Source organism: Oryctolagus cuniculus, chromosome 8, assembly GCF_051225735.1.
Source record: "Oryctolagus cuniculus isolate XC-2025 breed Fujian yellow rabbit chromosome 8, ASM5122573v1, whole genome shotgun sequence".
Lineage (NCBI taxonomy): Eukaryota > Metazoa > Chordata > Mammalia > Lagomorpha > Leporidae > Oryctolagus > Oryctolagus cuniculus.
In genome coordinates this window covers 61,059,107-61,131,195 of record NC_142874.1, presented here as the reverse complement: position 1 = coordinate 61,131,195, position 72,089 = coordinate 61,059,107, and positions in this window count along the sequence as shown.

The following is a 72,089-nucleotide window of genomic DNA, read 5'->3' as shown; positions in this document are numbered from 1 at the left end:
AAAGTTATCAACACAAACACTGAAAGAGCCCCTTTCTTTCATCAAAGGCCTTGAAAAAATTCCCATAATTCTTGCCTGTCTAATTGCAATAGACTGTGTGATACTATTATATCCTCTGCATTTTGTTATTAAAATATAGGCATTCAAGTCAATCAACGTTCTTATTATCAAAACTAGAGAACTTCATTTATCTCCAGGTTATGTACACACAGACACACAAGCATATACATATATTCAATAAGAGTTCTGTTAAAACAAAAAAAATCACAGATAATGTTGGGGATAATGCAGGATTTTCATAACTGCCAACAGAGAAATTTTCAGTTCTTGCCTAAATGGAAAATGGAACCTACTTTAAAGAACTGAATGAAAATTGAAAGAACTTGTGTGTTTCATAGAATAAAGAATTTGTGGTAGGTCCCCTAGTAAAAAGGGTGAATCAGTTTGTCAGACTTCTCATTCTTCATAGCATGCTAAAATCTAGGTGCTAAAACGCTCTGTAGTAGAGCTTGGTCATGCAGTGTAGCCTGTCTATTCATTAGCCTCTTACACCATTTCTTGGCAGCTGCTCTGCGACTGTATGAGTCATTAGCAGGAATCCAAAATCGTGTGAAGAGCGATCTATGCTTTTGTCCCGCAGAAAGCCTTTTCAGTACAATCAAATTTGCTCTGTGCTCTGATTTCACAGCTTGTGAAGTAGTTACTGACAGCTCACAGCACTGTTGTTATTCAAGGCTAAGCAGATGAGAGAGACCGAAATGACTAATAATATGTGGAAGTTAGATCTTCAAAGTAGCAGTCTAATTGTACATCTTCATTTAGTGAATGATTGAAAACAAATTACAATTTCCTGATCACTGGAGACAAAAGCAATGGCAGGTAAATCAGTTGTATCAAATTCTTGTAGGAAGGAAATGTTCTTAATAAAACGTCACAGAAGGAAAGAAAGCAAAAAAAAAATAACAGAAATGGACTAGAGTATAAAAAAATCAACCTCAGTAGATACTAAACAAATACAAATTTAGATAGTAATAGAGTTTGACTTTGCTTAAATTAGGAAAAATTAAATATTAAACTTTATAGTTAATCAAATATAGGAAACAAGCAACCTTATGCATTTCAGGTTAAGTTAAATTTACCAACATATATATGTATATTTAGAAATATGTATATATATATATATATATATATGTGTGTGTGTGTGTGTACATATATATATATAAATATATATATTACAATGTCTTTTTTTTTTTGACAGGCAGAGTGGACAGTGAGAGAGAGAGAGACAGAGAGAAAGGTCTTCCTTTTTTTGCCGTTGGTTCACCCTCCAATGGCCGCCGTGGCCGGCATGCTGCAGCCGGCACACTGCACTGATCCTATGACAGGAGCCAGGTACTTATCCTGGTCTCCCATGGGGTGCAGGGCCCAAGCACTTGGGCCATCCTCCACTGTACTCCCTGGCCACAGCAGAGAGCTGGCCTGGAAGAGGGGCAACTGGGACAGAATCCGGCGCTCCAACCGGGACTAGAACCCGGTGTGCCAGCGCCGCAAGGCGGAGGATTAGCCTAGTGAGCCAGGGCGCCGGCTACAATGTCTTTTGTTCTACCTGCTACTCAATTGTGCAAAAGCACAATAATAATGAAAGAGGCATGCTCTTTTAACATGATATGATACTGGATGTTTTGTTAAGATTTTATTTTAAGGGCCACTTCATTACATCATTTTCTATATTTTAAAGAGTACATATTTTTAGAGCAGCTTTCATTTTGCAGCAAAGTTGAGAGAAAGGTGAAGAGAATTCCCACACATCCCCTGTCTCCACCCATGACTAGTGTCCATTCTGTCAAGGTCACCTACAAGGCTGGAACTCTAGTTACAATTGACAAACCTACATTAACACATTGTTACTACTCGAAGGACACAACATATTTAGTGGTTAGCTTTTGTTAGTACACATTCTAGGGGTCTGGAGCAGTGTGCAATGACATATATCTACCATATAGTATCCATATATAGGATTTTCACTGCCCTAAAATTTCTCTGTGATCTGTTGATTCAATCACCCCACTGCCTCGCAACCACTAGCTACCACTGATTTTTTTACCGTCTCGATATGATTGCTTTCTCCAGAGTGTCAGATTGAATGTTTTCATTTTATAATGTACATATAATTTTCCTCCATCTATTTTCATGGATGTTCCTTTCTTTTATAGTGTTAAATAATATTCCACTGTCTGGATGTGTCATGATTTATGTATCTATTCCCATGTTGAAGGACATAATGCAATAGGATCCAGCAACAAACTACCTTGGTATTCATCATGAGGAGTTGAAAATTTATGTTCATACAAAACCTGCACACAGAGGTTCATGTTAGTTTTATCCATAATTGTCAATGCTTAGGAATGATGCTCCATTAAAGCAGTAATGAATATGGTTCATTTTGTAACGATCAAAGAACCGAATCTGTAAGTTCTATCAAATAAGTAGATCCAAATAACAACTACCATAATCAGGATGTGAACTAGCTCCATCACTCAAAATCTCCCATGCTATCCCTTAATACTTACTTCCTGTTCTACATGTAATTGCTGGCAACCATTGAAGTGTTCTCCATCAGCATAGCTTTGTCTTTTTGGCAATGTCACATAACTGAAGCACGGATAAATAGCATTTTGCAAATGATTTCTTTCACTCAACATAATACTTTTGGAATTTATTCGTTGTTTTCTATATCCAAAGTTTCTCTTTTTACTGCTTAGTAGTTATCAGTTATTTAGATGTACTATGGTCTGTAAATCTAGTCACCAACTGAAGAATACTTGAGCAATTCCCAATTTTTGGTAATTGTGAAAAGAGCTGCAATAACATTTTTGAGCAGAATTTTGTGTGAATATGTTTTCATATCTATAGAGACGATACCCTGTACTGCAATTGCTATGTCATAAATTAATTTATAAGAAACTGCCGGCCGGCGCCGCGGCTCACTAGGCTAATCCTCCGCCTTGCAGCGCCGGCACACCGGGTTCTAGTCCCGGTCGGGGCGCTGGATTCTGTCCCAGTTGCCCCTCTTCCAGGCCAGCTCTCTGCTGTGGCCAGGGAGTGCATTGGAGGATGGCCCAGGTGCTTGGGCCCTGCACCCCATGGGAGACCAGGAAAAGCACCTGGCTCCTGGCTCCTGCCATCGGATCAGCGCGGTGCGCCGGCCGCGGCGGCCATTGGAGGGTGAACCAACAGCAAAGGAAGACCTTTCTCTCTGTCTCTCTCTCTCACTGTCCACTCTGCCTGTGAAAAAAAAAAAAAAAAAAAAAAAAAAAAAAAGAAAAGAAACTGCCAAACTCTTTACCAAAATGACTACACTATTTTATGTTCCCATTAGCGATGTACAAAGCATTTTAAGAAATTTCATGGAAAATACATATTTTTTAAGTTTTATTTATGTATTTGAAAGTCAGAGTTACACAGAGAGAGAAGGACAGGCAGAGAGAGGGAGAGAGAGGTCTTCAATTCGCTGGTTCAGTCCCCAATTGGCTGCAATGGCCAGAGCTGCACCTATCCAAAGCCAGGAGCTAAAAGCTACTTCTGAGTCTCCCATGTGGGTGCGTGGGCCCAGCACTTGGGCCATCTTCTACTGCCTTACAAGGCCATAGCAGAGAGCTGGATCAGAAGTGGAGCAGCTAGGTCTCAAACCAGCACCCATATGGGATGATGGCACTGCAGGTGGCAGCTTTACCTGCTACACCACAGTGCCAGCCCTGGAAAATATGTATTATTCAAAAATTACTCATGGATTTCAAATTTATTGCACCAAAATAAGCTTATTTTTTAATTTCTTTTTCTCTTGAACTATTTGAAGTCCCTTTTAAAAAGGTAGCTAATGCCTCAAATTCTTATTGTAATCTCATCAGAATGTTTCTTGTTTTTAGCCATTGAAATAGAAGTATAGTGGTAATTCACCATGGTTTTAATTTTCATTTGCCTCATCAGTATTGAATTTTGGTATATTTAATGATCTTATTTGACATTCTTATCTCCTTTTGGTAATATATTTCTTCTTGCCTTTTATTCATTATTTTGCAGTGTTATTTGGTTATTATTTTTTAAAAATTTTATTAATATAAAGAAAACAGATTATATGAATTCTATATATACAGTTCCAAAAAGACAACCACACTTCCCTCACAGCCCTGCTCCCCACTCTTATCTCTCCATCCCTCCCTCCCTCCCTTGTCTTCATCAGTTCTTGCAGACATAATTTTAATTCACTCTGTATTCACAGGCTTAATTCTCCAATGATCGTGATACTCAACAAGTAACAGGGAGGAAGACCAAAGTTCCACAGAAGTATAGACAAAGGCTAAAAATACAATCATATCCCAAAGTGACTATTTCATTGCAGTACATTTTTATTCTAAAGTAACTGCCACATATCAGAAATTATTTTAGATATTCAGACATATGATTTGCAAATATATTCTCTCAGTCTTTAACTTGTCATTTTTAATCTATTAATGTCTTGTCCCAAAGCAAAAATTTTGATTTTTATAGACCTCAGTTTATCATTTAAAACATTTTTACTCATTTATTTCTGAGTTGAAGAGAGGATAGAGACAGAGAGACAGAAAGAGAGTCTACTGTTTTACCCCTCAGATGCCTGCAACAGCTAAGACTTGGCTGGAGCTAGAGTCAGCAGTTGGGAACCTAATCCATATCTCCAACAAGAAAGGCAGAATCCAATTACTTGAACAATCACCATGCCTGGCAAGGGTATGTTTCTCTGGGAAGCTAGAGGCAGAAGATGGGGCCTGGAATCAACCCAGGTATTTTGATATGGGAAGCAGATATCTTAACCAATAGGCAAATGCCTGCTTCCAATTTATCATTTTTAATGGACTTTTTTTTGTTCCATTTAAAGATGTTTGATAGGCCAGTGCTGCAGCTCAATAGGCTAATCTTCTGCCTGCGGCGCTGGCATCCCAGGTTCTAGTCCCGGTTGGGGCGCCTGTTCTGTCCCGGTTGCCCCTCTTCCAGTCCAGCTCTTTGCTGTGGCCCGGGAGTGCAGTGGAGGATGGCCCAAGTGCTTGGGCCCTGCACCCACATGGGAGACCAGGAGAAGCACCTGGCTCCTGCCTTCGATCAGCACGGTGCAACGGCTGCAGCACGCTGGCTGCAGCAGCCATTGGGGGGGTGAACCAAAGGAAAAGGAAGACATTTCTCTCTGTCTCTCTCACTGTCCACTCTGCCTGTCAAAAAAAAAGATTTTTGATAGTAAATTTCAGGTTTTTTTTTTATAAAGGATTAGAACAAACCCAAATATCCAACAGAAAGATATTGGTGAATATGTAATATACACATAAAATCATTCATATTCAGCTATATAGACCACCATTTCAAATAATATTTAAAAACAAAAAATAATTATTGCATGTTAGGTGAAACATGGCTATATATCATCTTTTACAAAGCAAAATATACTCTTATATACAAGTATCTGAGGGTATATGCATACACCTTACATTTGTAGAAAGTACATACTTACATATTAATAATTTCAAAAGTATTGAGATAATAACTACCTTAATATTTTTCTGAATTTTATTTCTTCTACAAAGAATGTATATTTGAATACAGAATTATTCCATTAATTATAATTAGTTTAGACTTCCTGATTTATTTGATGCCCCTAAAAGTATTGCTGATAGGTTAAAATTATGCTAGAATCACTGAAATATAGAACAGACATGATTTTCCATTTTAGCAGACAATTGTATCCAGTGCCCTTAGGCTTGAAACAGTGTATGATTTTAAAACATTTTATAATAAAAAATTTTCTGATATTTTATATATCCATTATACTTTAAATTTGTTTTCCCTGTACTGGAAACTACATAGTTGATGAAGACAAAACAATTGGTAAGTTTAAAACTAGAATTTCTAATAAGTAGTCAAAGGATCTTGTTACACTCTGATCTGACATGTATTTTAGCCTTATTACCTTTTTGCTAGGCTCAAATGATTTTAGACAATTTAAAAATTAAATAGACAAAATTATGAGAACTTGGGCGATGTAATTATGTGTTAAAACATTCTCATTCTTAAACCTCTTGTTGGATTTGTGCAATGAATATCACATTTACTTAGTTATTATTTTTTCCTCCTAATGTTCTACAATTATTTTTAGCAATTTTTTTAGTCCAAATGCATTAATCTTTCTATTCTAATACAGTATTTGCTCAGATCATGGAATCAATCCCAGCAAACTAATGGGGAACTGTACCTTCTAATATAAATTGTTGTTCTAGCCACATCAATCATGTAATTGTCACTGAAGCCACTAGAGGGAAGAGCAAGGAAGTGCTGCTGCTGAGATACCCAGCGATGCTTTATCCAAGGTGAAGCCCTGGCAGGGAATGATTTCTATCTCTGGGTCCTATTGCCTTCCAAATATAAATCGTCAAAATCCTTAGAATGAACATCACCTACCGAATTAAGTAGCCTTATACTCTTAATCTGTTCCACTCAATCCAAACCTGTCAGGCATTCTCTACTGAAGGTGGAAGCTTTATATATGAAAAATATCTCTTATACATGTTCCTTAATTTTAGTGTTCTGAAAATTGTTCTCTATTCCTAAGTTTCAGACTTTCTCTTCTATCTGTAAGTCTATAGATATGTTTTTAAATACCGGGAATGATTGTGAAAAAGACAAGGCCAGAGTAAGAGGCTGAAATTAATTGAGAAATACAGAGAAATAGAATCAAACAATTAGCAAAAGCATGCATTGAGTACTAGTTCCAGGCATGATGACTTACATTCAAAATTTCTTTTAAAATTGTGCAAAGTGGGTATTATTTCCTTATTTAGATGAGAACACTATAATGTAAAATTTCCCCCAGAATGTAAATGTCAAATAACAATGCCTCCTGTTTAAGATGTGCCAGGTGAACTGAAATAAGGATTGACAAGATTATATGGATATGTAATTCTCATGAAACTCTGCTATATCTATGTGGTTAGTCAAGTTGTCAAAGAACATAAATTACTTGTTAGGTTAGAACATTTAATATGTTCAGGATCCTTCTAGGCTGATTGATAGAAGCTCTTTGTTATTGATAATATTTAGTAATTTTAATACTAATCATCAATTTGACATAAAAACACAGAACTTTTTTTTTTTTTTTTTTTAAAAAAGGACATTTATTTAATTGAAAGAGTTACAGAGAAAGAGAATGAGAAAGAGAGAGAGAGATCTTGAATCTGTGGGTTCATTTAAATGGCTACAATGGCCAGGGGTTGGGCCAAGATGAACCCAGAAGACAGGAGCATCATCTGAGTCTCCCACATGGGTGGCAGGTGGTAACACTTACGTCATCTTCCACTGCTCTTCCCGGGCCATTAGCAAGGATCTGGACTGGAAGTGAAGCAGTTAGCACATGCCAACAGCAGGTAGCTGCCAACAGTAGGTGGCTGTTTTGAACCTCTAAGTGCCACAATGCCTGCCTCTGTAAAAATTTTTAATAGGGGCTGGCGCTGTGGTGCAGCAGGTTAACGCTCTGGCCTGAAGCGCTGGCATCACATAGGGGCACCAGTTCTAGTCCCGGCTGCTCCTATTCCGATTCAGCTCTCTGTTATGGCCTGGGAAGCAGTAGAAGATGGCCCATGCCCTTGGGTCCCTGCACCTATGTGGGAGACCCGGAGGAAGTTCTTGGCTCCTGGCTTCAGATCATCTCAGCTCTAGTCATTGCGGCCATCTGGAGAGTAAACCAGTGGATGCAAGACCTCTCTCTGTCTCTACCGCTCTGTGTAACTCTGTCTTTCAAATAAATAAAATAAATCTTTAAAAAAAAATCTTAAGATATTTAGATGCTGACTTTTAGAAATCTTTATATCAAGAAGATTTTTAAAAACTTATTTACTTTTATTTGAAAGGCAGAGTCACAGAAGCAGACAATTGTGTGTTATCAGGAAGCTGGAACTTTTAGCAGAGCTGAGCCTTAAACCCTGGCACTCTGAGGATTCCAGAATCCCACACAGTGGCTTAACCACCGCACCGTGTCCACCTTTTCCAAGGTATTTTTCATGTGGAGACAAAGCAGTGATATGACTGAAAAGATTAACCAAATTCATAAACATTTTTTTTTATTTATTGAACTCCTGCTTGTGATGCAAGCATGTTCTCAGGGAAAGCAGGACAAAATATTAGTGCATTAAGAATTAAAATGCTATGAATGGGGTTTCATAAATTCTGATCTTTTAATTTGGAAAAGTAGTAAGTTGCTTTTTTTTTCTAATCCCACATTTCTTTATGTCTGAAAATGCTATTATTCCCTATATGCTAAATAAAGTGTCATGCTTTACTAGTTTTAATAAAGTTTTCACTTTGATAGATACACTTAATATTTGGTATGTTTACCATTCCTTAGAGTTCAGTGTAGTAATGTTAAATATGTTCATATTGTCAACCATCAGATCTCCAGAACTTACCTTGCAAAACTGAACTATACAACTCCTCATTTACTCTTCATTCAGCTCTTGGCAACCACTTTTATTTTCTGTTTCAACAAATTTGACAAAAATTATCTCATACAAATGGAATCATACAGTAGTTTTGTGTTTGATGATTGGATTATTTCACATATTCTAATCTTCTCAATGCTATCAATGTTATAGAATGTATCCAGATTTCCTCCACTTTAAAGGCTGAATGATCTTCCATTTTATATAAATTTTATGTAAATACCTTATTTGTTTGTTCATTTGTCCATTCATAGATGTATGAATTGCTTCCACCTTTTGGCTATAATAATGATGCTGCTATGAACATGTATGTTCCTATCTCCAATACTTGGGATGTACACTCAGAAGTGAAATATTGGAATCAGACAATAATTTCATTTTTACATTTTTGAGGAAACACCATATTCTTTTCCATAGTAGTAGCACCATTTTATATTTCCCCCATCAGGGCCCAAGATTTCAATTTTTCCACATCACTGCCAGCATATTATCATATACTTGCATAATGACTGGCTTTCTATGCTCATATTAGCTTAAATATCAAAAATTTAAACACAAAGTTTTCATTATATATGGATTTTCCACTCTGCCTAATTGCTGTCCATCAGAGTGCCTTTGCTTGTAATATTCATAACACTTGCAATTTGCTCTAAGTATATAATTATTGGTTCTTTTACATTTTATTGTATATTTTCCTTACTAATGGTTAGTTTTATGAAAAAAGGTGGGAACTGCATTTCTTTATACTTTTGAAATTCTGACACATGATAACTGTTAAATTATCAATTAATGATACTTATATAGTATTCTTTTCATACATTTTAATAAATCTTCAACAACTAAGCATCAGTTACAATATTTGATAAGTACCTTGTTGTTAGCTAAGTATTTTTGTTAAAATCCAATGGTTTCTCAGATACTGAAATTACTACTGCGGCCTTGATATAGTGGGGTTTTCAAAGATTAGTGTACTAGAAGGTTGTTTCCTAATGGGGTGATTTTGAGAGGTGGTGAAATCATTAATACATGGGATCTAGTGAGATATGATTAGGTTATTCAGTGCACAACATTTGCATGAAATGCCAATTTCATTGAAATGTTAGTTCGTTTTCATTTTGATTTTCATTTTAATTGATTTTTAACAGATTCAATATGATTTATAGATGCAAATCTAACAGCATAATGATATTCCCTGCCTCTTTGCCTCCCTCATGACCTCCTTCCTTCTACCTTTCTGTCTTTCTTTTAGTTTTTGAGATAACACATTTTAAATTTACATTGTAGTAGAAAAGGCTTAGTACTTCACTGAATAAGACATTAACAAGTAAAAAGCAAAAGACCCCAGTTTAGCGGGAATATAAACAACAGTTATGAACAATAATTCAGTGTATAAATAACCATTTCACACATATTTGGTTTTTTTCCATTAGTTATTCATAAATTCTTTCAATGCAATACAACCAATGACAATGTAACATCTAAATATTTCCTGTTTGGTCATAAGGTAACAATTAAGTTCAGTTATACTTTAAGCCATTTCTTCTCAACAGTTTATGCACATGAATAATTACATGCAGATTGCAATGCAAATAACTACAATTACATGTTTTTTGTACTTTACTTGTTACCGTACATCATGGAAAACATCTGTCTTTGGGTACTGGCTTATTTCACTAAGTATAATGCTTTCCAGTTGCACCAATTTTGTTGTGAAAAACAGTATTTCATTCTTTTTACAGCTGAGTAATACTCTGTAGTGTATGTCTACCACATTTTATTAATCCAGTCATCAGTTGATGGGCATATAGATTGATTCCATAACTTAGCTATTGTGAACTGGGATGCAATAAACATGGGGGTATAGAAAACTCTTTCATATGGTGATTTCATTTGCTTTGGATAAATTCAAGGAGTGAGATGGCTTGGTCACATGGTAGATATATTTTCAGATTTCTGAAGAATCTCCATTCTGTTTTCCACAATGGCTATGTAGTTTGTACTACTACCAATGGTGGAATATGGTAACTTTTTTCCCCACATCATTGCCATCATTTATTGTTTGTTGATTTATTTATGAGAACCATTATTACTGGGATGAGATGAAATCTCATTGTGGTTTTGATTTTCATTTCCCTGATGGCTGGTTATCCTTAGCATTTTTTTCATATGCCTGTTGGCCATTTGAATTTCTTCTCTTGAAAAATGTCTGTTCAAGTTCTTTGACCATTTCTTAACTGGGTTGTTTGTTTTCTTATTGTTGAGTTTCTTGAGCTCTTTATATATTCGGCTTATTAATCTTTTTATCAATTTCATATTTGGCAAATATTTTCTCCCACTCTGTCGGTTTCCTCTTCATTTTATATAACGTTACCTTTGCAAGGCAGAAGCTTCTTAGTTTGATGTAAAACTGTTTGTCAATTTTGTATTTGGTTGCTTGTGCTTCTGGGGTCTTTTCCAAGATGTCTTTTCCTATGACAATGTCTTTCAGAGTTTCCTCAATGTTATCCCCAGTAGTTTGATGATATTAGGTTGCAGATTTAGGTCCTTGATTCATTTTGAATTGATTTTTTTGTATACAATATAAAGTAGGGGTCTTGTTTCATATTTGTGGATGTGGAGATCCTGTTTCCCAGCATGGTTTGTTGAAGTTTGTATTTTCTCCAGATTTATTTTTAGATTTTTTGTCAATGACAAGTTGGTTGTAGATGTCTGGATTGATTTCTGGATATTCTATTTTGTTCCAGTGGTCGATGTGTCTATTTCTGTTCTAGAACCAGGCTGTTTTCATAACTGCCCTGTAGTATGGATTTAAACCAGGAATTCTGATGCTTCTAGTTTTGCTTTTTTTTTTTTTTTTTTGAAAAATTTTTTTTTTTTTTATTTTTTTTGACAGGCAGAGTGGACAGTGAGAGAGAGAGAGAGAGACAGAGAGAAAGGTCTTCCTTTGCCATTGGTTCACCCTCCAATGGCCGCCGCGGCCGGCGCGCTGCGGCCGGCACACCGCGCCGATCCGATGGCAGGAGCCAGGAGCCAGGTGCTTTTCCTGGTCTCCCATGGGGTGCAGGGCCCAAGCACCTGGGCCATCCTCCACTGCACTCCCTGGCCACAGCAGAGGGCTGGCCTGGAAGAGGGGCAACCGGGACAGAATCCGGCTCCCCGACCGGGACTAGAACCCGGTGTGCCGGCGCCGCTAGGCGGAGGATTAGCCTAGTGAGCCGCGGCGCCGGCCTAGTTTTGCTTTTGTTTGTATCAGTTGCGTTAGCTGTTTGGTGTCTTTTGTTTCCGTAGGCATTTTAACATGATTTTGCTCTATTTTGGACAAGAATGTCACTAATATTTTGATTAGGATCACAATGAATATGTAAATTGCTTTCGGTAGTATGGAAATTTTGATAAAATTAGTTCTTCCAGTCCACAAAACTGAAGTTTTTTTAAATTTTTTGTGTCTTCTTATATTTCTCACTTTAATGTCTTGCAATTTTCATTCTAGAAATCTTTGATTTCCTGGCTGGGGGTTTGTCATAAACTGCCTTGATTGTGTTGAGGAGTGTTCTTTCTATACCTAATTTTTGTAAGGTTTTCACCATGAAATAAAGTTATATTTTATTCAATGCTTTATCTGCATCTATTGAAATAATCACACAGTTTTTATTCTTTAATTTGCTAATGTAAAGTATCACATTTATTGATTTGCATATGTTGAACCATCCTGCATATCAGAGATAAATCCATCCCTGTATGTTTGCATATATTGTATTGTCATCTGCATTTGTTTCCAGGAATTCTTTTATTTCCTTTTTGATTTCTTCTATGACCCACTGTTCATTCAGGAGCATGCTGTTCAGTCTCACATTTTGTGTATTTTCTAGAGACACTTTAGTTGTTGATTGCCAGCTTCATTTTTTTGTGGTCAGAGAAGATACATGATATGATTTCATTTTTGTTTTAATTTTCTGAGGCTAGCTTTATGTCATAGTAGACAGTCTATCCTAGAGAATTTTGCATGTGCTGATGAAAGGGATGTATAACCTTAAACTGTGAGATGAAATGTTCTATAGACTTCAGTTAGATTCATGTGGTTCATAGTTCAGATTAGCTCTGTTGTTTCTTTGTTGACTTTCTGTCTAGTTGATCTGCCCATTGATGGAAATGGGCTATTGAAATCCCCCATTACTTTTTTATTGGAGTCTGTGCTTCCCTTTAGACTCATTAACATTTGTTTTATATAGCTAGGTTCCCTGGCATTGGTTGCATATACATTTATTATATTCACATATTCCTGTTGAATTGATCCTTTAATCATTGCACAATGCTATTGTTTGTCTCTTTTATCTGTTTTTGTGTTGAAGTCTATTTTGCCAGGTAGGATGGCTAATCCTGCTCATTTCTGCTTTTCCTTAGCGTTGAATAACTTTTTCCATCCTTTCACTTTCAGTCTGTTGTTAGCTAATCCTGCTTATTTCTGCTTTTCTTTAGCATTTTCCATCATTTCATTTTCAGTCAATTATATATTTTTGATTAGGTGTGGTTATTGTTGGCAGCAAATAGATGTGTTTTGCTTTTTAATCCCTTCAGCTAGTCTGTATCTTTTATTTGGAGAATTTATGCCATTTACATTCAAAGTTAGTATTGATAGGTAACCACTTAGTCTTGCCATTTTTCTGAAAATATTGCTATTCTTTGCTTTGGATTTCCTTTGCACTATACCTAGGAAATTTTCTGCTTTCACACTCATAATGATGGGTATCATTTTGTGTTACTATGTGTAGCATATCCTTAAAGTTGGGCAAGTGGTGACAAATTCTTTCAATTTCTGTTTGTTATGGAGGGACTTCATTTCACCTTCATTCATAAAACAGAGCTTAGCAGGGTACAACAGTCTTGGTTGACAGTTTTTTTCTTTTAAAAAGACTATGTTTTTCCATTTTCTCCTAGCTTGTAGGGTGTCTGATAAGGAATCAGCTGTCAGTCCTATTAGAGATCTCTGTGTTTTATTGTTGAAAGTTTGACTACAGTATGTCACAGTGAAGATCTTTTCTGGTAATATCTATTAGGCATTCCATGTGCTTCCTGTACTTGGATGTCCCTTTCTTTCTCCAGTTAAGGAATTTTGCTGATATTATATTGCTGAGTAAGTCATCTAATCCATTCTCTCTTCTCATACCCTCAGGAGTTCCTAAAACCCTTATGATGGTTCATTTGATAGTATCTTTGTGTGGTCCCAGGGGTAGAGCAGACGAATATCCACAGGGGCCAGATTTCGTACATCAGCTACCCTCAATAACACTCAGCTGTGCAGAATTACTTCCCAACTGAGTTTAAAAAAAAAGAAAAAAAAAAAAAAGAGAGAGCAAGTGAGTGAGAGAGAACAATCTGGGTGAGTCACCTTTGGCACACCCTTAACCTGAAGAACCAAACAGAGCTCTTTGGCCACACCCATCACAGCCTCTAAGGATCCATCAAAAGCAGATAGTCCACTTAATCTAGAGTCATAGAATAACGAGAATAAGCACCACAGTGAAGAAACCAAAGAATATCTCCAAAATGCCAAACACATAAACTGAGGTAACAAGAACAAGGAAGACACTATGACGACTGCAAATGAAAAAGACACCCCAATTCAAGATTATGAAGATGATGAGATAGAAGAAATGCAAGAAGCAGATCTCAAAAAATTGATAAGAACATTAAGTTCTCAAAAACAAATTCTTGAACTACAGAAATCCTTAATGGACAAGATAGAAAATCTCTCTCGTGAAAATGAAATATTAAGGAGGAATCAAAATGAAATGAAACAACTAGTAGAACATGAAACTGTGACAGTGATGAGAAATCATAATGAAATGAAGAATTCAATACATCAAAGGACAAACACATTAGAGAGCCTTAAAAACAGAATGGGTAAAGCAGAAGAGAGAATATCAGACTTAGAAGATAGAGACAGGAAAGTATACAGTCAGACCAAAGAAAAGAAGAGGAAATTAGAAATCTAAAAAATATTGTCAGGAATCTACAGGATACTATTAAAAAACCCAACATTCGGGTTCTAGGAGTTCCTGAAGGCATGGAGAGGGAGAAAGAATTAGAAGGCCTTCATTCATATGGAGACACAGGAGACCTTGAATAGCTAAAGCAATCTTGTACAACAAAAACAAAGCCGGAGGCATCACAATACCAGATTTCAGGACATACTACAGGGCAGTTGTAATCAAAACAACATGGTACTGGTACAGAAACAGATGGATAGACCAATGGAACAGAATTGAAACACCAGAAATCAATCCAAACATCTACAGACAACTTATATTTCATCAAGGATCCAAAACCAATGTCTGGAGTAAGGAGAGTCTATTCAATAAATGGTGCTGGGAAAATTGGATTTCCATGTGCAGAAACATGAAGCAAGACCCCTACCTTACACCTTACACAAAAATCCATTCAACGTGGATTAAAGACCTAAATCTATGACCTGACACCATCAAATTATTAGAGAACATTGGAGAAACCATGCAAGATATTGGCACTGGCAAAGACTTCCTGGAAAAGGTGCTGGAGGCACAGGCAGTCAAAGTCAAAATTAACATTTGGGATTGCATCCAATTGAGAAGTTTCTGTATTTCAAAAGAAACAGTCAGGAGAGTGAAGAGGCAACCGACAGAATGGGAAAAATATTTGCAAACTATGCTACAGATAAAGGATTAATAACCAGAATCTACAAAGAGATCACGAAACTCCACAACAAAAAAACAAACAATCCACTTAAGACATGGGCCAAGGACCTCAATAGACATTTTTCAAAAGAAGAAATCCAAATGGCCAACAGACACATGAAAAAATGTTCAAGATCACTAGCAATCAGGGAAATGTAAATCAAAACCACAGTGAGGTTTCACCTCACCCCGGGTAGAATGGCCCACATTCAGAAATCTACCAACCCTAGATGCTGGAGAGGATGTGGGGAAAAAGGGACACTAACCCACTGTTAGTGGGAATGCAAACTGGTCAAGCCACTATGGAAGTCAGTCTGGAGATTCGTCAGAAGCCTAAATATAACCCTACCATACAACCCAGCCATACCACTCCTTGGAATTTACCCAAAGGAAATGAAATTTGCAAACAAACAAGCTGTCTGCACATTAAGGTTTATTGCAGCTTAATTCACAATAGCTAAGAGCTGGAATCAACCTAAATGCCCATCAACAGTAGACTGGATAAAGAAATTATGGGACATGTGCTCTATAGAATACTATACAGCAGTCAAAAACAATGAAATCCGGTCATTTGCAACAAAATGGAGGAATCTGGAAAACATTATGCTGAGTGAAGTAAGCCAGTCCCAAAGGGACAAATACCATATGTTCTCCCTGATCGATGACAACTGACTGAACACCAAAAAGGAAACCTCTTAAAATGAAATGAACACTATGAGAAATGGTGAGTTGAACAGCCCTTGCCCTGACTGTTGATGAACAACTTAATATGTTATCCCTCTTAGTATTTTTTTGTTTGTTTGTTCTACTTAATACTATTGGTTGAATTCTGTAATTTATACACATTTATTCTTAAGTGTTGAAACTTAAGCAAGTGTTGAAACTTAAGTGTTGAAACTGTTAAATATAAGAGTGGGAATAAGAGAGGGAAGAGATATACAAGTTGGGACATGCTCAATCTGACTTGCTCCAAACGGTAGAGTTAGAAACATACCAGGGGATTCCAATTCAATCCCATCAAGGTGGCATGTACCAATGCCATCTCACTAGTCCAAGTGATCAATTTCTGTTCTCAATTGATCATAATGATAGGACTAAGAGTCAAAGGGATCACATAAACAAGACTGGTGTCTGCAAATACTAACTGATAGAATCAAAAAGGGAGAGAATGATCCAACATGGGAAGTGAGATACACAGCAGACCCATAGAATGGCAGATGTCCTAAACAGCACTCTGGCCTCAGAATCAGCCCTTAAGGCATGCGGATCTGGCTGAAGAGCCCATGAGAGTATTTTAGGCATGGAAAGCCAAGACACTCTGTCAAAAAAAAAAAAAAAATCACCTAAATGAAAGATCTCCGCGAGTGAGATCCCAGTGAAAAGAACATGTCATCAAAGAAGGAGGTACCTTTCTCTGAAGGGAGGAGAGAACGTCCACTTTGACTATGACCCTGTAGGAGTAAGATCGAAGTCGGTGAACTCAAAAGGCTTCCATAGCCTTGGCAACCCATGACAAGAGCCTAGGGTGATTACTGATGCCATAAACAAGAGTGTCATTTTGTTAAGTCAACAACAGGAGTCACTGTGCACTTACTCCTCATGTAGGATCTCTGTCCTTAATGTGCTGTACATTGTGATTTAATGCTATAACTAGTACTCAAACAGTATTTTTCACTTTGTGTTTCTATGTGGGTGAAACTGTTGAAATCTTTACTTAATATATGCTAAATTGATCTTCTGTATATAAAGAGAATCAAAAATGAATCTTGATGTGAATGGAAGGGGAGAGGGAGCGGGAAATGGGAGTGTTGCGGGTGGGAGGGAAATTATGGGGAGGGGGAAGCCATTTTAATCCATAAGCTGTACTTTGGAAACATATATTCATTTAATAAAAGTTAAAAAATATGTATCATTATAGTATAGTTTGTGTATATTTTTATATCGCAATATTTAAAAGTATTGAAATACAGCCATTTAATATATATTTATAATATATAAGTATAATATATCAAAAATGTAATGATAAATTATATAAATATATTAAATATATAAAATAAATAATAAATATATTGAACATATTATAATATATTATAAATAATAAATATGTTATATATTGTATAAAATAACATAAATATATATTTATGTTAGTATATATTAACAACACATTTTTCTTCAACACATTGACAAAATATGAGGTCAGATAGTTCAACATGTACATATTCATGCTGTTCAGAAGAATGCTATTTATATAGGGCATGTACTTAAATAACTCAAAAGCAAGGCTGAGTGTGGTCACATTTTACTACATTTATATCAATATCCATCCTGTCTTTTCAGATGAATATTTTGCCTGTGATTCTTTTCTTTGAAAATGAGAAGCATGGTCCTCTGAGATCTCATAACAGGGTGTGGATATATAACAAAGTATTTGAAACATATAACTCTTCAGGGATTTTACCATTTGAAGCTTGAGGTAATCACATGCAATTTTCACTGGCACTGCCATTTTTGCTTGAGAATTAGCATATACAAAACAACCCTTTGGGGCTGCATTGTGGCTCAACAGGTTAAGCTGCCATCTGAGATGTTGGCATAGGTACCAGTACCAGTTATGGCTGTTCTACGTTTGATACAACTCCCTGCTGACACTTCTGGGAAAGGAGTGGAAGATGGCCCAAGTCCTGGGGCCCTTGCACTCACAAGGAAGACCCAGATTAAGTTCCTGGCTCCTGGTTTTTGTCATGTTCAGCCCTGACTGTTTCGCACATTTCATGTGCAAACCAGCAGATGAAAAATATCGCTCTTTCCCTATTTCTCCCACTCTGTAACTCTGACTTTCAAAAATAAATAAATAAATATTAAAAAGGTCTCAGTTTTTCTAGAATCTTCTGTATTTCCTACTATTATACCAGTTTTCCATCACACTTTACTATTTTATTAATGTTGCCTTTATATTGCTTTTTACTAAGAAGCATTTTGAATAAAACTTATTGAAGTATAATAAGCATTCAGAAAATTGCAGCAATGTTACATATGTTGAATCATTCAGAATTTTTTGAAACTGCATTTATTTAAATAGTTTATGGAGTTTTAAGTTTTTGAATTAGTAAAATGATAGACATATTCTAACAACCATTTGATAAGTTTATTAACCCATTATATCCCATCATCCTAAATATAGCACACATATAGATATAGAAACAAATTGAATGGCAGGCTTTGTGGTGGTGTGATTTAAGCCATTGCTTCTGTTGCCTGCATCCCATTTCAGAGCTGACTGGAGTCTCTGTTACTCTGCTTTTAAGCCAGCTCCCTTATAATGTGCGTGGGAAGCAGTGGATGATGGCTCAAGTACTTGTATTCCTGCCTCACATGTGGGAGACTGTGATAGTTTCTCTGGCTCCAGCCTGGTCCAGTTCTGGCTGTTGTTCCCATGTGGGGAATGAATCACTAGATGGAAATTCTCTCTCCTTCTCTGTAATCTACCAAATGTTAAATAAATCTCTAAATTGAGTAATAAATATACAACTTAGTGGTAACTGTGAAATAAATACTAGATTTTTTTTACTTTTATAAAAGTTTCTTGTATTTCATATATACAGACTAAAGATATTGTGTTGTTTTGAAAAAGCTGATAAGTTATTAGAATGCTTGAAAATATTTTAAATTCAATGTGAAAGTGACATAAACTTTACTGCAAAATTGTTTTCATTAAATGTTCAACTGAACAAAAGACTATGGACACAATTAAAATGTAATATAAAAATGCATTTACAAAATATTTTCTAGAACTAGGTTATCAGTTTACTTCGATGAATGGATTGCATTTCAAATTATCAATGTTTGATAATAGCTATCCCATAAAAAGGACATGGAAAATATGTGCTGCGCAGTAACATGTACTATACCATTCTGCTGACAAACTAACATGTTGCTGCTTGCAGTTATTTGCTAGTAAGTTCTGACCTGCGTGCTTGTAGAGTGGTTCCACAGAGGCTTGACATGGTTGAGAATCCATAACCAAACTGTGTTTTCTGTGATCCTATTAACTGCATATGACTTGTTGGTGCACCTTAGAAATATTGTGTTCTATGCTACAGGCATATTAAAGAAGCTTCCTCTGAAACTGATAGCATTGATGAAAGAAACAAGCAAGCAGATAGTATGACTACAGATTCCATTCAAATAATGAAGTTTTCACTGAAAAGTCATGAGATACTAAATGTGTCATTGTTGGAATGAGCTACAATGCAAAAGAACCACTTGGCAAAGTTCAATGAGGGAAACAATAAAAATAAAAAAAAAAGAATGGAGTAAATGTACCTCAACCAAATGTACTGTGTACCTATAACAACTGGAGTGGTGGAAAGCATAAAAAGATTGGTTGGTTTCCTAATATTCCACTTTTACCAATGGTTAAAAAATGATATTGGCCTTTTTTCACTCAAATAATTTATATGAGAATCATAAACATATAGTTTACTCACAAATGTGTGGATTACAAATTGTTGGGCTTCTAAAGAGACATCTGTTTAGCATACCCACAACAATGCAATGGTAAACCATTAGGAGGAAGAAAGAGTAATACTCTCAGACCTACTTCTGTCCAAGATGATATCAGATTTGACATGCGAAGTCATATTACTCTCAAGTGGTAAGAATAACAAGATATCAAAATAAGTCATTTCATGAGAAACTGACAACATATTGTTTTTTTTTAACTTTTATTCAGTAAATATAAATTTCCAAAGTATAGTTTATGGATTACAATGGCTTTCCCCCCACATAATTTCCCTCCTACTCGCACCCCTCCCATTTCTCGCTCCCTCTCCCATTCCATTCACATCAAGATTCATTTTCAATTCTCTTTATATACAGAAGATCAATTTAGTATATATAGCAAGTAAAGATTCCATCAGTTGCACCCACACAGAAACACAAAGTGTAAAATACTGTTTCAGTACTAATTAGAGCATTACTTCACATTGGACAACACATTAAGGACAGATCCCACAAGAGAAGTAAGTACACAGTGACTCCTGTTGTTGACTTAACAATTTGACACTCTTGTTTATGGCGTCAGTAATCACACTAGGCTCTAGTCATGAGTTGCCAAGGCTATGGAAGCCTTTTGAGTTCGCCAACTTCGATCTTATTCAGACAGGGTCATAGTCAAAGTGGAAGTTCTCTCCTCCCTTCAGAGAAAGGTACCTCCTTCTTTGATGGCCCCATTCTTTCCACTGGGATCTCACTTGCAGAGATTTTTTTTTTTTTGACAGGCAGAGTGGAGAGTGAGAGAGAGACAGAGAAAAAGGTCTTCCTTTGCCGTTGGTTCACCCTCCAATGGCCGCCATGGCCAGCGTGCTGTGGCCGGCATACCGTGCTGATCCGATGGCAGGAGCCAGTTACTTATACTGGTCTCCCATGGGGTGCAGGGCCCAAATACTTGGGCCATCCTCCACTGCACTCCCTGGCCACAGAAGAGAACTGGCCAGGAAGAGGGGCAGCCAGGACAGAATCCGGCACCCTGACTGGGACACCGTTGTGCCAGCGCCACAAGGCAGAGGATTAGCCTAGTGGCGCCGGCCAGAGATCTTTCATTTGGGTTTTCTTTTTTTTTTTTTTTTTCCAGAGTGTCATGGCTTTCCATGCCTAAAAATACTCTCATGAGCTCTTCAGTCAGATCCGAATGCCTTAAGGGCTGATTCCTAAGCCAGAGTGCTATTTAGGACATCTGCCATTCTATAGGTCTGCTGTGTATCCTGCCTTCTTTGTTGGAACATTCTCTCCCTTTTTGATTCTATCAGTTAGTATTAGCAGACACTAGTCTTGTTTGTGTGATCCCTTTGACTCTTAGACCCATCAGTGTGATCAACTGAGAACAGAAATTGATCATTTGGACTAATTAGATGGCACTGGTACATGCCACCTTGATGGGATTGTATTGGAATCCCCTGGCACATTTCTAACTCCACCATTTTGGGCAAGTCAGATTGAGCATGTCCCAAATTGTATATCTCCTCCCTCTCTTATTCCCACTCTTATATTTAACAGGGATCATTTTTCAGTTAAAAATTTAAACAGCTAAGAATAATTGTGTGTTAATTACAGAGTTCAACCAATAGTACTAGAACAAAAAATATTAAAAGGGATAAAGTATTACATTGTACATCAACAGTCAGACAAAGGCTGATCAAGTCACTGTTTCTCATAGTGTCCATTTCACTTCAATAGGTTTCCTCTTTGGTGCTCAGTTGCCACTGATCAGGGAGAACATATAATATTTGTCCCTTTGGGACTGGCTTAATTCACTCAACATAATGTTTTCCAGATTCCTCCATTTTGTTGCAAATGACCGGATTTCATTTTTTTTGACTGCTGTATAGTATTCTATAGAGCACATGTCCCATAATTTCTTTATCCAGTCTACTGTTGATGGGCATTTAGGTTGATTCCAGCTCTTAGCTATTGTGAATTAAGCTGCAATAAACCTTAATGTGCAGACAGCTTGTTTGTTTGCAAATTTCATTTCCTTTGGGTAAATTCCAAGGAGTGGGATGGCTGGGTTGTATGGTAGGGTTATATTTAGGCTTCTGACGAATCTCCAGACTGAATTCCATAGTGGCTTGACCAGTTTGCATTCCCACCAACAGTGGGTTAGTGTCCCTTTTTCCCCACATCCTCTCCAGCATCTAGGGTTGGTAGATTTCTGAATGTGGGCCATTCTACCCGGGGTGAGGTGAAACCTCATTGTGGTTTTGATTTACATTTCCCTGATTGCTAGTGATCTTGAACATTTTTTCATGTGTCTGTTGGCCATTTGGATTTCTTCTTTTGAAAAATGTCTATTGAGGTCCTTGGCCCATGTCTTAAGTGGGTTGTTTGTTTTGATGTTGTGGAGTTTCTTGATTTCTTTGTAGATTCTGGTTATCAACCCTTTATCTGTTGCATAGTTTGCGAATATTTTTTCCCATTCTGTCGGTTGCCTCTTCACTTTCCTGACTGTTTCTTTTTGAAGTACAGAAACTTCTCAATTGGATGCAATCCCAAATGTTAATTTTGACTTTGACTGCCTGTGCTTCTGAAGTCTTTTCCAAGAAGTCTTTGCCGGTGCCAATATCTTGAAGGGTTTCTCCAATGTTCTCTAATAATTTGATGGTGCCAGGTCATAGATTTAGGTCTTTAATCCACGTTGAATGGATTTTTGTGTAAGGTATAAGGTAGGGGTCTTGCTTCATGTTTCTGCACATGGAAATCCAATTTTCCCAGCACCATTTATTGAATAGACTCTCCTTACTCCAGACATTGGTTTTGGATCCTTGATGAAATATAAGTTGTCTGTAGATGTTTGCATTGATTTCTGGTGTTTCAATTCTGTTCCATTGGTCTATCCATCTGTTTCTGTACCAGTACCATGTTGTTTTGATTACAACTGCCCTGTAGTATGTCCTGAAATCTGGTATTTTGATGCCTCTGGCTTTGTTTTTGTTGTACAAGATTGCTTTAGCTATTCGAGGTCTCCTATGTCTCCATATGAATTTCAGTACTATTTTTTCCAGATCTGAGAAGAATGTCTTTGGTATCTTGACTGGTATCACATTGAATCTATAAATTGCTTTTTGGAGAATTGACATTTTGATGATATTGATTCTTCCAATCCATGAGCATGGAAGATTTTTCCATTTCTTGTTATCCTCTTCTATTTCTTTTTTTAAGATTTTGTAATTTTCATCATAGAGTTCTTTAACATCCTTGGTTAAGTTTATTCCAAGATATTTGATTATTTTTGTGGCTATTGTGAATGGGATTGATCTTAGAAGTTCTTCCTCAGCTGTGGCTTTGCCTGTGTATACAAAGGATGTTGATTTTTGTGCATTGATTTTATATCCTACTTTGCCAAACTCTTCTATGAGTTCCAATAGTCTCTTAGTAGAGTTCTTCTGACCATCTAAATAAAGAATCATGTCATCTGCAAAGAGGGATAGTTTGAGTTCTTCCTTCCCAATTTGTATCCCTTTAATTTCTTTTTCTCGCCTAATGGCTCTGGCTAAAACTTCCAGAACTATATTGAATAGCAGTGGTGAGAGTGGGCATCCCTGTCTGGTATCAGATCTCAGTGGAAATGCTTCCAACTTTTCCCCATTCAATAGGATGCTGGCTGTGGGTTTTTCATAAATTGCTCTGCATAAAGAAATTATGGGGTATATATTCTATAAAATTCTATATAATATTAAAAAACAATGACATCTGGTCATTTGCAACAAAATGGAAGAATCTGGAAAATATCATGCTGAGTGAAATAAGCCAGTCTCAAAGAGACAAATATATGTTCTCCCTGATCGGTGACAACTAACCGAGCACCTAAAACGAAACCTGTTGAAGTGAAATGGACACTAAGAGAAACAGTGACTTGATCAGCCCTTGTCCTGACTGTCGATGAACAACTTACTATTTTATTCATTTTAGTACTTTTTGTGTTCTACTTAACACTATTGTTTGAACTCTTTAATTAAAACACAATTATTCTTAAGTGTTTAAATTTAACTGAAAAGTGATCCCTGTTAAATATAAGAGTGGGAATAATAGAGGGAGGAGATGTACAGTTTAGGTTATGCTCAATCGGAATTTCCCCAAACAGTGGAGTCAGAAATGTGCCAGGGGATTCCAATACAATCCCATCAAGGTGGCATGTACCAATGCCATCTCACTAGTCAAAGTGATTGATTTCAGTTCACAATTGATCATAATGATAGGATTAAGATTCAAAGGGATCACATAAACAAGACTAGTGTCTGCTAATACTATCTGAAAGAATTAAAAAGGAGAGAATGATCCAACATAGGAAGCGGGATACACAGCAGAGTCATCAAATGGCGGATGCCCTAAACAGCACTCTGGCCTCAGAATCAGCCCCTAAGGCATTTGGATCTGGCTGAAGAGTCCATGAGAGTATTTTAGGTATGAAAAGCCAAGACACTCTGGAAGAAAGCAAACAAACAAACAAACAAAAGCAAATGAAAATCTCTGTGAGTGAGATCTCAGTGGAAAGAACGGGGCCATCAAAGAAGGAGGTACCTTTCTCTGAAGGGAGGAGAGAACTTCCACTTTTACTATGACCCTGTCGGAATAAGATCAAAGTCAGCAAACTCAAAAGTCTTCCACAGCCTTGGCAACCCATTTCTAGAGCCTAGGGAGATTATTGACGCTATAAACAAGAGTGTCAATTTATTAAGTCAACAACAGGAGTCACTGTGCACTTACTCCCCATGTAGGATCTTTGTCCTTAATGTGTTGTACAATGTAAATTGATGCTATAACTAGTATTCAAGCAGTACTTTACACTTTGTGTTTCTGTGTGGGCGCAAACTGTTTTAATCTTTAATTAATATATACTTAATCGATCTTCTGTATATAAAGATAATTGAAAATGAATCTGGATGTGAATGGAATGGGAGAGGGAGCGAGAGATGGGAGGGGTGCGAGTGCGAAAGAAGTTATTGGGGGAAAGAGCCACTGTATTCCAAAAGCTGTACTTTGGAAATTTATACTTATTAAAAAAAAAGTTTAAAAAATATCTCATGTTGAATGATAGCTATGAAAAATATAAAAGCTTGATGCACTGATATCCAACTTCTTTCTCTCTTCATTCTCTAATGATTGGATGTGCTGTCCAGTTGAAATCTTATCCATAATTTTCAACCTTTCCTCTGCAAAGGTGAAAAAAATAATCATGGATGTGCAACTTATGCATAACTTTTCCTGCCATAAAGCTAACTGAATGACCATGATCATTATCATTCTCAGAAGTCCTTTGACACAAAAGAATCCATTAGATGTTCCTTTAAGGACATTACATTTGAGTTCCAAGGGGGAAAACATATTTCATAATCATACCCTATAAGTGACTAAAGCAATAATAATAATAATAATAAATTCAGATTAAAATCTTTTATATTATACTTATACTTTGAATCCCTAAAATGAAATAAAATAAGCAATAAATTTTTTTCTGAGTTTACTAGAATACTAAGTTAGTACTAAATCCTAATTTTCAGATGCTGAAAAGAAAGAAAGATTGCTTTATTTTACCTCAAGTGATAATTAATATTAGACAAGTTAAGCGATTCTTAGCACTAAGCTGTAAACAAAGCTTTAATTAGTGAGATCTCAAAGATTTGCAAAACAACATTGCTTTAACTGGAACAAATGAACAACAAAAAAAGAATTAAAACGCATTAAAACAATTCATTATGAAATATAGGATTTATTTCTGAATTGAGGTAAACAAGACTTTCACCTGTGCTGTTAACTAATCTGCTGAAAATTCCTTGAATGATATTGACATGCAGGAGCTACTTTAATAGTATTTGTTGAGTAAATGAATAAATATAATTATCTTCTATCACATCAGCATTAATTTTCTTATAAGAGATGGCTTGTCCTCTTCAAAAATTCACATTGTAGACATTTGTGATAACTTTAAAATACAAATATTGTATTTGTCCATACTACTGAAAGTAATTCACAGTTTGATACAATCTAAATCAAAATACCAATAACACTCTTTTCATATCTAGAAAAAAAATGTCAAAATTCATATGAAAATACAAGAGGCCACGAATAGCTAAAGCAATATTATATAACAGAAACGAAGCTGGATGGGGCCAGTTCTGAGGCATAGTAGGCTAAGACTCCACCTGCAGTACCAGCATCCCATAAGGGCACTGATGGTGTCCCAGCTGCTCCTCTTCCAAATCAACTCTTTGATAATGGCCTGGGAAAACAGTAGAAGATGGCCCAAGTACTTGGGCCCCTGCACCTGCATGGGAGACCAGGAGGAGGCTTCTGGCTCCTGGCTTTGGACCTTCCTAGTTCCCATTGTTGCAGCCATTTGGGGAATGAACCAGCAGATGGAAGACCTTTCTCTCGGTCTCTCCCTCTCTCTCTCTGTAACCCTACCTTTCAAATACATAAATAAAATCTTAAAAAAAAGCCGGAGGATCACAATACCAGATTTCAAGACATACTACAGGGTATGTAGGTTTTTTTTTAATATTTATTTGAGAGGCAGAGTTATAGAGAGAAGAAAAGACAGAGAGAAAGATCTTCCACCTGCTGGTTCACTCCCCAGATGGCTGCAATGGCAGGAGCTGGGCGGATCTGAAGCCAGGAGAAGAAAATTCTTTTTGGTTTCCCACATGGGTGCAGAGGCCCAGGCACTTAGGCCATCATCTATTGTTTTCCCAGGCCATAAACAGAGAGAGCTGGATCAGAAGTCAGGCAGGTGGAACATAACCAGCACCCATTTCAGATGCAGGCATCACAGACGGAGCCTTAGTCTACTATGCCAACAGTGCTCATCCCATTACAGGCATTTATAATCTAAAAGGCCTGGTACTGGCACCAAAGTAGACCAATGGAACAGAATAGAAACCCCAGAAATTAATCCACACATCCACAACCAACTTATCTGTGACAAAGGAGCTAAAATCAATCCCTCTAGCAAGCACAGTCTCTGCACTGAATGGGGCTAGGAGAACTGGATCTCCCCACACAAAATTATGCAACAAGACCCCTATCCTATTCCTTACACAAAAATCCACTCAAAATGTACTAAAGCTGTAAACTTACAACCCGAAATATTCAAATTACTAGAGAACATTGAGGAAACACTGCAAAATATTGACATAAGAAAGACTTCTTGGAAAAAACCCAGAAGCACAGGCAATCAAAATCAAAATTGACAAATGGGATCATATCAAGCTGAGAAGCTTCTGCACTGCAAAGGAAACATTCAGCAAGGTGAAAAGGCAACTGACAGAATGGGAGAAAATATTTGCAAACTAAGCAGCTGAAAAAGAATTTATAACCAGAATCTATGAAAAGCTCAAAAACTCAATAACAAAACAAAAAATCCAATTAAGAAATGAGCAAAGGACTTGAACAGGCATTTTTTAAAAGAGGAAATTCAAACGGCCAACAGACAATAGTGAAAATGCTCAGGATCACTAGCCATTAGGGAAATGCAAATAAAAACCACAATGAAGTTTCTCCTCACTGCAGTTAGAATGGCTCTCATAAAGAAATCAAGAAACAATAAGTGCTGGCGAGGAAGTGGGGAAAAGGGTACCCTAATCCACTGATGGTGGGAATGTAAACTGGTGCATCCATTGTGGAAGACATAATGGAGATATCTCAGAAATCTGAATATAGACCTATCATAAGACCCAGCCATCCCACTCCTAGGAATTTACCCAAGTGAATTGAAATCAGAATATATAAGGGTGATCTGTGTTCCCATATTTATTTCAGTTCAACTCATAATAACTAAGATATGGTGTCAATCCAGATGTCCATCAACTGATTACTGGATAAAGAAATAAGTTCCAATTATTTATTGTTAAGATTACCTATACCTTCTTCTTCTGAATTTGTTCTGCAGTTTAACTCCTTTAGTTAAGTTGTTGTTTCTGTACTCTTCAGCTCTATTTTCTGTTCAGTACTTGATTCAGCTTTCTGTCTCTGTTGAAAGTCTCTCCTTTTTGTGCTTGCTTCAGCAGCACATATACTAAAATTAGAATGAAATTCTCTTTCTTCATGCATTGCTTTCATGACATCAGTGAACATATTTATGATGCTTATTTTGAATTTTTGTCACACCTCTTCATTTCACTTGGGTCAGTTGTTGGAGAATAATCTAGCTCCTTTCTTAGGAAAATATTTCCAGTACCTTCAGTTTTCTTGACCTTCTGTATTACTGTGGCTGCATTTGACAAAACAAAACTATGCCCAATCTTTACAGACTGACTCTTACTGAAGAAGAGCTTACCAATCAACCTAGCCAGAGAATCAAGAAAAAGAGAAGGTTTGTAATCTTTTATAGGATTCTAGTTTCCTTTGTTGTTAGTGGTCTTCAGCAATCTGGAGTCTGCCTGGGTCCCATTAATGCTCTGAGACAAGCATTCCATCCACTGTTTCACTCCCCAGATGATCCTGAAGGCCAGAGCTGTGCCAATCCGAAGCCAGGAGCCAGGAGCTTCTTCCGGGTCTCCCACGTGCAGGAGCCCAAGGACTTGGGCCATATTCTACTGCTTCCCCAGGGCATAACAGAGAGCTGGATCAGAAGTGGAGCAGCTGGGCCTTGAACCGGCGTCCATATGGAGTGCAGGAACCACAGGCGGGCTTTACCTGCTATGTCACAGTGCCAGCCCCTGCACCACAAATCTTAAAAAGGGAGTCACATTTCCAGCCTCGCTTCTTAGTTCCTAAAATGAACTATTTAAATTATTTGGATTCTTACAATATTTTATACATTTCAATAGCTTGCTTAATATAAATTTTGGGTATTATACATTGATTTCTATCAAAGAAAACATGAGTGTGAATCTTTTAACTTTATACTGGTAAACTTACTATAAAAGTTATTTCATATTTTTTTTAAATCAACACTTATTTATTATATTCCTCTCCCCCCCACATCCATCAGTTAGGTTGTTCATTGGTCCTCTTGGAGTCAATAACTTCTTTGATTTCTCATTTGTTCACTGTATATAATGGTGCTTTAGAAAGGTCATGGGAAATGGAATTAAAAGATAAATTTATTTTGGTGCAAAAATTTTGAAATTCAAACATACTTCTTAGAGTGCACACTTCAAGAATTTTTTGAAGATCCTTCATATATACCTATAACTAATTCATCTTCACGCACTATAATGAAAAATAAAACATTTCATTTAAGATTCAAATGGATGCAATCATTATCTAAAAAATGTGATTCTTCCTTTGGATATGTGTGGTTTACTGAAGTGAGCTTGAACAATTTCTTGAGAAGTGACGGTGAGCATGTCTTCTCACATCAGTGATCACTTATGTTACATTTCCATCCCTGATAGGAATATTTACAACACAGAAATTAGCAACTTCTCCAAGCAGAACTGTTACCTTTTCTGGACTATTACTTATGAGAATTAATTAGTCTACTATTGAAAATATAACTTTCCTGGAGTACACCATCTTGCTGTTCAGTGAGGACTACTATACTACACCTGCTACAGAAATATCATCCATTTTTATCACCCTAAACCCAGGTAATATTTTTGCCCCCCTCCCCGTGCTTGATTTTATGTTTCCTGACTGTGTATCATCCTTTTGTTTAGTTCTCTCTCGGAATTTGATCAACAATATTTTATAGGTGTTGGCATTGTGGTACAGCAAGTTAAGCTGCTACCCACAATGATGGCATCCCGAATGAGTACCAATTTGAATCTTGGCTGCTCCACTTGTGATCCAGCTCCTTGCTAATGTGCCTGGGAAAGTACCTGAAGATGGCCCAAGTACTTGTGCCTCTGTGTCCATGCGGGAGACCTGGACAGAGTTCCAGACTCCTGGCCTAGGCCTGGCCCAGCCTTGGCCATTACAACCATTTGGGCAATGAACCAGCCGTCAGAAGATCACTATCTCTATCTCTATCTCTATCTCTATCTCTATCTCTATCTCTATCTCTATCTCTATCTCTATCATCTCCATCTCCATCTCCATCTCCATCTCCATCTCTATTTAGCTCTAATTGACTTTGAAGTAAATAAAGAAGTCTTTAAAACAATCTTGAAGTGTCATATTGTTGCTCCCCGTCTTCGTGGAGGAATGACACAGGACCCTGCGTTGTTCTTTCGTCTGCTTGGCCCTCCCCGGGTTTGCTGCTGGTTCTTCCCGGGTTGGCTACCGTCCCTTCCACCTCCGTGGAAGGGCGGTTCCCCCTGCCACCTTCCCCACTTCCGCGGGGGAACGGCACACCGCCGGCCGGCTCTCTCGGGGGCTGCTCAGGTGTTCCTTCAGATAGATGTTCCCTTTAGATGTTCCTGGTGCATGTTGTCTATCTCCTCCTTTATAGTCCTCTTCCACCAATCCCAACTCTGCTACCCACATGCCGAGTACGCTGCTCTCCTCCAATCAGGAGCAGGTCCTACAGTTTATTGGTTGAACTGGAGGCAGCTGTGTAGAAACTGTTTCCTCCTCTCCCAGTGCCATATTGTGGGAGAGCAGATGCATAGAATAAGTCTTAATTCCAGTAACTTAGTCTAGTCCGAGTTGCTCCCAGTTGCTCCCCACACATATATAGATACATATTTGGAAAAAATATATTTCACAATATTACTTTTCCTTGACTTCCAAAATGAAATATTTTACATTTTTTTATAAATCATTTTAGCAGATGAATGAAGGCTTTGTCCCACTGTCTACCTTGTTTCAGTTATAAAACAGTTAATGATTACTTGTATTTGCTAAATGATTTATTCTTTTAAAATTATATATTCAACAAATTTAACTACTTTCCAGCATAGTAAGTACTTTGTTTTCTATGTTTACTTTATGTAATGTTACTATTTCATGAGGAACTGCTATTGTGCATACACTTTCAGCTATATTTGACATTCACTAAATAAAGTATTTGGTACTAAACTTTAAGAGTCACATGTTTTTTTTTTTTCACAGATCTACTTTTAAATTCCTTTAAATTAATGGAAGACTATCTAATATTTCTTCATAGAAGAATATAGAAAATATTCTCTGTACCATATTTTGACATTAATGTGTTCTACATTACTTGAAAAATTAAAATTTCAAACATTAATTTATGAAGAGAAAATAGTGTTGAGGGTAACAGTTGTTAATTGGGATTTAAACTAGTGTTAGTTTATTTATTCATATTGTCTTCTATACTTGCTCATTAGAAAGAAATGCAGTCATGACTATCATTCAATATCATGTTTTTGTCTGACTCATGTGTTAGCACATAATTAGAATTTAAAACATTAACCTCAAAACAACTACCAAACAACTAAATGTCTCATTATTTCTTACAGAAATAATTTCTTTCTCTGAGATGAGTGTCATGCAATCTTAAAATTTTCTTAATACAGTGCTACTCGATTTCTACTTCAATCTCAGTGTAACATGTTTCCCTTATTGTGTTTCACAAAAATGGTAGTTAAGCACATAGCCTTTTTAAAAAAAAATATTTTATTTTATTTATTTGACAGGTAGAGTTACAGACAGTGAGAGGGAGAGACAGAGAGAAAGGGCTTCCATCCACTGGTTCAATCCCTAAATGGTGGCAATGGCCTGAGCTATGCCAATCCAAGGTCAGGAGCCAGGAGCTGCCTCCAGGTCTCCCATGTGGGTTCAGGGGCCCAAGAACTTGGGCCATCATCTACTGCTTTCCCAGGCCATAGCAGAGAGCTTGATCAGAAGAGGAGCAGCCTGAACTAGAACTGGCGCCCATATGGGATACCAGCACCACAGGCAGAGGATTAACCTACTGTGCCACAGAGCCAGCCCTGATAGCAATTTAAATTAGATGATTTTGCATAGGGAAAATGAATTATTTCCAAAAATAATTATTTTAAAGTCATCCTTTGGGAATCTTAAAATACTACCTCACTCTGTGCCTATCTTCTGTTCTGGAATGATTTGTGTTCCATCAAAATTTATGTGAGAATTTTTATCCCCCAAATGACTGAGTTTAGAGATGGAACCTCTCAGGAAATAGTCAATATCACTGACACTTTTTTTTTGGTAAATTATTTTGTGTGTATGTAATACAAGGACATAAATATGTTAAATGAGATCTTAAGGGTGGCTCTCTGATTCAGTAGGATTCGTGTCATTATGAGAACATTAGAGTGTGTTTTCCTTTTCTCCTTACTTGCTTTTTCACAAGGACATGTGATGCAATAGAAGACAACTGATTACAAGTCTGGAAGAAAGCCCAAGACTTTATAGTCATTTGAGTGACTTGGGGAATGTGAGCTTTCTCTGTGTGTCTGCCTCCCTCCCTCTCTATGCCTCCAAATTTTTTTTTTTAAGAAAGCATTCATTAAACAATAGAAATATCCTTATAATTTAAACACAGTAAAATTGATTTAAATGTAGGAAATGAAAAGATAAAATTTAGAAAATATGCACAAAGTAAAAAAATAAAAACTGAAATCCAGAAATAAACATAGCCTTTCTGAAAATAGTCAATTAAGAAAATTATAAAAGGAGAAAGGGGAAGAGATGGAGAAGCACAAGGACTAGAACTTGAACATATTTATTTTGGGATTTTACCTTATTGGTAAGTAAAAAATTATCAGAGATTCAAAAAGTAATATCAGAAAGATCTCAAAATTGTATCTAAAAAGAAGATTCTAAATTGCAAATGTATATGGTTGTGCCTTATCAACACACAAAAGTTCATGGGTTTTACTTCCTTTGTTACTAATTAAAATGTCAATTTCCTCACAGCTGTAATTTTATTCTTGATTTTTACATGTACTATCTTGATCAACATTTTGAAATTAATTACATTTATTTGAAATTGAGTTTTTGATGTAATGCTGCAAGATAAAAATTTCTTTCATTTGGAGGTGAACTTAACTGATTTTACGTCAAGCAATAATACTAAAGCGATAGCATATTAGAGATTGAGCTCTCAAATTCGTATACTTTAGGGATTAGTTAATTCAAGTAAATTTAAGTACAAGAAAACTTAGGTGGTGAGACATTAAAAGTAAATAGATTGAAAACAAATCAAAACATGACAAGTTAAATTAGGAAATCTATTTTCAAAGACTTAGATATAATTAAATGAAACTTTAAAATGTCACAGAATATGAAAGTCTTCTTTGTGTTGGGAAGGGATATTTACTGAACTAATCTTTCTTTAATTGCTTCTTTGTAGTGCCCATTTTGAATAGTGTCATTGATTCTATACATTCCTACAAGACTTTTAAAAACATGCAGAAACACAAAACAAAATAAAAATATCACTCTATTTCATTCTTCAATTCCTCTTATTCTCAAATAACAGACAGTAATTTAAACTTCTTTTCAAATTTTAATTGATTTTCATTAACTTTGGAAAAAGCTTTTACTTCAGTCTTCAATTTTCCCCTCACCTATATGCTCTGTTTCTTCAAACCAGTTGCTTTTTTTCATTATTCCATTTATCATGAGTAATTTGACTTTTATCACTACTAGAACTCTTTTTTCACATATTACTCAAATTGCTGTTGTGGCCTAAAAAAATAATTTGAGTAAATTTCTCTCAAATTAATCTGAAATCCAACAGCACTTGAAGATTGTACATAATTAAACATATATTGTCTAAACGTTCTTTGTCTGGTATATTTTGCTGTCTTTCATATAGAAACTCAATGAATTAGTAGTTAAAGAAGCTTTACAATTCTTTTGTCTTCCCCAAGGTTTTCCTGAATATTAAATTTTATGCTGATCTCTCCACTCAGTGAAAGTGGGGATATTTTAAAAATATTCTATGACCATTGTTTACACATAACTATTCTTTTTTTCTTTTTATTTATATTTGAACCTCATCTATAACTTTTTGATAACTTCACTGTGGCAGGGTGTATCATTTACTCTAGATATATTCCCAACAACATTTTCAGTGCTATGTTCAGTATGTACTTGATGGACTGAATGATAGAAGAAAGAAAAGAGGGGCTGGTGCTGTGGCACAGTGGGTTAAAGCTCTGCCCTGAAGCGCCAGCATCCAATATGGGCACCAGTTCTAGTCCCAGTTGCTCCCCTTCTGATCCAGCTCTCTTTCTATGTCCTGGGAAGATGGCCCAAATCCTGTTCTGTCTGTTGTTACATTCCCTTTTTCATCTCTGTATTACTGATTTGGGTCTTTTCTTTTTTTGGTTTTTGGTCCAATGGTGCATAGACGGAATCAGACAATGCTACAGCTGAGAAAGAACTTGTAAGATCAATCCCATTCACAATAGCTACAAAAACAATTCTAAAGAAAAAAAATAGAAGAAGATACCAAAAAAATGGAAAAATCTTTCATGCTCAGGGATTGGAAGAATCAACATCATCAAAATGTCCATTCTCCCAAAAGCAATTTATACATTCAATGCAATACCAGTCAAGATACCAAAAACATTCTTCTCTGATCTGGAAAAAAATGATGCTGAAATTCAGAGGCACAAGTGACCTCGAATAGCTAAAGCAAACTTGTACAACAAAAACAAAGCCGGAGGCATCACAATACCAGATTTAAAGACATACTACAGGGAAGTTGTTATCAAAACAGCATGGTACTGGTACAGAAACAGATGGGTAGACCAATGGAACAGAATTGAAACACCAGAAATCAATCCAAACATCTACAGCCAACTTATACTTGATCAAGGATCTAAAACCAATTCCTGGAGCAAGGACAGTCTATTTAATAAATGGTGCTGGGAAAATTGGATTTCCACATGCAGACTCATGAAGCAAGACCCCTACCTTTCACCTTACATAAATATATACTCAACATGGATTAAAGACCTAAATCTACAACCTGATACCATCAAATTATTAGAGAACATCGAAGAAACCCTGCAAGATATAGGCACAGGCAAAGACTTCTTGGAAAATACTCCGGAGGCACAGGAAGTAAAAGCCAAATTAACAACTGAGATTGCATGAAATTGAGAAGTTTCTGTACTGCAAAAGAAATAGTCAGGAGAGTGAAGAGGCAACTGACAGAATGGGAAAAAATATTTGCAGACTATGCAACCGATAAAGGATTAATAACCAGAATCTACAAAGAGATCAAGAAACTCCACAACAACAAAACAAACAGCCCATTTAAGAGGTGGGCCAAGGACCTCAATAGACATTTTTTTAACTTTTATTTAATGAATATAAATTTCCAAAGTACAGCTTATAATTACAATGGCTTCCCCCCATAATGTCCCTCCCACCCACAACACTCCCCTTTCCCGCTCCCTCTCCCCTTCCATTCACATCAAGATTCATTTTCGATTCTCTTTATATACAGAAGATCAGGTTAGCATACATTAAGTAAAAATTTCAACAGTTTGCTCCCACACAGAAACATAAAGTGAAAAATACTGTTTGAGTACTAGTTATAGCATTAAATCACAATGTACAGCACACTAAGGACAGAGATCCTACATGAGGAGTAAGTGCACAGTGACTCCTGTTGTTGACTTAACAAATTGACACTCTTGTTTATGGCATCAGTAATCACCCTAGGCTCTTGTCATGAGCTGCCAAGGCTATGGAAGCCTTTTGAGTTCACTGACTCTGATAATTTTTAGACAAGGCCATGGTCAAAGTGCAAGTTCTCTCCTCCCTTCAGAGAAAGGTACCTCCTTCTTTGATGACCCATTCTTTCCACTGGAATCTCACTCGCGGAGATCTTTCATTTAGTGTTTTGTTTTTTTTTTTTTCCCCAGAGTGTCTTGGCTTTCCATGCCTGAAATACTCTCATGGTCTTTTCAGCTGGATCCGCATGCCTTAAGGGTTGATTCTGAGGCCAGAGTGCTGTTTAGGACATCTGCCATTCTATGGGTCTGCTGTGTATCTTACTTTCCATGTTGGATCGTTCTCTCCCTTTTTTATTCTATCAGCTAGTATTTGCAGACACTATTCTTGTTTATGTGATCCCTTTGGTTCTTAGTCCTATCAGTATGATCAATTGTGAACAGAAATTGATCACTAGGACTAGTGAGATGGCATTGGTACATGCCACCTTGATGGGATTGAATTGGAATCCCCTGGTATGTTTCTAACTCTACCGTTTGAGTTTTCTCAAAAGAGGAAATCCAAATGGCCAACAGACACATGACAAAATGTTCAGGATCACTTTAGCGTACATTGATCTTCTGTATATAAAGAGAATTGAACATGAATCTTGATGTGAATGGAAGGGGAGAGGGAGTGGGAAAGGGGAGTGTTGCGGGTGGGAGGGACGTTATTGGGGGGAAGCCATTGTAATCCATAAGCTATACTTTGGAAATTTATATTCACTAAATAAAAGTTAAAAAAAATGTTCAGGATCACTAACAATCAGGGAAATGCAAATCAAAACTACAATGAGGTTTCACCTCACCCCTGTGAGAATGGCTCACATACAGAAATCTACCAACAGCAGATGCTGGAGATGATGTGGGTAGAAAGGGACACTAATCCACTGCTGGTGGGAATGAAACTGGTAAAGCCACTATGGAAGTCAGTCTGGAGATTCCTCAGAAACCTGAATATAACCCTACAACATTACACAGAAATCCCACTCCTTAGAATTTACCCAAAGGAAATTAAATTGGCAAGTAAAAGATCTGACTGCACCTCAATGTTTATTGCAGCTCAACTCACAATAGCTAAGATATAGAGTCAACATAAATGCCCTTCAACAGTAGAATGAATACATAATGGGACATGTACTCTATAGAATACTATACAGCAGTCACAAACAATGAAATCCGGTCATTTGCAACAAGATGGAGGAATCCACAAAACATTATGCTGAGTGAAATAAGCCAGTCTCAAAGGGACAAGATCATATGTTCTCCCTAATCAATGACAACTATCTGAGCACCTAAAAGGAAACCTGTAGTAGTGAAACGGACATTATGAGAAACAATGATTTGATAAGCCCTTGTCCTGACTGTCAAGGAACAACTTACTATTTTATTCCTTTAATATTTTTTGTTCTACTTAATACCATTGGTTGAACTCTTTACTTAACACTCAATTAGTCTTAGGCTTTTAAATTTAACTGAAAAGTGATTCCTGTTAAATATAAGAGTGGGAATAATATAGGGAGCATATGTACAGTTTGGAACATGCTCAATCAGACTTGCCCCAAATGGTAGAGTTAGAAATGTGCTTGGGGATTCCAATTCAATGCCATGAAGGTGGCATGTACCAAAGCCATCTCACTAGTCAAAGTGATCAGTTTCAGTTCATAACTGATCATAATGATAGGATTATGTGTCAAAGGATCACGCAAACAAGACTAGTGTCTGCTAATAATAACTGATAGAATTAAAAAGGAGAGAACCATCCAACAGGAGAAGTGGGATACACAGCAGACTCATAGAATGGCAGATGTCCTAAATAACACTCTGGCCTCAGAATCAGCCTCTAAGGCAGTCAGAACTGACTGAAGAGCCCATGAGAGTTTGTCAGGCATGAAAAACCAAGACACTGTGGCAAAAAAAAAAGCATGATGTAAATGAAAGATTTCTGTGCGTGGGATCCCAGTGGAAAGGAGGTACCTTTCTCTGAAGGGAGGAGAGAACTTTTACTTTGACTATGGCCTTACCTAAATAAGTTCAGACTTTGTGAACTCAAGAGACTTCCATAGCCTTGGCAGCTCATGACAAGAGTCTAGGGTGATTACTGACATAAATAAGAGTGTCAGTTGTTAAATCAACAGCAGGAGTCACTGTGCAACTACTCCCCATGTAGGATCTCTGTCCTTAATACATTGTACTATGCAAATTAACGGTATTGCTACTACTCAAACAATACTTTATACTTTGCGTATCTCTGTGGGTGCAAACTCTTGAAATCTTTACTTAGTATATACTAAGTTGATCTTCTGTATATAAAGATAATTAAAAATAAAAAAATTCTTTCTTATTGAAAATCATCAAACATTAATTGTAATAAAATTAGTATAATAAGAATTTTGGCATATTTTGCAAAGAAGAAAATAAAATAATACAGGAAATGATTGGAGGTAACAGTATAATATTATCACTGACACTTTTTCTTGTTAAATTATTTTGTGTGTATTCAGGACAAGGACATAAAAGTGTTAAGAGAGGAAATAACTCATCTCACATCCTTGCAACACTATTATATCCTCGTACAACTCTGCATACATCAGAATGCATTGTTGCACACTTTATAGTACTCATAATTCTTGTCAAATAAATTGATTATTTTGGTCTTTTTCAAATGGTCTCTACCATAGTTAATCAGGAACAATATGAAAACAATATCCTTAGTTAGAATGAAATTATTGTTTATGTCATTATCTTTGAAATGATAAATTTTATTTTGTCATTTAAAAATGGTGTAGATGAAAATAGCTTTATATTAAAGACTTTTCTTTGACATAGACTTATGTTATTTTGTGCTTTATATTGAATCAGTCTGTTCATTTGAATTTCTGTGTTGCTTTTAATTCTTGAGATTTAGAAAAATGTTGTTCACTATATCAATCCTTTCTAATATATTACATCTATTATCAATGAGTTTTCTCAGCATAAACACACTTGTAGATTACTTTTGTTTGATTCACTCCATAGAGAGATAATGTATTTTATTTTCATAGACTAACCAATAAAATGTACTCATACTTAGTCATAGAGATTCATTAGATTTGCTGTTACATATGAGCACAAGATAAGTATAAATACATACACACACACGCACATGCATACATACACACATACATATATATTCATAACCAGTTTCTATACAAGTTTTTGACTGGTTACTGATAAAGACCAAAATAATATAATGTTTTCTTATTGAACCATTAGTTCATTCACTCAATCTGTATCAGTTATATTAAGTGCACTATCTGGAGTGCCCAAGACAGATTATATGAGACTTAGAATTTATATTTGGAAATTCTCAAGGAAATGAGGTATGTAGACACATTTTTCCCCTGAGATAGAGAGTGTAAGTATTACATGAGTGTGGACATAATAAACACAAATGTATTCTATGAGGTCCAAACATCTACAACAATGTTGGTGACTATTGAATCATCAATGGAAAAAAAGAGTGAAATTTCATTGAGTGAACTCTTACCAATAGCATTCCAAGCTAGAATAATTTTTAAGAAATAAAAATATGGGCTGGCGCTGTGGCTCAATAGGCTAATCCTCCACCTGCGGTGCTGGCACCCTGGCTTCTAGTCCAGGTTGGGGCGCCGGTTCTGTCCCGGTTGCCCCTCTTCTAGTCCAGCTCTCTGCTATGGCCCGGGAGTACAGTGGAGGATGGCCCAAGTGCTTGGGCCCTGCACCCGCAGCGGCCATTGGAGGGTGAACAAACGGTAAAGGAAGACCTTTCTCTCTGTCTCTCTCTCTCTCACTGTCCACACCGCCTCTCAAAAATAAATAAATAAATAAATAAATAAAAATATGAAAATGTTTGGTGACTTTTGGGTGATGGTAAATAGGGTATGGCTGGGGGAATGGTTAATAGCATGAAGAAGGAAAGACAGAACAGAATATTAGTATGTCTTGAATTCTTATACATATTGTTCATAAAGCTTAAAGGGATTTTTTGAATATTTATTTATTTGGTTGAGTTACAGACAGAGAGGAAGAGACAGAGTAAGATACCGTTTATCCTTAGGTTCACTCCCCAGATGGCCACAACAGCCAGAACTGCAGCTAGGCTGAAGCCAGGAGCCAGAAACTTCATCTAGGTCTCCCATGTGAGTGGCAGGGACCCAAACACTTGGACTGCCTTCTACTGCTTTTTCCAGGCCATTAGCAGGGAGTTGGATTGGAAGTGGAGTGGTCAGGCCATGAACCGGCACATATAGAGTATGCTGGCATTTCAGGAGGAAGCTTATCCTGCTCTGCCACAATGAAGTAGCACCTTGACAGTAGGGACTCCATTTTGAAGCACTTGAGACTGCATTCTGGGAAAGTAACCCCCACCGTGAGACTCTGGTTTGCAACCACGATATCAAATAGTCGGACAATAGCAGTGCACTACATCACCCTTGGCAGAGCACAAAAACCCCCTAGCATGCTTGCTTAAGCTTGAAAGTAGAAAGGTTGCACCTGGGTTAATGATAAAGATGTGATTTGTCTATGTCTTACACATAATTTGAATTAATGTCAAGATCATAAATGATAATTGTATGATTGTAACTGGTATTGTCAAGATTATGATGGATATTAATTTTACCTACGTCTTAGGTTATGTTGACCCCAGTAACTATGTACTCTTTGGATTTTTTTTTTTTTTGTACTCACTTTTGATCTTAGCAACCATGTATAGCAACCGTGCATTCTCCCCCCCCTTCCCGGTTTTGCGGTTTTTGCCTTTATAAACCCTAACCTTTGGTTATTCGGGGCTGCTCTGCTCATGTATGATCAGACAGCCCCAGCATGCTGGATAATCAATAAATCTTTAACCCTTTGCTGGTTGCATGAGAGAAAGGTCTCTTGGAGTCGTTCCTCGGGCAGTGGGCTTTTTCGGACTCTAACAACAACACTGGCCAAGAGCTTAAAGTTTTATACCATCTTTTTCTCTGACAGTGGGACACACAAGATAATATCTGTTTTGTACAAACATAGGTATAATAGTAGAAGTGATATTATATTAGATATAATAGGAAGTGAAATCAAAGAGAAAAGTTACAAGGTGATCCAGGGCATGAGTAAGAAATAAGGAGGGTGGGCTGGCGCTGTGGCTCAGAGGGTTAACACCCTGGCCTGAAGCACTGGCATCCAATATGGGCACCAGTTCTAGTCCTGACAGCTCCTCTTCTGATCCAGCTCTCTGCTATGGCCTGGGAAAGCAGTAGAAGATGGCCCAAGTCCTTGGGCCCTGCACCCACATGGGAGACCCAGAAGAAGCCCCTGACTTCTGGCTTCAGATCAGCCCAACTCTGGCCATTGTGGCTAACTGGGGAGTGAACCATTGGATGGAAGGATGGAAGAACTCTCTCTCTCTCTCTCTCTGCCTCTCCTCTCTCTGTGTAACTCTTACTTTCAAATATTAAGTGGACACTATGAGAAACAGTGGCTTGATCAGCCCTTGTCCTCACTGTTGATGTACAATGTAATACTTTATCCCTTTTAGTATTTTTTGTACTACTGGTTGAACTCTGTAATTAACACAAATTGTTCTTAGGTGTTTAAATTTTTAAATGAAAAGTGATCCTTGTTAAATATAAGAGTGGGAATAAGAGAGGGAGGAGATGTACAATTTGGGACATGCTCAGTTGGACTCGCCCCAAATGATGGAGTTAGAAATGTGCCAGGGGATTCAATACAATCCCATCAAGGTGGCATGTACCAATGCCATCTCACTAGTCCAAGTGATCAATTTCAGTTCACAATTGATCACACTGATAGGTCTAAGAGTCAAAGGGATCACATAAACAAGACTAGTGTCTGCTAATACCAGCTGATAGAATCAAAAAGGGAGAGAATGATCCAACATGGGAAGTGAGATACACAGCAGACTCATAGAATGGCAGATGTCCTAAATAGCACTCTGGCCTCAGAATCAGCCCTTAAGGCATTCGGATCTGGCCGAAGAGCCCATGAGAGTATTTTAGGCATGGAAAGCCAAGACACTCTGGCAAAAAAAAAAGACCTAAATGAAAGATCTCTGTGAGTGAGATCCCAGTGGGAAGAACAGGCCATCAAAGAAGGAGGTACCTTTCTCTGAAGGGAGGAGAGAACGTCCACTTTGAATATGACCTTATCTAAATAAGATCGGAGTCGGCGAACTCAAAAGGCTTCCATAGCCTTGGGAACTCATGACTAAAGCCTAGGGAGATTACTGATGCCATAAACAAGAGTTTCAAATTGTTAAGTCAACAACAGGGTCACTGTGCACTTACTTCTCTTGTGGGATCTGTCCTTAATGTGTTGTCCAATGTGAAGTAATGCTATAACAAAGTACTGAAACAGTATTTTACACTTTGTGTTTCTGTGTGGGTGCAAGCTATTGAAATCTTTACTTAATGTATGCTAAACTGATCTTCTGTATATAAAGAGAATTGAAAATGAATCTTGATGTGAATGGAATGGGAGAGGGAGCGAGAAATGGGAGGGGTCGAGTGGGAGGAAAATTATGTGGGGGGAAAGCCATTGTAATCTATAAACTGTACTTTGGAAATTTATACTTATTAAATAAAAGTTAAAAAAATTAAAAAATTTAAAAAAAGAAATAAGGAGGTCATGATTCAATCTCAGTACTTAATTTTCTTTTGCATTTCACTTTTCCATTTACTTGCAATATGATCTCTGCTGATCTAATGCCATTAAATCTCGTACATACAGACATCTATCCTGAATTTATGATCCAGTAACTCATTGCTTAGTGTGTATTTCCTTCTGCAATATAATAGTTACCACATAACATACCAAAAGTCCCAACTCTAATGTTGCTATGGATCGAATACATTTTATATCCATAGACCATACAGAAAGTTTAATCCCCAAAGTCTCATGTTAATGGTAATAGAAGATAGAAACATAATCCACCTAGGATGTTTAAAGGTGAGGTCTTTGGAAAGTGATGGGATTGAGTCAGGTCATTAGAGTAGGGCCTCAATGACTGAATCCTTGTCTCACAAGGAGAGGGAGAAAACCACACACATGGAACTCTACAACACCCTGTGTGTGCGTGTGTGTGATGTGTATGCAGCTTGGCTTGGCAGCAGGCACCCAAACACTTTAGCTGTGCTGTTGGGACTTTTTTCTCCAAGAACCAGTTCCTCAAAATAAACCTCTTTTTCTTTATAATGTAGCCCTCAGGTATTTTATCTTTTCTGTAAAAATCTCCTTATTACCAGTATTGTCTCTGCATACTGTAACTAAAATTTTCACCAAATGGAGCTTTCATCTCGGTTGATGCTGAATACATTATTGTTGCTTAGACAAAAAAAAAAAAAAAAAAAAAAAAAAAAAAAAAAAAAAAAAGTTTTAAGTCCTTTTGTTTCCTGACACATATTCTTTTTTTTTTTTTTTTTTTTTTTTTTTTTTTTTTTTTTTTTTGACAGGCAGAGTGGAAAGTGAGAGAGAGAAACAGAGAGAAAGGTCTTCCTTTGCCGTTGGTTCACCCTCCAATGGCCGCCGCAGCTGGTGCACTGCGGCCGGCGCACCGCGCTGATCCGATGGCAGGAGCCAGGAGCCAGGTGCTTTTCCTGGTCTCCCATGGGGTGCAGGGCCCAAGCACCTGGGCCATCCTCCACTGCACTCCCTGGCCACAGCAGAGAGCTGGCCTGGAAGAGGGGCAACCGGGACAGAATCCGGCGCCCCAACCAGGACTAGAACCCGGTGTGCCGGCGCCGCTAGGCGGAGGATTAGCCTAGTGAGCCGTGGCGCTGGCCTCCTGACACATATTCTTTAATACTATGTTCAGAATATATCCAGAATCTGGCTGGTGCCGTGGCACACTAGGCTAATCCTCAGCCTTGCGGCGCCGGCCCACCGGGTTCTAGTCCTGATCGGGGCGCCGGATTCTGTCCCGGTTGCCCCTCTTCCAGGCCAGCTCTCTGCTGTGGCCCAGGAGTGCAGTGGAGGATGGCCCAGGTGCTTGGGCCCTGCACCCCATGGGAGACCAGGAGAAGCACCTGGCTTGGATCAGCACGGTGCACCGGCCGCAGCATGCCGGCCGCGGTGGCCATTGGAGCGTGAACCAATGGCAAAAGGAAGACCTTTCTCTCTGTCTCTCTCTCTCACTGTCCACTCTGCCTGTCAAAAAAAAAAAAATATATATATATATATATATATCCAGAATCAAATGGCATTTCACCCATCACTGCTACACTCTTTTCTGAGCAGCAATCGTATTCACTTGTTGGCGGTTGGCTTAGTGATTGGGTTAATGATTGGAACACTCATCTCTGATGTCTGAATGCTTGGATTGGACACCTGGTACAGGCTACTGATTGCAGCTTCCTGTCGTTTCAGACCATGGAAGATAGTGATGACGCCTGATGTGACTGTATACCTGCGACACATTTAAGAGTCCTGGATTGGGTTCCTGAACCTTGCTTTCAAATCGGCCCTGCCCCAGAAACTGCAGCATCTAGGGAGTGGGTCAGTGGGGGAAAACAGTTGTTCTCTCCATATGTATCTCTTTTTCTCTCAAAGAAATAAATAAAAATTATACAAGAAGAGCTACCTAAGTGGGCTCATTACTTCCATTGTCACACACCTCTATATTGTATTCTCAGCACAATACCTTTAGGTATTAATTTAAAATTAATTTACCTTCAAGTATTAATTTAAAATTAAATGTTTATAACACTCAAAAAAGGAATAGCAGAATTAAATTGTACCCTAGATGTGCTGGATCTAAATGTCAGTAGAACACAGGTGATGAACACAAAACTCTCACTAGCATGTAGAGAATATGATCACATGGCAGGTAACAAAACAAGCCTCTACAACTTAAAACATGAAATCAGTTCACTTATCTTTTCTATTCACAAGGCAATAAAACAATAATACAACAAAAAAAACCTTGGAAACTATAAATACATGAAAATTAAATAACTTACTCATGCATAATCAGTGGATCAGGAAAAAATTAAGAAGAAAATTAAATTTTATTGAAGTGAAAATGGTTAAGCAACATAACAAAACCTGTTGGATATAGCAAAAAGAGCTTTAAGAAGGAAGATTATAACAATGGCAACATCAAAAAAGCAGCAAGAACTCAAGGGAACAACTACTGGGGCAACTCAGTAAACTAGACAAACAAGAAGAAATCAAACCAAAATCGGCAGAAGAGAAGAAATAATAAAACTCAAGGTAGAAATAAATTAAACAGAAACCAAAACAACATAAAGTCAATGAAATGAAGAACTGCTTCTTTGGAAAGACAAACAAAATTGACAAACTCTGATTGATCTGCGTGAATCAAATATGGCTTGAACATCTATAAACAGAAAATTCAAAATCCAAAATATTTCAAATTCCAAAACATTTTTTAAAACTGACATAAAAAAAACAGGTAAAATTTCAGAGCTGACCCAGTGTAATGAATCACAGTCTACACACAGCACACAGTACGGTTTATTCAGTATCCCCAAGGGAAGGAAGACCCTGGCAGCCTCTCTACTGCAGTATACTAACTTGGTTTTATGAATAAATGTGTTACATAAAGTTATCTTCAGGTTATGCGTCTGAACTATACTTGAAACTGAAATGAATTTTATGTTTAGACTTTGCACCGATTACCTAAGTATCTCATAATGTATATGCAAATATTCTAAGACCCAAAAATATCAAAAGTCCAAAATACCTCTGGTTCCAAGCATTTCAAGTGGGTTCGACCTGTAACAGTTAATTTCATTTTAAGATCAGTGTATCTTTAATTTCATAAGAATATTTCCAGTGGTGCGGGAAGGATAAGAAGGCAGGTTATGATAAGATTCCACAAGGAATTACTTAGATAATTTTGAATGGGTACATAAATGAGCATGAAAGATTTAAAAAAAATATTTTATTTATTTATTTGAAAGGCAGAGTTACAGTAGGAGAGACAGAGAGATCAATCTTCCATCCTCTGATTCACTCCCTAAATGGCTGCTATGGCATGGACGGGGCCAGGCCTAGGGCTGGAGTCAGGAGATTGCCCCATGTGGGTGGCAGGGAGGGACCCAAGGATCTTCTGAACCAGCTTCCACTGCTTTCCCAGGGACATTGGCAGGGCACTGGATTGGAAATGGACCAGCTATGACTCTAAGTGGTGTTCATGTGGGATATCAATATTGCAGGCACCAGCTTAACTCGCAGTACAACAGTACCAACCCCACAAGATTTTTTAAAAATTCTTGCATTTTACAACTTGTAACTTGTTAGCAAATATGCCTTAGAATTTATTCTTGTTCCTTCTGAGGTAGGCTCAATTTCTACATTTTTTCCAAGTCAAGTTTATAGCAATTTACATAAAAGATATTTGCTATTTAATCTATATATTTGAATCCAACAAGATGATATTCAACATATACAATTTCAAATTTATACAAGATAATTTTTCTCTGCTTAATTTTTGGTGTACCAACTGATTTTTCATTTCAGGAAGCAGATTTCTATGCTCTGAACTTACGTAAAATAATTGTTTCTGGTTTTCTTATAATATGATTTCCCCAAATTGCAGACAGGGCAATTGATAAAACTCAGAATTTTAAATGTCTAGCCTGTCTGAAAAAAACCAGTCTCTTTCTAATGAGATTATCTCAGCACTTTGTTTTATAAACGCTTTTTCCCCCTGATGTAATTCAATAGTGAGTTGCCCATAAACAGAGTAACTTAATATTGATTTAGCCAATAATCTGAAAGACAAATAAAAATAATTTATGTAGTATACAAGTGTGTAACAATCTAAGTATATCTTAATATACTTAAAATATAGATCATTTAAATATATTAAAAACTAAATTTTCAAACAAAAAGTAAATCTGTATGATTCTCCCAAAATTACTTAGAACTTGTACTTTTTGGAAAATGAGTTGATGAACATACTTAGTCATTACTATCTTTACTTCACTGCTTTAAACTCTATTAAGTATGGATAGCTTATACTTTCAAAATAATATTTATGATTGTGTATAAATTTTACAATTGTTATTCTAAGATTGCTATTACAGATTTTAAAAAGTTTTTGCACCAAAAATGTTACATTTTGCTTCCATTTTCCATGAACTTTTTCAAGTATCTTTGTATACATATGTAACTAAAACTTCAAATGTGAGGTTGGCATTGCAGTGCAGTGGGTTTAAGCAGCCACTTGTGATCCCAGCAATTCATATCACCGTACTAGGTTTATTTTTTTAATATTTGTTTATTTATTTGAAAGGCAGAATTGCAGTCAGAGAGAGGAAGAGACAGAGAGAAAGGTCTTCCATCTGCTAGTTCACTCCCCAAATGACCACAACCTCTATCTATCTAAGTAATTCATCATGGAATCTTATCATAACCTGCCTTCTTAGAGCTCTTTTTGCCATATCCAACAGGTTTTGTTATGTTTGCTTAACCATTTTCATTTCAATAAAATTTTAATTTTCTTCTTAATTTTTTCCTGCTCCACCGATTATGCATGAGTAAATTATTTAATTTTCATGTATTTATAGTTTCATGTATTTATAGTCTTTAAAATGCAATTGTTTTAAAATCTATATAGTTTTATCCAAAAAAATATAGGTTACTGTTTATATGAGAGGGCTTCAAATGTTCATGGAAAATGGAATTAGAATATGATGCTGGCCGGTGGCGCGGCTCAATAGGCTAATCCTCCGCCTGCAGCGCTGGCACACCGGATTCTGTCCCGGTTGCCCCTCTTCCAGGCCAGCTCTCTGCTGTGGCCTGGGAGTGCAGTAGAGGATGTCCCAAGTGCTTGAGCCCTGCACCCGCATGGGAGACCAGGAGAAGCACCTGGCTCCTGCCATCGGATCAGCGCGGTGTGCTGGCCACAGCATGCCGGCCGCGGCAGCCATTGGAGGGTGAACCAACAGCAAAGGAAGACCTTTCTCTCTGTCTCTCTCTCTCTCACTTTCCACTCTGCCTGTCAAAAAAAATATATATATAATGCACATGTTCATGAATTTTTGAAACTGTTCATATAACTTTTTCTAAGTATAAAATAAAAGGCACAAAACAGAAAAGGTTAAGGTTCATCATATCTATGTAGGTACAGAAAAGAAGATCATGTGTATGGCTTAATATTATACAGGATTTTAGGCACTCATTAGGAGTCTTGGAATGTATTCCCTAAGGATAGAAGGGACTATTGAGTGAACATATGCACTTGCTAATATATGAACAGTGCATGGTATTTCTCCTAATTCCTTCACAGGTATATGTGATGTTTAACTGACTTCTATCTTAGTCCTTAAACAGCAATTAATTTCCTTCATGGAGCTGGAGTTCTGTCTCAAACTCTTGCCCTTGTTCCCTGGAGTATGAGTTTCAAAATGTTTGCTAGGTCAATGATTCCTGCAATATAAACTCTCTTCTCTTTATTTTCACATATTACATATAAGTTTTTTAAATGGTAAATAATGTTAAGAGAAGTTCAAGAACATTTTTTCAAAACAAATTTATTAGCAAGAGGAAAAAGCCAATTAAGATCCAGTGATTTTTTTATCTCAGAAAAATGTGAGAAATTATCAAAAACTTTGTCTTTTTGCTGGTAACAGGTTCAGAAAATGCTACCTCTGACTTACTTCCTGAGTAATTGGCCTCAAATATTTAATTTGTAGCCTTGGGCTTTATATTCATATGACCTATGATACTTCACACTCATTATTCTTAAAATCTCTTCTTATACTTACTCATAAGTCAAGTAATAACTTTTATTAAAATATATCCTTATGGAGAAATATAATTCAAAAACTTTCTGATGTTTATATAAAAGGTTGTCAAAACCTCATGGAAAATTTGTATAAAGAAAAACTTTGCATAGATATAAAATTATATTTACAGAAAATGAACTTGTACTAATTTGTAGCAATATGGCCAAACAGGGTTTAGTTTGGGGCATCAAGATGTGTAAGTCATCAGTTTGAAAAAAGAGAGAGCACCCCAAAAAGAATATGAATTCCACTAAAACTGAATCAAGGTCAAACATCAAATTTATGGTGAAGGGGCCCAGCATTGTGATGTAGTAGATTAAGCAACTGCCTATGACACCCGCATCCCATATGGGTGCAGGTTTGAGTCCTGGCTGCTCCACTTCCTATCCAGCTCCAGCTAATGCACCTGGAAAATCAGCAGACGATGTCCCAAGTACTTGGGCCCATGCACCCACATGGGATACCTGGAAGAAGCTCCTGGCTCCTGGCTTCTGCCTGTCCTACCACCAGCCATTGTGAACCAGTGGGTGGAATCTCTCTCTCTCTCTCTCTCTTTCTGTAGTTCCATTTTTCAAATAAATAAAAAAAAATCTTTGAAAAATAAGGTGAAGCTTGGGTGGAAGAATGATAAAATTATTAACACTCCCTAAAAAGTTTTTGGGGAAATGTACCAGAGGGATCAGGATATATAAATGGATAACTCATTTTAAGAAAGAATGAGACAGTGTTAATGATGAAGTCTGCAGAGGCAGACCAATCTCATCAGTTTGGAAGGAGTGAATTCATCTTATTCTGGCTGAAAAATTCTAGAGATTAACAGCAATAATAATAGCTGACACCACCGACATGTTAATTGGTTCAGTATACACAACTCTGATGGAAAAATTATAGCAAAACTATCTGTTCCATGGGTGCCAAAATTCTTGAGCCAGGATCAACTGCAGTAAAAACTAGTTTTCAACCGAAATTTTAAACAAGTGGGGTCAATATCCTGAAACATTTCTCTGAAGAGCTGTAACTGGAGACGAAACATGGCTTTGCCAGTATAATCCTGAAAACAAAGCACAATCAAAACAACAGCTGCCACAGGCCGCAACAGTAGAAGGGTCAAGTGCAAAGGCCATGGCACCCATTTTGGGGAATGCTCAAGACATTTCACTTGCTAACTTTCAGGAGAGTCAAAGAGGGATGGCATCTGCTTATAAGGAAAGTTCTGTAGCATAAATATACGTGGAAAAGTTTCGCCACGGGGCTTTTCTCAACACAGCAGTGCTCCTGCTCATTACTGTTATCAAACAAGGGCATTTCCTGAGCATTTTGGTCGGAAATCATTAGGCCTCCACCTTACAGTTCTGATTTGGCCCCCCGTGACTTCTTTCTGTTTTCTAATCTTAAAAAGTCGTGAAGGGCACCTATTTTTCTTCATTTAATAGTGCGAAAAAGACTGAAGTGATGTGGTTACATTCTCAGGACCCTCTCTTTAGCAATGGACTAATGGCTGTTATTATTGCTTACAAAAAGATCCTGAACTTGATGTAGCTTGTTGAAAACAAAGTTTGTATTTTTAGGGTTTATGTTTTAATTCCATTTACACAAACTTTTGAGGTCACCTTGTATAGTATTTTTTTGTAGTATGGATGCTTTTTAGTTGTCTGCTTCTAAAGCATAAAACAAAGCAAACTTTATTTCCATGGGGATTTCCCCACAAGACACTAATACAAAAATTTAAGAGAATTTGTTAAGGCACATACAGTGTGTCAGATCTCTTAATTGAGAGATTTTATTTTTAGCTAACATATTTGTTGACTCTGTTAATCCTACAGAAAACAATGACTTACTGGAGAATGATTTTCTACTACCGTAATGCACAAACCCATCACTGCCTCCTTCCTCTGGCTACACTCACATTTCAGCTTCAGTAACCTGAAAGGGATCATTAGAACGGCATAATGTTGCAATAAGATGCTGAGCACAGTCAAGATAGCTCTCACCATTATTATTCATAAGCATGTAAACTGTGTAGAAAAATACATAACAGCAAATGTTGAATAGTGTTTTGAAAATATTTCATTGAGAAATAAATGTTACATTTACTTGTATATTAGGGTAAAATATGCCAATACTGTATAATGTTTAATTATAAGCATGTAAAAATAATTATAAACATGTGCACAGCTTTGTTTTATGTTCACCAATCATAAATAGTTTATTGCTAGAAATCAAAAGTCATCCAAAGAGTTTATTAGTTATATAGAAGTAAATAAAATCTCTGAAAGGTAAATCTACTATATTTCCAAAATTCTTTAGTTATATTTTTATGGAATTAAAAAAATAAACAAATATAATTTCACTTTATAATTATTAGTAAGAAAATGCTTCGGGTTTTTAATAGTAATGTAGTGCTATTTTGAATTGGTTGACTTAATTTCCCATGGGGTCTTGACCTCTATATTAGTCGGCATGCTGACATGCTTTGGTACCTTCAATTAGCTTTGTTCAATTGTATGAACTTTAGATTAGGAAACTAACTGTCAGCCAATGTTGTAATTAGATCTTCCAAAAATAACAGATAAGAAGCCAGTTGCATCTGATACTGTCAAAGAATGTTTGTGAGGATAATTCCTAAGTACAAATAAGAATTTTTTTTTTAAATAGAATTAGCAGGTGAGTCAAACATGTTACTTTACCCCTAACCATTCAAGTCTGAATTGTTCTAAGAGTATCTTTCCCATAATTCTTTTTTTAAAAGATTTATGTATATATTTGAAAGTCAGAATTATACAGAGAGAGAAGGAGAGGTAGTAAGAGAGAGAGGTCTTTCATGCGCTGGTTCACTCCCCTGATGACCACAATGGCAGGAGCTGCACCCATCTGAAGCTAGGAGCCAGGAGCTTCTTCCAGGTCTCCCATGTGGCTGCAGGGGCCCAAGGACTGGACCATCTTCTACTGCTTTCCCAGGCCACAAAAGAGAGTTAGATTGGAAGTGAAACATCTGGGACTTGAACCAGTGCCTATATTGGATGCCGGCACTTCAGGCAGCGGCTTTACCCACTACACCACAGTGCTCTCCCAGAAATCTCATAGAAAATTTTGTCCTTTCTAGTATACACTAAAAGTGCTGGTCACATTCAGAATGTATCAGTTTATGTAAATTAGAAAAAATAGAATATGCTTTTTCTTCATGCTGTTTTGCTTATATTAGCACCATTCTTCAATCTCTTTTTCCAAGACAAATGTATTATATTTGGAAGCTTATTATTTTTAGGGCTACATTTTTTAAAGATTTATTTATTTATTTGAAAGTCAGTTACACAGAGAGAGAAGGAGAGGCAGATAGAGAGAGATCTTCCACCCACTGATTCACTGCCCAGTTGACCAAAATGGCCTCAATGGCTGAGCAGATCTGAAGTCAGGAGCCAGGAGCTTCTTCTGGGTCTCCCATGTGGGTTCAGGGGCCCAAAGATTTGGACCATCTTCCACTATTTTCCTAGGCCATAGCAGAGAGCTGGATCGGAAGTAGAGCAGCCAGGACTGTAACTAGCACTCATATGCAGTGACAGTGTTGTAAACAGCAGCTTAACCTGCTTCACCAAACACTGGCCCCTATACCACCTCTTAAGATTTGAAAAAGAAATATTATATCATCAATATTTTTAAAAAGATTATTTATTTGGAAGTCAGAGTTACAGAGATAGATGGAGAGACAAAGAGGGCAAGAGAGATCTTCCATCTGGTAGTTCACTCCCCAAATGGCTGCCACAGCTGGCGCTGAGCCAGGCCGAAACCAGGCACCAGGATTTTCTTCTATGTATCCCTGTGGGTGGCAAGGGCCCAAGCACTTGAGCCATCCCCTAATACTTTAATACTTTTCCCAGGCCATTAGCAATGAGCTTGATCGGAAGTGGAGCAACCAGGAAGGGAACAGCACCCATATGGGATACCGGTGTCACAGGCTGCAGCTTTATCTGCTATGCCACAATGCCAACTCCATATCATTAATATTTTAAAAGAAGGAATGCATGGTATGTGTTTTAAACCAGATGGATTACATTATAATAACTAGATTATTTATTGCCAGCTTATTATCAATAGTACTACCAATTGTTGATCTTTAGTTAAGCAATTATTTTTAATCCTTGAAAATATCTTTCATATGCACAGTCATACCTATATTTTATGGTATTAGTAACTCAGATACAGGTAATTCAAATAACTTGAACCTAGAGCTGATAAATACACATTTAACTGTCAGTACAAATCCATGGTTGTCTCATTTTAAGTTCACATTCTACTAAATTATGTTTCCTTGAATTAGCCATATATCATGAAGTAATCTAAATATTACCATAAAATTAGAATGATACCTTAAAAATTAAATTAACATATAATTCTCTATAAAAGTAATAGATTAGCAAGGCTTTGGGTAAAAATTCTAGTCAGCATTAAGTAATGGCATTGTTTGTGCAATTTATTTACTTTCTCTGTACTCATTCTTACATTTCTCATATTAAAAATAGCCTTAGATTTCTTGCTCTGTGGCTGAGAACACACATCTTAGATACTGCACTAATTTCATAATGAATAGCTAATAAGAGATGTATAAAGTGGCAGTTATTATTATAAGTATTTCTGTTTATTATTATATTACATGTAACCTTTATAACTATAGATACCACAACCATTTTCAAAAGTAGCTTAAATAAAGTGTGGATAATTTGCCTGTAACTTTCCTACTGTGTTTCCTTGGAAATGATCTTTTCCAGACTTAGAATCTCAGTTTTCTTGAGAGGCATGCGGTCTCCACTAAAGCATTTTACCTGCCAGGAAACACTGTGTCAACCAAACTTGCCTGGTACTTTTTGCTTTAGGGCCCTTGCTGTGGGTTAATTACATAAACTGATTCCTGCTAATGTGTCAAGGAGCTAAGATATTACCTTTTCATAAATACTATTGCTACTCAGAAAGCAATATCTGCTTATGTAAGACATCATATTGTAATAAGAGTTTGAGTTTTGGGACTATTTCAAGGGGAGAAATATTTTTCATTCTGGAGCTTTTAATGAAATCATCAAAATAGGGTGCAGAGTACTACTATGTGCAAATAGACTAGCTCTACTATGCAGTTGCCCTCAAATATAAAACATAATACTTGTCCTCTCAGTTTAATTTCTCTTAAAGATAAATGTTTATTTTTAAATTAATTTTAAATAAATACTTGATAGTAGCTACCATGGCACAATCTTCTTTGTTTTGTTGATATAGATCTGGCAATGACCAAGGTAGATAAACTTCTTGCTCTCATGAAAATCCCATTTCAGTAAGAACAGCAACATCACCATACACACACATAAACATATATATTATATAATATACACTTAAAATGCAATATCTAAGAAAATAATGTTATGAAGATTATTCAAATGCAATTAGATGGTTGAAAAGTCTAAACTATTTGGCCATGTATATGGTGATCAAAGAAGGTTTGCTGAGAAGATGATGTTAAAACTGAGTTCTGAATGACGGGAAGGAACGAATCATGCATGCCAAGGTCAAGGGAAAAAGTAGAACAACTGGAGCCAAGATGTCAGGCAAGAATGGCGTCAGGACACAGCATAGGAAAAGAAATGAGAGGAGATTGAGTGTTACACCAGGAGCAGATCATGTAGGGCATTGTAAGCCATGGTAAAGTGATTGATTTTTACTTTGTGATCAATAGGACATCAGTGTAGAGTTTTACCAAGGGGATTAATATGATTTGATATACGATGTTAAAATGATGCTACTGTGTAGTATGGATTATAGGAGAGTGACAAGAGGACAATAGGAGCTGGAGGATTTTTCATCAATGCCAAAGAATTATGGTAGTTTGGACTAAGCATTAACAGGAGAGATTTAGAGAATTTGACAATTTATAATATTTTCTTTTTTAAAAAATGCCCAGTTTTAGAAGGTATTATTGTAGTTTTTAATTTTTAAATATATATTTTATAAATTTTTATTTGTTAAAGTTTATTTTTATTTATTAGAGGCACAGCAGGGGGAGGAGAGAGTGGAGGGAGGAGCTTCTGTAAGTTAGTTCACTGCCCAAATATCTGCAATACCAGTGGCTGGCCAGGCCAATGCCAAGAGCCAAGAACTCCATCCGGGTCTCCCACACTGATGCCAGGAACCCAAGTACTCAAACCATTGTCTACTATCTCCCAGGGTGTGCATTAGAATGAAGATGGATTAAAAGAATAACCAGGACTCAAACCATATGCTCAGATATGGAATATGGACACATCCTAAGAGGTTGTTTAACCTGCAGCTCTACCACTCTCAAGCCCCATCTGGAATATTTTAAAATACAATGAAGAGTGCACAATGATTATTTAAATACAGAAAGTGACAGAAGGAAATGAGCAAGAGAGTATTAATGTTCCCTCAGTCTAAAGTTCCTGAGTGGAGTCCTAACCTCCTTATTGTTAGACGGTTTACTATATAAAATTTGCAATTATAAGTTCTTTCTCTGCCTATTTAAGATGTAAATCATCTACAACACAGTGATGTCTTTTTCAAGGATCTTAGAGCCATCCTTTTAAGATGTTAATATCAGTAGGGATTGAGTCCCTGTCTCCTAGTGTTAGTGGACAGGCAGGAGCATAAGTTTGAAAAACATTAATTAGAGTGGTCCAATTACATGGACCAACTTTCTGGCAATTTCTTCCGGTACTTTGTCATTAATTTACTCCGTTGCTTAACAACTCTACTACTTTCAGTTTCAACGGAGCAGAGTTCAATCTCTCTCCCATTTTATAATAGTCTTGAATAAATTCTACCATATCTATTTAATTTCTCCACTGAATTTTTTTGAATAATCAAAGCTAAAACTTAGATTTCTGGCTTGAGTGCCAGTGTGTTATAGCTGACTTTTATTTGATGGTGATGGCTGGTAGAAAGAGCATGAGACTTTAGAGTAACAGAGTTCAGCTTCATAGGTGCTCAATTTGGGATGCCAGTGGTTTCACAAAGATAAAAATGAATGCAAATGGAAAGTTCATGGTGAGGATCATAGTTGAAGACATATTTATAGGGACTGGCACTGTGGTATAGTAGGTAAAGCAGCTGCCTATAGTGCTGGCATCCCATGTGGGTGCCAGTTCAAATCCCAGCTGTTCCACTTCCACACTTCCAATCCAGCTTTCTGCTATGGCCTGGGAAAGCAGTAAAAGATGGCCCAAGTCCTTTGGCCCCTGCACCAGAGTGGGAAACCTGGAAGCAACTCCTGGCTTCAGATTGGCTCAGCTCCTTCCTTTGCAGCCATTTGGGGAGTGAACCAGTGGATGGAGGCTCTCTCTCTCTCTCTCTCTCTCTTTCTGCCTCTGCATCTCTGTAACTTTGCCTTTCAAATAAATAATCTTTTAAAAATACCTATTTATATACATACGCAGACACATATATATATGTACTGTGTTTACATGTGTAAGCTCTCTGCACATAGATGTTATATTGTTCGATGCTAGTGGGTGAAATCATGTAGGAAAGTGTGTACATGGAGAAGAGAAGAAAACCCTACTGGAATATTCCAACACTAAGAGGTGGTGCTTAGTATGGGAAAGAGCAGAGTTTGGGAATAAAACCATAAGGAACAGAGCTTCTGCCAAAGCACTCTCAGTGAGGCGATATCCTCCTGGACAGAGTGTAACTGCAAGAACTGATTAAGGATAGAAAATGGCCTACTAACAAGAAGAGCATTGAGCCCTTGTGAGAATGCTGGGACCCGCGACATGAAGATGCTTTCCCAGGCATGCTTATCTAATATGTCTTGCTAAACATGTTTCAAAGGAATCTTAGAGATACGTGAGCATGTGCATGTACTATACAAATGGCTGATGTAATCCTGGGTTTTGGCCAGTGGCCTGTTTCAGAAGAGTTCCTGTGAACTGTATGTATCTCCTTTCATTTGCTACACCCCCAGCAAAAAAAAAAAAAAAAAAACATGAAAAAGAGGTGAAGCAGGAAAAACCGACTCATTGTTATAGCATAGTATAAATACTAAAATGTGTTCTGACTTTTATTTGAAAACACATAGGCATGCACTTGTTCAAATATTCAACATGATTTTTATGACCCACATAAGAAACTTGAAAAAAAATAAATTTAAGGTAAACACATTAGGTATGTAAATTTCCTATATGCATTCCTTTCATAGACAAAACAGCAGCAACAAAAACATAAAATTGAATGCCATAAATAATAAAAGCAAAGAAAAACTATGGATAAAATAAATCTACCTATTAAAAAAGCATATTTTGATAATAATACTTACATGCTTTCAAAGGCAGTGTAATAGACTTTTCCGGTAAGTATCATTCTGGTAACAGCCCAGCAGTGGTGGAAGAGAGAGACTTCCAACTGTAATTGTCGTTATGAGCCAGAAAGTATGAATTTGAAAATTATGATGAATCTATTCCAGATATTTCCCCTCACTGAGACAACTCAGAAACTAGGGATGTATGTGCAGGAAGAGAAGGGGGGAAGTATATGTATTTTCTAACTCACTTTGCATGGATGTATGTGTCTAACATGCATATGCATGTTAACAAATATGCAATATATGTAACAAATTTATAATATATATTGCCTTTATATGCTTTTATTAGCTTGAAAGAATGATTTTTTAAAAGAGTCACTTCATATTCATTAATTCTTCATACAACTCTAGATAACTTGTTTTCCATCTATATAGGATTCAGGGAGTACAAAGTATACTTTGCATTCATTTCTTTAGCTATATTATAAAAATTAGGACCTGAAATTTTCTTGGTGAATGAAACACTTTAAATAGCTATGTATTGAGTCAACCTTGAGACTATACTTATGTTAATATGAAATGAAATGAAATATACATACAAATATATTTATTTATTGGATATTTACGTAGCCATATGGCAGTTAAATTTAAACACATTCATTTTTGGTGTGACTCACTATTAGTTATTAGTGTTTAGAAACTTGGTCTGGGGTCGACACTGTGGTGCAGTAGGTTAAAGCTCTGGCCTGCAGCTCTGGCATCCAATATGGGCTTCGGTTCAAGTCCTGACTGCTCTACTTCCCATCCACCTCCGTGCTAATGCACCTGGGAAAGCAGTAGAAGATGGCAGAAGTCCTTGAGCCCCTGTACCCACATGGGAAGAAGCTCCTGGCTCCTGGCTTTGAATTGGCTCAGCTCTGGCTGTTGCAGCCATCTGGGGCGTGAACCAGTGGATGGATGATCTCTCTGTTTCTCTGTTTCTACCTATCTTTGTAACATTTTCATATAAATAAAATAAATCTTTAAAAAAAAAGAAAACTTGGTCTTAGTAGACAGAAAAGACCATATTCTTCATGCTATTAATTTGGAAATTTAAAATAAGAAAATTTAATTTTTAACATAATGTATATTTCTATCTCTAACACTGTTTCATCCTATTTATGTTTAAATGAACTGTAAGAGATAAAAGTTTTAAATATTTATTCCTACGCATAGGTTTTTTATTGAATAATTAATATATCTTTGTAAATTGAAGTATAAAAACATTATATAAACAATCTTTCCCCTACTCTTATAATTCCCTTAAATATAACATTGTTGATGATTTTTTCATTGATATTTTAAGAATATAAAGGGCCTGGCGAGCATTTGGCCTAGTTGTTGAGATGCCTACATTCCATATCACAGAGCCTGGCTTTGATGCCCTGCTCTAATTCCCAATTCCAGCTTCTATTGCAGACTCAAGTGGCAATAGTGAATCCTCAAGTAATCAGGTTTCTACCATCCATGTGGAGAACTTTGAGTTCCCAGCTCTTGGCTTCTGTCTGGACCAGTCTTGACTGTGGTGGCAACTTGGAGAACTAACAAGTGGAAGTTCCCACTCTTCATATAATCCCCTTGACTTTTCTCTCTCTCTCTCTCTCTCTCTCTCTAACCCTCAAATGAATGAATTTTTAAAATTAAATGAATGAGTAAATGAAAGGAGTCTACTTAAAAAAAAAAAAAAAATCATTCTTCCGGACCTGCGCTGTGGCATAGCAGGTAAAGCTGCTGTCTGCGGTGCCCGCATCCCAAATGGGTGGCTGCTTCACTTTTGATCCAGCTCTCTGCTGTGGCCTAGGAAAGCAGTCAAAGATGGCCCAAGTCCTTGGGCACCTGCACCCACATGGGAGACCCAGAGGAAGCTCCTGGCTCCTGGTTTCGGATTGGCATAGCTCCAGCTGCTGCGGCCATCTGGGGAGTGAACCAGTGGATGGAAGACTTCTCTCTCTCTCTCTTTCTGTCTGCCTCTCCTCTCTCTGTGTAACTATGACTTTCAAGTAAAATAAATAAATCTTTAAAAAAATCATTCTTTCAAACTAATAAGTGAAAGCATATAAAGTCAATGCAAGTTATAAATGCTACATGTATCGCATTTTTATTAATATGCATATCTTTTACATCGATGTATATTTATATACAAAGAATGGCTGTGTGTGTTGGGGGAATATATACTTTCCCTACCATCCCTTCCTGCATTACAGAAATGTTTAATTTTTTACATCTGAAGTGGGTATTTATTATTGTGGTTAAGATGTCTGCATCCTTGGAGCCAGCACTGTGGTATAGCAAGTAAAGGTGCCGCCTGTCATGCCAGCATCCCATATGGGCACTGTTTTGAGTCCTGGCTGCTCCACTTCCAATCCAGCTCTCTGCTATTGGCCTGGGAAAGCAGTAGAAGATGGCCCAAGTCCTTGGGCCCCTGATTCTATGTGGAAGACCTGGAAGAAACTCCTGACTCCTGGCTTCGGATCAGCTCAGCTCTGGCCGTTGAGGCCATTTGGGGAGTGAACCAATGGATGGAAGACCTCTGTCTCCCTCTGTAACTCTGCTTCTCAAATAAATAAACCTTAAAAAAAAAAAAAAGACACTCGCACACCACATCAGAACACCTGGGTTCAAATTATCGCTCTGGCTCGTGCTTCCAGTTTACTGCTAATGCACACCCTATGACACAGTGTAAATACTCAAGTAATTGGGTACTTTCCACTCACATGGAAGACTGGGATTGAATTCATAGATTGTGGTTCTGGCCTTGACCCAGCCTTGACTATTCTGGGAATTTGAGGAATGAATTGATGGACTGGAGTTCTCTCTCTCTCTGATAAATAAATAAGCTAAAAACCATTTGTACACTATGCACACAGTTCTATGCCTTACTTTTAGAACTAATAGCATATAATGAAAATCATTTCATATTCATTTTCTCTACTTTGATTTGATAAAGTTCAAACAATAACACATGACATAAGTATGTCATTATTTTCCTGGATTTTATTGATTGTTATTTAACGTATTTCATTAATTTTCTCTTATAAGCAACACAAAATGAATGAACTAAATGTAGACAGTTTCCCTTGTTCTTACAGGAAAAATCTATAAATTTAAAAAGTGGAAATGCTGGTATCAAAGGTACTTTGATTTTTCATTTTACCTTTATTATTCAAAATAATAAGTAATTTCATATGGAAATTTTACTTGGAAACATTAGTTATGTCTATATTATCTATAATATTTCATAATAATGTTCTTATTTTATTTATAATTCAATTATACATTGTTAAATATTGCAAGAAATACTTGAACTGCCAATATTACAAGTGTAAAATCATTTAAAATATATATAATTATACATTGTCTGAATCCTACAATATGCTGTCCACACCAACAATAATTTAAATAATATAATTCAAAATAATTATTTTGAATATTTTTAAAAGAGTTTAGATTAGATTGAAGCACTCTTAAAAGAACTTCATCTGGTAGGGCCGACATTGTGGCATAACAGTTTAAGCTGACACCTATGATGCTGGCATCCCCGATGAGCACCACGTTTGAATGCTGCCTATTCTGCTTCTGATCCAGCTCCCTGCTAAGGCACCTGGGAAAACAGAAGATGGTCCAAGTCCTTGGGCACCTATACCCACGTGGGAGACCTGGATGAAGCTCCTGGCTCCTGCCATTGACCTGGTCCACCCTTGGCTGTTGCGACAATATGGGGAGTGAATCAACGTTTGGAAGCTCTCTCTACTTCTCTCTCACCTTCTGTTTCATTCTCTCTAACTCTACCTTTTAAATAAATAAAATAAATCTTAAAAAATTCACCTGGTACCAAGCTACATATTCGGAAATAAAAGAAGTGTCATTTTTACCAATGACTTCTGAAATACAAATTTATAATGAAATCTACTCCTTATTTCATTATCTGTAGTCATTTTATCAAGACCTAGTGCCAATGAGATTGCTTATTTTTTTTTTTTCTAAATAAAGCTATGGAGTCTTTTTTTTCTTTTAAATGCCTGCAGCATAACGAAAAACTTTAACATTCCATCAAGGGCAAATAGTGAAGATAACAGTGATAGTTCATTCTTGCAAAGAGAAGTTTCTTTACATGATGCCTTTGAAAGAATCACAGGAAATTCCAATGGGAAAGCATTCAGATAAACATCTGTGAGATCCTGTGAAGTGCAATGACTCTGTAACTCACTTCTGATAATCTTATTTATTACTGAAACCAAATATTCAGAGGCTGCTTGATCAAGCCTACATCTGTGAAATTTAGCTTGTTGATCTCACTTTCCCAAACAAGGGAGGTCTACTCAAGATTTTAAAAGATGCATCAACTGTAATTGGTCATATTAAATTGCTGAAGTTTGTGCTCCGAATTTGCCTTTGCTTTCACTTCAATTTGTTCTGAAAAGCAGTTTATCTGTATAAAATCTTTCACTAATGCATGTTCATGTGGTAATGAGGATAGTTTATAAAATAACCATAAAAAGAATCAGATTTTAATTTTTTCATGGACCATGTAATGAAGTATGGTGAATTTATTATTACTTTATTTTAGTTTTTATTTTTTAAACATTTTATATTTGTTTTTCATTTTATTTGAAAGGCAAAGAGTCAGAGAAAGATAGAGAGGAAGACAGAGATCTTCTATCTGGTGGTTCATTTCCCAAGGGTCTGCAATAGCCAGGACGGGCCACGCCAAGCCAAGAGCCTAGAAATTTATCTGAGCCTCACACTGGGTGGCAGGGATCTAAGTACTTGAGCCATCACCTGCTACCTCTCTTGCTGCTTCTTAGTGTGAAGCTAAATTGGAAATGGTGCTGGGTTTGAACTAGGTACTCCAGTATAGGATACAGACATCTCAAGTGTCACTTTAGCTGCCGCACCAAGTACCTGGTACCTCAACATTATTTTTAATTTTAATCTTTAAGTCACATGTAACACTTACCATTAAATATGTGGAATCATGGGCCTGGTGCTGTGGCATAGCAGGTAAAGCTGCTGCCTGCGGCACCAGCATCACATATGGACACTGGTTCGAGTCCCGGTTGCTGTACTTCTGATCCAGGTCTCTGCTTTGGCCTGGAAAAGAAGTAGAAGATGGCCCAAGTACTTGGGTCCCTGCACACCTGAGGGATACCACAGGAAGCTCCTGGCTCCTGGCTTCAGATTGGAGCAGCACTGGCTGTTGTGGTCAATTGGGGAGTGAAACAGTGGATGGAAGACCTCTCTCTCTCTCTCTGCCTTTCCTTTTCTCTCTGTCTAATGGTGTCTTTCAAGTTAATAAATAAATAACTCTTTAAAAAATTATATGGAATTATTAGCTAAGAATTCTTCACAGATACACAAATGTGAATAAAATTTGTAAAATTCATTTTAATATTTTAATTTTTATAATAATTTTAAATGTACAGAGAAACTTAAAGAATCATACATGAATTTCTATACACACTTTACTTAAATTCACTCATTGCTAGCAATTCTTGCTTGTGTTTTCTTTCTCCCTTTCTTCCCCCAATAACAAGCATATATATATATATATATATATATGTATATATATATTTACGACTTACTATACATACTATTATTTTTATGAATCACTTTATAGTTAAGTTACAGACTTACTTAACTATACTCCTCATTAACACTATAAGCAGTATGCAGATGGCCATTTGACAAAATAAGACAAAGAGCAGAAAATTAGATACAGAAGCTTGTCCATTTTGGAGAAACCAATAACAACACTGGGCATTCAGGCCTTGGCTTGCATTTAGCTCAGTCATTGTTATGTCTGCATCAGTGGCATTTTGAACAAACTCAATGAACTCAACCATGGGCCAGATGCTTGAGAATGTGGTGCTGAAATTTTTACTGAAATTTAATCACAACAGAATTAATTCAGGCTGGCGCCATGGCTCACTTGGTTAATTCTCCACCTGTGACGCCAGCATCCTATATGGGCGCCGAGTTCTAGTCCTGGTTGCTCCTCTTCTAGTCCAGCTCTCTGCTGTGGCCCGGGAGGGCAGTGGAGGATGGCCCAACTGCTTGGGCCCCTACACCTGCAGGGGAGACCAGGAGGAAGCACCTGGCTCCTGGCTTCAGATTGGTGCAGTTCCTGCCATTGCTGCCATTTGGGGGGTGAACCAATGGAAGGAAGACCTTTCTCTCTGTCTCTTTCTCTCACTGTTTAACTCTGCCTGTCAAAAAATTTTAATAGGCTAAATGACTGAAAATTATTTGAAAAATCAATTAAAACTAACATTAATTATTACATTAGTACTAAATAGATCCACTACTATTTTACCTTAAATTTAAAATTTAGATCCAATGCTATTTAAAATTGTCCTTTGTACTTTTGAAGGAAGACTGTGCTCTAAAATACTTTAAAAACTCAAATAAGAGGAAATGACCAAATAAATAAATTAATAGGAATTACATATTTATGAAACCTGCCAGAATCTTTATTGGTCCTGCTGTATTATCAAAGGATTTGGAAAAGGGGCCTGTGCTGTGGCGGGTAAAGCCGCCACCTGCAATGCTGGCATCCCATATGGGCGCTGGTTCGAGTCCCGGCTGCTCCACTTCTGATCCAGCTCTCTGCTATGGCCTGGGAAAGCAGTAGAAGATGGTCCAAGTCCTTGGGCCGCTGCACCCATGTGGGACACCAGGAAGAAGCTCCTGGCTCCTGGCTTCGGATCGCCGCAACTCCAGCCGTTGCAGCCAATGTGGGAGTGAACCAGCAGATAGAAGACCTTTTTCTCTCTGCCTCTCCTCCCCTCTCTGGGTAATTCTGGCTTTCAAATAAATAAATAAATCTTTAAAAAAAAAAAAAAAGGATTTGGAAAGTCCAGTCAGCCTCCCTACTGGTTACTCTGAGTGCCCAAGGTCTTGTGCAGCAATAGTGATGGCAGTAAGAGGAGATGAAAAATGCATAACAGAGGAGAGGTTAGAATGGCTATCTGGTGGCTTTGCATATGGTGCCCAATCAATACAAACACCTTAAGAAGCTGAATGGAGGGGCTGGTGTTGTGGCATAGCAGATAAACCGCCACCTGCAATAGCTGGCATCCCACATGGCTGCCAGTTCATGTTCCGGCTGCTCCACTTCCTTGGCCTGGGGAAAGCAGTGGAGGATGACCCGGGTATTTGGGTCTCTGCTATCCATGTAGGAGACCCTGATGAAGATCCTAGCTCCTGGATTCAGCCTGGCTCAGCCCTGACCACAGCAGTCATCCGGGAAGTGAACCAGCAGATGGAAGATCTTTCTTATCTCTCTCTCTTTCCTTCTCTCTCTGTCACTCTGACTTCCAAATTAATAAATAAATCTTTAAATGAAGCTGAATAGAAAACATCAATTTCTAGGAGTCCAATACTAACATTTAACAGATGTGTGAAGAATTCCATTGCATATCTTTCCAGATGCCTCAGGTATAGTTTGAGGTATTTCTTGTTCATACAAAATATCTCCTTGTTTATCAAATGGATCCTGAAGTTCTCTCATAATGTTTTCAACTAAGAAAATAAGTCCTTATACATTTCCTTCATAGTTTTTGAGCAAGTGTTGGATTCTGGCACTGAATTTTGAAGCTCTGTGCACTAATGAACATGTTTATGTTCACGACCATTTCAGTTGAGGTAGACTCAGAAAAGGCTTGATATGCAAGTGGAACATCACTTTGTAGACTCCAGGTTTGTCTGCAGTTATCTTGCTTGATTCTACCTGTGGATTGTAGACTGCTGCACACTGTGGTATCTATGGCAGCCAGGTTACAAAAGCCCAGAGTATAGTCACCTTGCAGTTACTGTGAATGACATTCAAGGGTTGGTCGAAACAGTGATTCACATAAGCTGCCCTATAAATTTGCTCACTGTGTTGATGAACCAGGTGGATTCTGATTTCAATGAAATAACAATCTATAATTTTTGTCCTCCTGTCATATAGATCTAGTTTACTGTGTCCAAACATGAAACATATATTTTATCATTACATTTTGAGGTTCTTGAATGACTACTTCCTCTAACTTACTAATATTGTATTCATTTTGTTTAATGTCACTCATTTATTCCACTTGATGGCCACAATTCATTATTTGAGCATATTTTATGCTATTTATTGGCAAAATATATGATCTTGACATCATAATAAATTTTTTCTATTGCTCTTTTTGCTTTTTTAATTGTTAATTTTTTATATATTTAATCTTTTTAAAATTTTATTTAAGTTAAACAAATTTCATGTATTTCAAATATACCAATTTAGGAATATAGTGACACTTCTCACCCATGCTCCGGCCTTTCCTCTTCTTTCCTCTTTAATTCCCTCTTAGTCAATTCTCTTAATTTTTAACAATATTTACTTTCAGTTTGTTTTATACTCATAAGATTGATCTTACATGACATAAAGAGTTCAACAAATAGCATGAAGAAAAAAAAAACACTGTTCTTCAACAGTAGGGACATCATCAAATCTCAAAATGTCAATTTCACTCCTATACATTACATTTTTAGTACTCTATCCATTACCACATCTCAAGAAAAACATATGGTATTTGTCTGTGAGGACTGGCTTATTTCACTAAGTATAATGGCTACCAGTTGTACTAATTTTGTTGCAAAAGACAGGGTTGCATAAATTTTTACAGTTGAGTAGTATTCCATAGTGTATGTTTAGTATAATTTCTTTATCCATTCATCAATTGATGGACATCTGGGTCAATTCCATATCTCAACTACTGTGAATTCAGCTGCAATGAACATGGAGGTACATATCACATTTATTTATTTGCATATTTTGAACCATCTCTACATATCAGGAACAAATCCCATTTGGTCCAGTTTATTATCTTTAAATTAGTGTTAAGTTTTAAACCACTTACATTTTTTATGTGTTATTATTTTTATAATTGTTTTATGAATATGTATTTTGACTTATTTAGTAGTTTTGAAAATTCATTTATTTGTATTTCTTTTTTCTTTATGAGAAAAGCAGGCAGTACTTTCCCTTAAAATTATATCTCAAAATCAACTTGACATCTTGATTGTATAAGGAAGAATCAGTAAATGTGGGACACTTTCTATCAGGATTAAATGTATTTGTAGGGAAAATAATAAAAAAAATTTAGCATTAACTGGAAAGTAGGACCAACTTTAATCAGTAAAAATTTAAAAATCAGTAAAGAAACAACACAAATAAAAGATTTTGGTATTTTATTGATGTGTACAAGCTGAACAGCAACTATTTACTTGTGAATTTTATAATTGTGGATTTTAAATGGAAAGTGAGTCAGAATCCAATGTCTTTTAATTAGCCCACATAAGAAAAAAATTATTTATAAAATCAAGGATCCTGAAAAAAATTAGTGGGCCCACAAAGAGAAAGTAGTCCCTTTAAAAGTTATTCTAGTCTGAGTTGAATATAGAACTACTATTTACTTTAAAAATCAATCATAATTCTACTTTATATCATAAAGTAAACTGTTTTGCAGAATTTAATAGGATTATGCTATTGATTCCATCTACACAGTCCTTGTTGGTATTGCGTACCTATAACCTATGGCCTATTATGTTACTGAGCACAAGAGAAAAGGGATTAGTTTGTGAAAGAACAAACAGATTCTTGGCTCCACATCATGTCCACATACCCGTTAACTCAATAGTTTCATTTTATGTTAGTAAATGTCAACCAATAAAACGAAACAAAAGCAAAAATGGACTGTTCCAATTTTTGAAGCATCTGATTGAGTTCTTTTGTAAAACTTGGTTTGCAGACTATTCAAAATCCAGGCAAAGGATGGAACGAATAAAAGTTTGCTTTTTTATGTTTCCTTATTTTCTTCACATACATGAAAATACTATTGAATCGATTGTTTTAACTACATATGATTGTCATAATTCCTGTACTGCTCTGGACAATCACTTAATAAGACCAGATACATTATCTCTCAATTCTACCTCAGTGTTCAGTCTAAGTAAAGATAAACGAAGTGTGGGTATGTGTGTGAGATGTTGTTACTTCAAATGATCACTGCTTCCAACAACTTTAGTTTTAAAAAGAAAATCACTGGAGAATAGTAAACAAAGTGAATTTGAAATCGTTCATCATTAAAACACTTTTGTAAGGACTTTAACCTGAATTCTCAATACTATGACTTTCGCCTGATTTATTTACCTTCTGTTTGTTTCCTTTAAAATATTTATTTATTTGAAAGGGTGGCAGAGAAACAGGGAAAGGGAGGGAAAGAAAAAAACATAGAGGATATCTTCCATCTGCTGGTTCTCTCCTCAAATGGCCCCAACAGTGAGGTCTGGGCCAGGTTAAATCCAGGAGCCAGGAACTAGGAACTCAATCCTGATTTCTCATGTGGGTGGCAAGGGTTCACGTACTTGGGCCATCTTTCATTCCATTCCAGGCATGTTAGCAGAAAGCTATGTTGGACATGGAGCAGCCAGGACTCTGATATGAGATGCAGTAACTCAAGTGCTGGTTTAACCTACCACAGCACAATGCTGGCCCCATGTGAATTTTATAGGCATCATCTGGTAAGATCCCCTCTTCATTAAATTTTTGTTACTATTCTCTTTTCTGTAAATGTGCTTAAATGACATTCAGTTGATAGCAAACAACCTTTTAATTGGTATATAATAAGGCTTTCATATTTTAAAAATAGTATGTTTTCCAAATAGTAAGAAAAAAGTACCAATCGCATATTGGTAGTAATATTTCTCAAAGTTATATTTTTTTATAATATTGTTCCAGTCTAAACAACATTAACATTTTTTGTCTTTGTGTTACTTTGCTTCCTCCATTTTGAGATCTTGACATTATGGCTATACTTCAATTTCTCTCTCTCTCTTTGACTTGTGGATGCCCATGGTAAAAAGCAAGACCCTCTGGAGTTTGATTTATCTTCAGTTGGATATAATCCTGAGCCGTAAAGTTTCTCAAACTAGAATTGCTTCAGAAAATAATATGGTTGGCAGAGAAAGATGGATAATGCTCCCCTCCACCAATGTATTCACAGTGTAATCCCACCAATCTCTGAATTGCACCTTACATGGCATAAGGGATTTTGGAGATGTGATGAACAATCTTGAGATGAAAAAAAAATAGACTGGATTATGTAGGTTATCCTCAAATACAATCACAAATGGCTTTTCAAGAAGAATCCAGGGGGAGAATTAACTATAGATGAGAAGGCAAAGGGACGGCCGAAGGAGATATTGGGATGACACATTTTGAAGATGAAGAGACAAGCCTGGGAGCACAGGCAGCCACTAGAAACTCAAAAGACTTCAGTGTCCCCTGGAGCCTCCAGAAAAAAACAGCTTTACAAATAGCTTGGCTCTAGCCTCATAAAACTTGTTTCAGTCCTTTAAGCTCAAGAATATTAAGAGAATAAATTAGTGCTTTTTACCCTACTGAGTGTTTTTCTCTTACAGCAGACATACAAAACTAATACATTTAGTTTTCACTTGATTATTACTTTTTTTTTTTATTTTTTGGCAGGCAGAGTGGACAGTGAGAGAAGGAGACAGAGAGAAAGGTCTTCCTTTTGCTGTTGGTTCACCCCCCCATGGCTGCTGCGGCTGGCTGATCCGAAGCCAGGAGCCAGGTGCTTCTCCTGGTCTCCCATGGGGTGCAGGGCCCAAGCACTTGGGCCATCCTCCACTGCACTCCCAGGCCATAGCAGAGAGCTGGACTGGAAGAGGGGCAACTGGGACAAAATCCAGCGCCCCAACTGGGACTAGAACCTGGGGTGCCGGCACCACAGGCGGAGGATTAGCCTATTGAGCCACGGCGCCGGCTGAGTATTGCTTTCAAAATTTACCTTTCCAAATGCATAAGCTGAAAGGAATTTAATTTGAAAACTGTGGGGATATATTATTTTAAACAATGCGTCAATGTGCCAGGCCAAATCTGCTGGGAGGCAGACGCCCACGGTACGTTAGAAGTGAAGATAACTTAGCAGCACTAAAGTCTGAGAAATCCCATGTAGAGAAGGGCTACTAACAGGAAGAGATTTGAAAACTGTAACGCCGGTCTGACACTTCTGAAAAGACAGGTAAGGAAGAAACACTGGATAGAAAGAGCTTCAGTCTATCACAAAGTTGTTAGAAAGTCATCCGTGCCAACACAGCTCCAAAGCTGACTGTGAGAGAAGCTCTGCCATGGCCAAACAGAACAGAGATGTAGCGTTCCTTCAGCTCAGTCACTGGCAGGCAGATGAGGGAGACTGTAGCTGGAACACTGTGGCTGACGCTCAGGTGCTGTAATTCAGGTGTTGACCAATGACTAACTTCATGGCGTGTTTTCTTTTATAACCGAATGGTGTACTTATATGGCTGCCACAGTCAATTCAACATTAACTGAAGTTGATTTTTTTATGCCAGTTGAATTTGTTCTTCATTTGTTTTTTAAATATTTACTTATTTACTTGAAAGGCAGAGTTACAGAGAGGCAGAGGCAGACAGAGACAGAGAGGAGAGAGAGAGAGAGAGAGAGAGAGGGCTTCCATCTGCTGGTTCACTCCCCAGTAGCCTCAATAGCCAGAGCTGAGCCGAGCCAAAGCCAGGAGCCTGGAGCTTCTTTTGGGTCTTCCACATGGATTCAGGGGCCCAAGGACTTGGGCCATCTTCTACTGATTTCTCAGGCCATAACAGAGAGCTGGATCGGAAGTAGAGCAGACAGGACTCTAGTACCCATGTGGGATGCCGACACTGCAGGTAGCAGCTTTACCTTCTATGCCACAGCACTGGTCGCTGAAGTTCGTTATTATTATATATAAATAAGGAGAATTTTGGTAATGCCAGTAATGGAGAGTAAAGGAGTGAGCTTATGTAAAATTTGCTAGGGGTTATACACATTTACTTAGAATATGAATTGATTCTTTGTATCTTTGTAACTGGACTTAATTTCTCTTTCCCATCCATGGGTGTTTGTTGTCACACGTAATACTACTGAAATTTGAGTTATCATAATCTGGATGTAATCCAAACTAGATTTTCTTGAAATATTCTTCAGTGTACCCCACTTCAGTGATAGAAACTCTAAAATTTAAAAGATGAAAACAAATGCTGTGATCATTTACTAATTGTAAATGTCTCTTGGTTATGAATTCCTTGACCTGTGTTAATGTTCAGGGGAAGTTAGTTGTCTGTCAGAATTCCTTGGTGACATCAATCAAAAAAATATTCAAAAAGAGGCTGAACTATTTCTGCACCATTCCTTAGTTTAAATTCTTTCCCCTTCCTTTTTCTTCCTTTCACCACAGCCAGCAAGGAGAATTTACAGGCACCAATGCAAAAAAACCTTTGTTGTTACTAAATTGGTTAACAGTGATTATGGGAAACAAATTTAAATCTATTATATGTGAAAGTCATGTCAAATCTTAATCATTTTTTCATAAGCATTATTAAATGCCTAAAATTTTATATTCAATAGCCAATATAAATACTTCACTTTACCTTCAATTCATTTATACCATCATTCACTTTTTTTTTTTTTTTTTTGACAGGCAGATTTAGACAGTGAGAGAGAGCGAGAGAAAGGTCTTCCTTTTTCCATTGGTTCACCCCCGAAGTGGCTGCTACAGCCAGTGCATTGCGTCCTGCATGCTGTGCTGATCCAAAGCCAGGAGCCAGGTGCTTCCTCCTGGTCTCCCATGACGGTGCAGGGCCCAAGCACTTGGGCCATCCTCCACTGCCTTCCCGGGCCACAGCAGAGAGCTGGACTGGAAGAGGAGCAATCGGGACAGAACCGGCGCCCCAACCAGGACTAGAACCCCGGGTGCTGGCGCCACAGGCGGAGGATTAGCCTAGTGAGCCACGGCGCCGGCTCCATCATTCACTTTTAAGGTATTTTTCTCCCGTCCTAAAATGAGGATATATTACTCTTTTTAAAACTTAGCTCCAATTGAGCCATTTTCTGCTCTTATTCAGTTACTTTCCTTACGCAGGCCTTCATCCTGAACAAAGAGAGAACAGAAAGACTTATTTATTACCATGTCTCTCTACCTGTCATGTGTTCTCCACATTTATCTACTGAATTTCTTGACAAAGTGTTGTCTAAATTCACTTTTCAAATACCTGAGATAGGGGTTCCACTGTGACTTCTCTTTCTGAGGTCTTTTTCTGCTGCACTTTCTATAATGCACTCTTGTCCTTGCTGGTAGGAATTACTCTGGCCATTCTCTTCTTCCTTGGCATTCATGATATAATAATTTCTTTTTTAAAAAAATTATTTATTTATTTATTTATTTGAGAGGTGGAGTTACAGAGAGAGGGCGAGAAAGAAAGAGACATCTTCCATCCGCTGGTTCACTCCCCAGATGACCACGATAACCAGAGCTGATCTGAAGCCAAAAGCGAGGAGCTTCTTCCAGGTCTCCCACGCAGGTGCAGGGTCCAAACGACTGAGGCCATCTTCCTTTGCCTTCCCAGGCCGTAGCAGAGAGCTGGATCTGAAGTGGAACAGCCGAGACTTGAACTGGTGCCCATATGGGATGCTGGCTCAGCAGGTGGAGGTTCAGCCTTGCCACCATATGAAGCACACGTATTATCTGCTCAGTCCTCTCTCCTAGCACAGATTTGCTACAATGACATGTCCCAGGCAAGTAGAGGGGTCTGAGAGTGTGGAGCTGCACACAGTGATTGCCCAGAGACCCAGCTATACCCTGCTGCCTCTCATGCAGCCACGAGTCCCCACAACCTCAGCACACAAGGCTCCCACAGTTGCTGGGTGCAAAGGTTGAACTCTGACATGGCAGCCTGTCCAGTCTGCAGAGAGGCAGATGTTCACCGAGCCAGCTGTCTGTGAGTACTTTGCTATGGCGGCTTGAGCCTCAGAGCCTGTGGTATGTTGGGATGCTCTGGGTGCCTCATAGTCCTGCTTAGGTGTCCAGCCTCCTGTCCATCCTCCCATCTACTCTCAAAGTCAGTAGGGACTGCAGGTTTTTCCTCTACTAGATTCTCTGGATCACAGACATACACAAGAACCGCTGGCCAAATGTGGCCCTCTCCCTGCCGGTGCCGCCAGTGCTGCGGAGAACTGGCCTCCTTTCTCATCCAGTTGCTGTGCAGGTGCACAAAGGCTTCTGCAGCTGCTGCACAAGCCCAGATGACGCCTGGTCTCTCTCAGCCAGGCAGTAGGTGCCATTGTGGGGAGTTTGGGGTGAGAGAAGCATACCCCTTTTACTTCCGCTGGATCTGTGGCACCCACTAGCTCCTAGGGCTCCAGGCCAGATCACTCCATGCTCTCCCCTGGCTATATCACCACAGGCTACTGAGTTCAGTCTCATCTCTGTCTCCAAGCTGCCACTCTCTCTGTTTCTCAGCTGGTGGAGTCGTGTTGTCTAAGTGTTTGTGCTGCACCTCTGCCCTTCCACACAGGCCCAAAGCATTCCTCTTTCTTCTGTAGAATTTCCACTGCAGTTTTCTCTCTAACTCTCCCCTGAGAGTGCACTTCCTACTCCCTTTTTTCACTGTTTATCCTTAGCCTTAGCACAGTACATCCTTCTCTATTCTGTTATATTGATTGGAAAAAAACCTGTACTTTCCACCATATCATCTTTGAAATCTGTTTTTCCAAGAATTTTTGAAGACTTTCAGTTATATCCTAATTCTCAAAGTATATTTATGACCAA